Source organism: Mauremys mutica, chromosome 13 (genome assembly GCF_020497125.1).
Source record: "Mauremys mutica isolate MM-2020 ecotype Southern chromosome 13, ASM2049712v1, whole genome shotgun sequence".
NCBI classification, from domain to species: Eukaryota; Metazoa; Chordata; order Testudines; family Geoemydidae; genus Mauremys; species Mauremys mutica.
The window spans coordinates 5,092,359-5,164,447 of NC_059084.1; the positions used below are offsets into that span (position 1 = coordinate 5,092,359).

A 72,089-nucleotide genomic window follows, 5' to 3' on the forward strand; every position below is an offset into this window, starting at 1 on the left:
GATTGGGGAAGGCAGTGACACCTTCACACTGGGCACCCTTGGAGAAATGCCAAGGATCAGCTGCATGAAGATAGCTCCAGATGGTCCCATAGGTTCTGAGACATACACTGGCAGGACAGTCGGAGAACGTTGAACTGGCTACTTCCTGGTTTGTACCTGGTCTATGAATTAGTAGAAGTATTTTTTTGGTAATGGTTGCAGGCTTCAGTCAGGGATCAGGACCCTACTGTGCCTAGGTTCTTTACGCATATAATAAGAAAGAGCTTCCAAAGTAAAGGGCATTTATCTCTTGCAGCATTTAATTTTCTATGGACATATATGAGATAATCTTGTTACTGAGTAATTGGAAGATACATTTTCACTCCAAAAGGTGAAGTGGTTGGGAGAGGCTGTGCAATGGATGGGGAATGAATTAGACTGGCAGAAAGAAGAGAGAGTTTTCTCTTGTATTTATAGTACATTCTAAGCTGTGAATTTTCTGGATAATTTTTATATCTCACCCTGGATTTCTTTCTTCTTTGTTTTTCCCAATTAATTTCTGTTGCTGCCAGCAGGAGATGAACTGAAAAGGGTTTTCTATCCCGCTCGTATAAGAAGACTTTTCATCTCCAATGTGGTCTGCAAAATCAGCTTGCGAAGTCACATAACACCATGATTATCCCTGTTTTACTTGTGGAGAAACTGAGGCAGAGAGGTTAACGACCTGTCTAAAGCCACAGGCCAGAGTCCATACTACAATCAGGATTAGAACACCAGAGATCCTGGCTCTCAGGGTAGTGCTCCGTCCACTAGACCATGTAGCTTTTGCTCATTGAGTGGCTAAGGAACAATTTTTGAAGCTACCCCCCACAGTAGAAATCAGCTGAGTTTTCATAGTCAAAGTGGAATCCTTTGTGCAGCCTAAGGAACAATGCACCATATTTAAATAGAAATATTACTATTGTCTTTTTTTTTAAGCATCAGATTAATGTTTTGCCATGTACCTGTCATCTTAATTATCTGCTCACATCTCAGCCGTTGTCTTAATGTCTTTCTATGCAGTGCCTGACGGGGATACCAACTTGCTGCTGCTGGAGAGAATAACAAGGAGGTGAAGGGAACATGTCGTGCCAACAGCAGAGGAATGGGCCAGCTCCCCTACACACCAGCTAGGCAGATTGATGGAGAAGCAGCTAAGAAAATGAATGAAAACTACTCTGCTGAGGGGAAAAGAAAGAATGAGAGTGTTGAGCAGCCAATGGTTTTGTCTTTATGTAGGTTTGATTCGATTTCCTGCACACACACATTTTAAACCAGTGGCCTATGGGAGTGAAAAGGAATTGGCCATTTTCCCCACTTTTAATTTGTGGAACAATATGAAAAGTGTGCAATGACCTTTGAAAGCCAATGAAATGTGCCAGGTTTTCATTTCACAAATGTCTGCCAGTCTCATGTAGTCAGGAGTGTTTAGACTGCTCAGCAGCATGGCACCTGGGCATCTTGGTGGTAGCAGAAGGCGAGTGTTGGAAAAGTTGGCTGATGTTCGTGAATCTTCTGAGTGAAGGTGGGAGAGTTTCCAGAGGAAATTTGGCCCACTTTTCATGGACAGAACACACCATATACAATTTCTTGTAAGTATTTGATGCAAAACTAGATGAAATTCAGCCAGTCAGACTGTCTGTGTAGACCTACCCAGGGTCTCACTTTGAGGGTTTGGGGTCATTCAAACTTCATGGGCCAGCTTTTCAGCTGCATCCTGTATGGACTGGGTTCCACTGGAGAGTAGGTGCTCCTCCCAATCCTGGGGCCAATCTATGCTGACCTCATCCCTGGCATACTTTAGAGCAACCTCAGGACTGCTTTAACCTACACTAGCTATGGCCCCAAGAGGACCTCTGGACCCCAGCAGTGCTCAGATTATGCCTCCTTTTCCCAAGCCCATGCCCATTATCCTGGTGGTTGGAATGGGGAGTGGCATAGAGATGGACAAGATGACCACTGATGATCCAAGGGGGTGGGGGGGAGGGGAAGCTATAAGAAATGATGGGAATGAGTAATCTTGTACCCTCCTTGGCCTACTAACCAGGTGATGGAGGTCGACCTGTCACACCAGCTTGGGACCAGGTTCTGTCACTCTAGATAAAGAGGATCTGGGTACTACGAAGCTGTCCCCTTCCACCTTCTCATTCTCCTCTCACTTGTGCTGGCTGGACACAAGGGTTACTCTTGATTCACACAGATTAGCTCAGAATCAGGCCCTGGAAGTGAATATGTTTCCCCTCTCACCCAGTGTGCAAAGTTTGCAGGGCCTTTTTGGATCTCTACAGGAAAAGCCTGGTATAAATGTTAGCCTGTATTTTTTTAATAGCCAGCAGCTTGGGCCTGCGATATCCTCAGAGGGGCTACAGCTGACACAGACTCAGAGAAGGGGATTGATGACTAAGCAGAAGATACTAATAAAAAACGATCTCCATGGGCAATTTGTGTTCCTACAACGCCGGCTCATAAACTGGAAATTAACAGGGAGACAGAGCTGGTGCTGGAATAAGACTCATATTGCAGAGAGAGGATTAGGTGCCACCAGTAGCTGTGATGGGAGAGAGAAGGAGATGCATTGCTCACTAGTTGCCATCTCAGCTCCTGTCCTTTGCCTGTCACTCCTGTTGCTCCCACTAGAGCAGGAACCAATATATTTGCACTTGCTCATTCAGACTGGGGGAGATGATAATCAAAACTGGGGGTGTCAGAAGGAAAAGCCACTGCCAGAAACTCCCTCTCTTTACTATGCAGGTTGCTCCAGCTCAAGTGACTCTGCTGAACCCCCCTCTGGCAGTGTCCCATGGGAAGAGCAGTGTGGGACAAGGCTGATGCTGTTATAAGAGCAGGATGAGCTTTCGACTCCGCCACCATGGATGCATCTTTGCCCTGCTCCTCTTCCTGTTGCTGTGACTGAAGGATCAACCTCTGCCCCTTCTGCTGCGGCAGAGATTGCATCACCTGCTGCATACACCACTGCAGTTTCTGTCTTTGTTCTTCCCCCTGCTGGTGGTGTGATCTGAGGATCTGACTTTGTCTCTCTGCTACCGTATGATTGCAAGGATCTGTCCCCCACCCCTCCTGCTGCTGCCGTGTGATTGCAGCACCCCTGCCTGTCCCTCTGTTAATCTGCCGAGTGACATCTCTGTGCACGTATCTAACAATAAAGATTCATCCCCTTGCTGCATGGTCTCTCTCAAATAAACCCCCAATGACTCAGAAACTGACTGGGAACCTTTCCAAGCCTCTTCGTTGTTCTGCAGGGCCACCCGTTCACTGCCATTAAAGGGCTAATGTGCTAGGAAGCCTGCTCCTCACTGCGTCTCAGCTCATTCATTTCATACCCATTGGGTTACAGCCTCTTCTCACTTGCAGCTGCTGTTTTTGTCTATCCCCATCAAGCAACAGGCAGTGTCTCCAGGATTATCTCTGGGCCAGGAAGGTGACATGGGCTAAGAGCCAGATTTTCAAAGGTGTTTGGGGCCAGGTCCGCAAAGGTCTTTGGGCACCTAACTTCCACTGATTGAAATGCCTAAAGACCTTTGTGGATCTGGGCATAAGTGCCTAAAGATGCAGCTGAGCCCTGGTGGAATTTTCAAAAATGCCTAGGTACCTAACTCCCTTTGGTTTCACTAGGAGAGAGGTGCCTGTCTGCAGCGTTAGGTGCCTAAATACCCAAAACAACAACAACAACAAAAGGCTCTAATTGGCTTAAAGTGAAATAATTAGGTTCTATGGTTGAGCGGCTGGAGCAGTGACTTTCATGCCCTGCTTCATTTTCCTGGGCAGCTGTTTTGACCTGTTGTTTGTTTACAGCTGATCCCAGCCCTTGGGCCAAATTCCACTCCTCCTGGCTAAATAAATCCCACGGAAGTCAGTGGAGTGACAATGGAGTCCCTGAGAGTGGGCCGGGCCCCCATCCCTCTCACTATCCACTGCAGCAAGATCTGGGGTGCAAAGGATTTTATTTATTTATTTATTTATTTTTGCACAAGGTGTCTGCATAGCTCCATCTGTAAGGAATTGGAGTCAGATCCTGACTCAGTGCCAGCTGATTTCCTGCCACACCACCTTGAGGATCTGGCCCCAGTTACACACACATTTCAGGACTCAAGCTAGTATTTATGATGGTGAGATGCTGATAACTCTGCTTTAAAGCCATGCAGCATGTGTAAGCTTCTCCTGGACAGCTGGGCTGTTGATTGCAATGATTCCCTCTTGTTGGTATTTGAGCCTCTCCCAGGCAGAAACTAATAGCTCATAGATCCTTAAATTGAGAGTCACAGGACTGGAAGAGCAGGCTAAATCAATGCACTCGGCACCAGCAGCAGAGGGGGTGATCCTGATTACTGCTCTGACCCTGAATGACCTCAACACCTGGGGTATTCATTCAATCACTCTTCTGCACATGGCTGTGGGGTGATGGAACAGAGGGGACATTCTGTGGAAAAAGGGTGTCTGTGGCTCCCTGCCTCTGTTCTCTGGTCACACCCTGATTCCCTACCAGGTCTCTCTGCTGTGTGGAGCAGGGAATACTCAGTGGAAATGCCGTGGTTTTTTCAACAGCCTTCTGTGCTGCACAGTGCAGGGGAACATAGGTTCTTATATGGCTGCCCTAAGGGCAGCTACCCAGGCAAGTCTTTCAGCTTTGGTAGGAGACTATATGCCAAAGTACTGTCAGAAGAACTATGTATCCGTGCAGGCATTGTGGGTGGGTACAAGGCTTGGAAAATATGCAGCCCACCTTGGATCTTCACCTATTTTAGGACCAAACTTAATCAACCCTTCTGCAATGTTCTGAAATGCCCCTGTGAATATGATGCCTCCTACTCTAGGAAGTGTGTCTTTGTAGTTCTGCACCCAGTAGGAGAAGCATCCATATGTTGGCTCAAGCTGAGACTGGAAGTGGCTGTTTCACAGGAATGCCTGTTCCCGAGAGATTTCTTGCTCAATTTTGCACACACGAAGGGTGTGGCTAGTTCATATAATCTTCAGAGAATGATCAGACTTCTCTGAATCAGATTGGAACTCAGAAGCCTTTGAAGTTCACCCCCACTGGGCTTCCCCTGAAATAACAACAGGAAAACAAATCATTTTTAAAAAGGCATTGTACTGGGCTCTGCCATAAATGGAGCCAGCCCTTTAAGAGGGTGAGGGCTCAGTCTTACCTGTGCCAGGTGTAGCTTGCCTCCACAGAATGAGTCCAGAGAGCTATGAGACCATGTGACTCAGAACCAGGCCTGTTGGAAGTTATAAAAGGCAGGATGAGCTCAGGGTGGGTAACTCTCTGTGGAAGGGGATGCTTGTGTGGGTGAGCTTATATAGAGAGAGACTTAGCTTCCAGGTGACAGGCCTGGGAGAATGCAAGCTTGCAGCGAGCAGGCGCTAGCTAGGAGGACTATAAGAACAGGCCCAAACCCTACCCCAAAGGTGTGAGCCATTAGGGAAGCTGTATGGGAGTTCTGAACTTTATGTTAATCAGCCACCTTCCTAAAGGAGGAGAAACACCTGCAATATAGAACTGTCTTACCAGGGAGAAAGGGGAAACTGAGGCAGCAGCAGAGCCCAAGCTGAGTAAGCTGTGGTCTGGGCTCTGTCACACACCCACACCAGATTTCACTTTCTGGGAATCCTGATAAATTCACATTGTTCCTCCCCACTTGAGGACCTAGCAATATCAGGATTTATATGTTGTTTATTTCAGGAAGACAGTAGGCCATTTAAGGGAATAATAGGATGCAATGACCCAGGGAGAGACATGCTCTGAAAAGTATGTGTCTGTTTATACTGCCACTCCTGCAGTGAGAGCGCGCGGTACTTAATTCTCCCTTTTGATTGTTGTTCACTGCGTCGCCCCAGCACTGCCGCAGTCTGCTCCAATAGATCTTTTCACTGAAGGAGTAAATCTATCCCCTTGTGTTACTAACTAGTACTGCAGCTTTCAAGAAATGCAGCTTCTCTCAAACGTGGAGTGAGGACGAGAGACCCGTTCCCTTGCTGGGAACTATCAGTTTTAAGAAAAGAAAAATTGAAAATACTCTCATTTAAAATTATTCAGCTCTTTGAAGAAATGATTTTGGCTTTTGGCGTTGTGTGGCAGACTAGGGAAAGGAATTGAAAAGGAGTGGGACTGGAAAGAAAGCCATTTCCCATTTGAGGTTAGGATTGTTAATCTATGTGACGTTGTGAGTAAAGGGCTTGGTGTATTATAGCTAATATCATTAAAAACATGACCCTGTTTTCAAAGATGTGTGTAACTCAGGTATAAAACCTGGCGAGGCAGGTTACAAGCGAGTTTGCACATACACTCTTGCTGCCTTTCTGTTTATATACTGTGCTCCATATGTAAATCTATGTATGCACCCCCCCCAATGAATGTGTGCATCTGTACAAACATCAGCATACATTACATTTAGCTAGATTTGGAAGCATTTGGTTGTCTGGTTAAAAAGCGGCAGAGGGGTATTGGAGTTGATTTATGCCAGCAAAGAATCTGATGCTAAATTCCACTTAACAATATAGGGAACTAGATATGTTTTATTTATAAAGAATAGATTACATGTCAACATTTAAAAATAGTGACTGCAGGAATATTAAATGTATTTCACATAATTTTCCCAATGGTTTATGCACTTCATGGTGAGCATCTTAACTGTGATTGCAACACAGAAGAAGATAGTTACAGACAGCGTACCCATTATATAAATATTCTGTATCCAGTCAGGGTTTCAAAGTTGAATTATATGCAGTTTTCCTTTTCCTAATGATAGATTTTCTAGGGAGACTTGAATTGTTTCAAAGCAGGTGTTCAAATCTCTTGAATAAATAAAAAGCAAATGGATTACATTTTTCCACACCCGGCTGCATATTTCCATGATGGAAACAATTCAGATTTTCTTTGTAATTTAAAAGTTCGCCCTCCCCCCTCTTTATTTCCATAAACATAAAGAATCAAATCCATGAAAATAATTGTAGATTAAAAAGTTACATTTAAATTGGTCAAAATTGTGAAACAAACTGATCAAAAGCAGACGGTCAAACCTCTGTAGCTACTGATCCATATTTCAAAATGACTGAAAAAGATTTGGGGTCATGGTGGATGATTAGCTGAACATGAACTCCCAGTGCAATACTGTGGCCAAAAGCACTAATGCAATCCCTGGATGCATAAACGGGAATATCAAGCAGAAATAGAGAGATTATTTTACCTTTGTATTTGGCTTTGGTGCAACCACTACTGGAATCCAGTGTGCAGTTCTGGCGTCCACAATTCAGGAAGGATATTAATAGCTTAGAGAGGGGTCAGAGAAGGGCCGGGAGAATGATTCCATGATTAGAAAACCTGTCTTACAGTGATAGACTTAAGGAGCTCACTCTATTTAGCTTAACAAAGAGAAAATTAAGGGGTGACTTAAGTCTGTAAGTATCTATATGGGGGACGAATATTTGATAAAGGGCTCATCAGTCCAGCAGACAAAGGTAGAACAAGATCCAATGGCTGGAAGCTGAAGCTAGACAAAGTCAGACTGGAATGAAGGGTGTAAATTTTTACCAGTGAGGGTAATTAGCCACTGGAATAATTTACCAAGGGTTGTGGTGGATTCTCCATCACAGGCAATTTTTAAATCAAGACTGGATTGTTTTTAAAGATCTGCTTTAGTTCAAACGGGAAGTAATTCAGGGACGTCCTATGGTCTGTGTCATACAAGAGGTCAGAGCAGCTGGTCACAATGGTCCCTTTTAGACTTGGAATCTAGGAATCTCTGTTCACAAAACTTTAGCCACCAAATCATGCAGCTAGAGAGTTGATGTACACCCACGATGTCCGGAGGAACTGAACCTAGCTAGAGTGAAGTAGAAAGTCCTAAATGGTTTTGTTTCATGGTGATGAGCAGTTTTCTGTTATAGCAAACCTCTGCTACTGGCGAATTGTTTACTAAATAAAATGGGGATACCTTGCAGGGCTGTGATGAAGACAAAATCAATTAATAACTATGAGCTGTTCCATTACTAGGGTGTATAGGTACCTGTGCAGTTTGGGATGCAAAAAACTCTTCCTTCAGTTTCCTCCTTTGCCACTGACTTCCTGTGGGAACATGGGTAAGTCCCTTAATGACTCTTGGCCTCAATTCCTGGTCTACAGAATGGAGCTAGAACTTCTGGTCTTTCACCCTTTGTCTTGTCTGTTTAGACTGCAGGGCAAGGACTGCCTCTTACTAAGTGTTGTATACATTATATAGCACTGATCTTGACTGGGGTCTCTGTACATTACAATAATACAAGTGAAAAATGATAACAAACTTCACGAATACCAGACTGTGCAAAAGATCCGTTCCCAGCATGGTGGAATTATTTAGGACCCAGTTCTGAACACACAGGGTTATGCTTGTGCTAAACCCCAAAGGCAGGTTGAATATCGGTTCTCTTGTCTGCAGTCGCCCTCTCAAGCCCGTGTACTGTAGCAAGAAATGAGATAATGAAAGAGAGTTTGCTGCTCGCCAGCAGCTGTTGCGTGTTTCATTTATTTAAGATCCAAACATAACAAAGAAAAGAGGAATCACCAGACACTAGGGGACAGAAGAAACCAGGAGACATGGTGGATGTGGAAAGAAATCATCAAGAGAGTGAAGCGGGGAAGAGAGGAGGCAAACAGGACAGAAGACAGGGGAGGAGATCACTAAAAAGTGTCAGGAAAAGAAACACAGCAAATAAGGCAGGAGAGAAAAGGGGAAATGATCAGAGAAGGAAGAAATAAAATGGAGACAAAAGAAGAGAGAAGTTGGAAAAAAAGATGTGCACAGAGTGTGTGCTGAGGAAGTGGGGTAAAAGCATGCGTGGAGGTGGAGGACTGTGGGACATGGGTGAGTGAGGAGGGGATGAGGGTTATTTTATAATGAAGGAAGGTATCATTTGAATGCTGAGGTTTTTATTACACATTGGAAAACAAAATCTGACCTGCGATAAAAGACCGAAACATGGTAAAGGATGAATAGGACTGAAAAATTAAATATCTGCACGTGCTGTTACTCAAGAGTCTGTCTGTCACTCTTGTTATCGGTAGAGCTGTAGGACATTAAAAAAGGGTTTTTTGTGTGTGCAAAAATATGACCAACTCTCATTGAGATATTATTAAGCTGAAAGGTAACAATGACTGCCATTAGGAGAGTCTTTGATCCTAGTTAAATGGAAGGAGCAATTAAGCCCTATTATGTAATAGCTACAGAGAATGGAGGTAACTGCCCAAGGCACATGGTAGGTCTGAGCTAAGCCATGTGAGTGGAGGGGTTTCCCAGATTGCAAACACAGGCAATAGGACATTGGTTTTGCAGCCCATATGTGTTAGAGACCGAAAGCCTGCGAAAGCCAGGAGAGAGCCTGGAGAAGCAGTAGTGAGCTTGACCTTGAGAGGAAGTAGAAAGACAAGGTTTCTTGGGCACAGAACTCACTGGAGTGGCAGACTGGGGGCGGTTCTGAGCAAGCAAATTGCCTGCTGTTGTTTGTTTCTGCTGTGTTCAGGGCAAAAGGAGTCTGAGCACATTGTTTTTGTAACTAAAATCACACCAAAGAATAAACCTGACTCATATTATTGATTTCAGATCCTATCAGAAACAACCCTGCAAGGCCCAAGTATCGGCTAACCGGTGGGGCCAAAGGGGCATCCATGATAAGGGAGGGGTGGAATGAATCCATCTGGTAACATGACTGTCTACACGGCTTTACCAGATTGCACGGCCTCCTTAAACCTTTTAACTGACTCCAGTGTCTCTTGAAAGCGTTGTCGTTCGAAGTTCTGGATGCACTCATGTTAGCTCCATTGGGGGGGAGAGGCGAAGCATCCCATATGAGCCATTTTTTATAGGTCTCTTCATGTACCCCTTCTTGTCCTGCTGTCCCGAGCTTTGTGTGTAATGCTAGCTTCTGAATAGAAAGGAGTTGTGAGCCTTGTGGGAAGCTTATGCAGAGCTATGGGGATGAAACGTTGCTATTGTTTCACCCTCCATATGTCAAGCATCCCAGGTGTGACCGAATTCTCAGCACTGTCCTCACCATGGCTGCAATCCAGTACCCATGTACAAAATATATCCGCAAACCACCTCTCTGCTCTGTATGAGCCTGTGTGCTCCAGAGGCCACACCTCTATGCACCCAGGAGCTCAATTTCCTGGTTCTCCTATCCATCTTCTTATCATGGGACAACACCGTTCTTCCGAGGATTCATGTGTGTCCACGTTACCCATCCCCTAATAGAAGAACAAGGAAAGAGTGAAGCTGAAAAGCAGATGGTCATCCAGACATTAGCAATTAGCAGGAGATATGATCCCATGAATAGCAGCAGATAGAATTTGAGCTCTTTATTCATGACTATATGAGTGACAGGGTTTTTTTTATTATTATTTGACCAGCTCAATTTGAGATCCAGCCCTACCTAGGGGCAGTACTTCCATTCATGTGTGTGTGTGTGTGGGGGGGGAGTCGGTTCACTTTGGACTGGAACCTTGTGGGGTTCCAAGCCCTTCACTGCCTTCCCTTAGGTTGCTTTGGGTAATATGTGCCTTCCAGACCCTTGCCTGGCCTCAGCCTCCTTAGTGCCTCCTTTGAAATTGCTCTGGTGGCTCTTGAGGGAGTCTCAGAGCTTGGTTTGTTCTGCGAGGTGCTGTACTTTGGTGCCAGGCGACCTTGCTCGCACAGCGGATTACCTCGCATTACCTTCCGCCAAGTTGTGGTGTAAGTATTATGCTAAGCTCATCGCAGCTGTAAATTATTCACGAGGAGCCTGGCGGAAACGGACGTCTCTTCAAAACCAGGAAAGTTTCCATGACTCAAAATTGTCTTTCTTTGGAGAGCTCTGCTTTCTGTGGAGTGAGATTCTGGACCCTAGGTGTCTGTGTAAGGCTGCAAACCCCATTCTGAATGTGCAGTCTTTTGACTTTTCTATGTTCTCCTCTGTTTGACTGCATTGTGGGTTGGAAATTCCAAAGACTGCTGGCAAAAGAATAACAATAGTCTAGGGTAGCTGACTGTTAAGTGCCCAGTCTTTGGAAATCCATTCACTCTGGACAAAAGACTGGTCCCTGCCCAGAAGAACTGGTTTACCGGAGGGGAAATGATCTTTGCAGCAAAGTTGCCTGACCTGAGTCTGTGCTCATGTGGGAAAGCTGGCAAGGGTGTCACCTGCCACAGGGGGCTGAAGGTTTTAAAAGGGCAGAGGCTGGTCAGCGTGGGGGCCATTTTCTCCAGTCATGAGGGAGAGACCACTCACCATGTGACAGCCTGCCTTCCTTCCTTCCTGGACCTCACAAGGAACGGGTGAGATGGGAAGAGAGGGATATTTGGGTTTCAGATATTTGTTCTTTGGTATGATCCTTACTCTCCTGTGCTTCACATGATTTAGGATAAAAGAGCATAAAGGTGTTTGACTGGGCAAAGTGTGTGCACATTGACTGCTTCACAATTGCCCTGTGCCTCTGAGAAGGTTAGATTGTGAACCAGAAGCTTATCACACCTTTGGGGTGGAGTTCTGGGAGAGCAGCGTGTTTAAGTACTGGGGAATCTGAAGGGTCAGCGCTGTGTCCAAAGAGGCTAGGCAGCTGGTGAGCAGGCCCCAACACTCAGAGGGGGTGCCAGACGGAAGGTCTGGGCCCTGAGAGTGTGCCTAGGGACCCCAAGATTGGGGCTGTGTCTGGACTCTGTTCAGGCTCCAGAAACGTAACATACCCCAAGGGGTACATAGCACAGAGACTTGGATTTCCCTTGCAGCAGTCCTACTGGGTGGCCAGGCAGAAGCACCCGCTAGGATCTGTGACAGCTCCCTTCTCTTCTCCCACTACACGTTCTCTTGTCAGCAGACACAATTTCATCTACCATCTCCATGCTTGACAACTCACAGATCTGCCTCTGTACTCCAGATCTGTACCCTTCTGTCCAAACTAAAATCCAAGCCTGTCCCTCTGGCGGTTCCTCATGGATATCTAGCCATCAGCTGAAGCTCAAACATGGCTGACACAGAGCTCTTGGGATGGAACGAAGAAGGCTTTCCTCAAGCATGGTGGACAACATCACCCTCATGTCTGGCACTCAGGCCTGTAACCTGGGCATTATCTTTGACCCTCTCCAGGTTTCCACATCCAGGCTATATCTAAATCTTGCTGACTCTTTCTGTGTAACAACTTTAAGTTGCGCCCTTTCTTATCCATCCACACAGCTAAAACTCTCATCCAGGCCTTCATCCTATCTTGTCTTGATTATCATCTTTCTCCCAGTTCTTGTCAAATGCAATCTTGTCCTACATGTATCCATTCAGAATACTGCTGCAAAGATCATTGTTCTAGCTCACCGCTTTGATTATCTCTTTGCATCTCTCCACTGGTTCCTCCTTCTTTATTGCTTCAGATCACAAACCGCTGTCACTTTGAAGGCCCTTCACAACCTAGCCCTATTCTGCCTATCATCCCTTATTTGCTATTGAGATTTCGTTTCCCACCTCTGATCAGCACCATGGTGCCATTCTCCATTGCCCAATTTTCAAACAAGCACCTTTGTTCTTCCTCTCATATCGCCCTTCACATCTTGGGAGGCGCTTCCCATAAACATCCACCAAACTAGCCCGTCAGCTTGGAAAAGAGACGACTAAGGGGGGATAGGATAGAGGTCTATAAAATCATGCCTGGTGTGGAGAAAGTAAATAAGGAAAGTGTTATTTACTCCTTCTCAGAACACAAGAACTAGGGGTCACTAAATGAAATTAACAGGCAGCAGGTTTAAAACAAACCAAGGGAAGTATTTTTTCACACAACGCACAGTCAACCTATAGAACTGTTTGCCAGAGGATGTTGTGAAGGCCAAGACTATCACAGGGTTCAAAAAAGAACTAGATAAGTTCCTGGAGGACATATCCATCAATGGCTATTAGCCAGGCTGGGCAGGGATGGTGTCCCTGGCCTCTGTTTGCCAGAAGCTGGGAATGGGTGACAGGGGATGGATCACTTGGTGGTTACCTGTTCTGTTCATTCCCTCTGGGGCACCTGGCATTGGTCACTGTCGGTAGACAGGATACTGAGCTAGATGGACCTTTGGTCTGACCCAGTATGGCCGTTCTTATGTTCTTATTATCTGCCTTTAAACTCTCCTTTTCCTCTATGCCTTCAAAACTTGGCTGCTGGTCATGTTGGCCTATTATTTATTATTTGTATCGCCCTATTGTCTCATTGTTCCCTTGCCTTCCCCATCAGTCTGTTTGTAACCATACGCAGTGTCTTGTTTATACTTCCATTGTAAGCTCCTTGGGCCTGGCGCTGTCTTTTGTTCTGTGTTTGTACAGCACCTGGCACAATGGGGCCCTGCTCTATAACTAGGCCTCCTAGATGCTCTGGTAATACAAATACTTGATGAGTCATCACAAATAGAGATTATTAGAATTATTGTTTACTATGAACCTAATTTCACTGAAATATGAATGATTTTGGAATGATAAGAATATGCAGCAATTTTTTACATCTGGGATAAGGACCTCAATCTTGTGCTCATTAAAATGAATGGGGCTTTTGGTGTTGATTTCAGTGGAAGCAGGACTTCAACAGTAATTGGGAGCTTCTGTGGAATTTGTGTGTGGGCAGTGGCAATACAAGTGATTTTTTTGTGTGTCTATATTTTAATGAATGTGAACATTTACCAGTTGCTGGATGCATAATGTGCAATGATTAATGACAAATGATTAAATATCATCCACCCTCAATAGCAGGCAGTGCAAGATGTTGCTAATTTGCAACCTGCACACACACTGCAGGTACCCATCATCCAAGAGAGACAGCTGCATTTTCTGACCTTTCCTTCAAACCGATCAGATGTACTTTGCATTCCCAATAAGCTTTCCTCTCTTGCTAGATTACTCACTTGTATCTCTGTGTGCAAAATGATTTCACACCTTGTAAGATTAATTCTCTGCTCCTGGTTGCCTTGATTAACAGTTCAGCAAACTCTGCAAAATGTGGCAAAACAGCCACGACACACAGACATCTTCACCTCCCAAAAGCAAGGTCAAAAAGACAAAGTTACAGGTTGCTGCCATTGTAAATTGCAGCAGGTTGGAGCTGTTTTCTGCCAAAGTAATAAACATCTGCTGTATTTTGGAATACTGTCTATGATTTAAAAATCAGTTTCTACAACTGCCAGATTTTTTAGTTATTGGCATCAAATTTTGATTGATTAGCTACAAACTTATGCATTTTTTTCCCTCTGGGTAGTGTTTGTGTGGCTAAACTTTGGACCCAGATGGCAGTATGATGTTTTTTGATTATGCACTGAAACGCCTGTGATTTTGAGATAGGTCTGATACAGACACACTGTAAAATTAAGGACTCAATGATACAAACCTGTACTCATTCAGTGATACTATTTAGCTGGGATTAAAGCTTTATACAGGCTACTGCGAGCACATCAGACCTGTCCTCTGCTCTCTGCTCTGACTTCCTTTAGAATTTCACAGCAAGTTCAAGGTCTCAGTCCTTATCTTCAAAGTGCTCTGTAGCTGGACCCAGGATATTTAAAAGCTAATCTAAAGCTCTGAAGACCGTGGTTGACAGTGTGCATCCTTGGCACAAAGATAAGAGTAAAACTTGTCTGTTCAGGACTCAGAACCTTCTCTGGGCATGACCTGAGACTGTGGAATGAACTCCCCCAAGAACTAACGACCACACATACCTTCTGGGAGTATGGTGGCATCTTAAAGACTAACAGATTTATTTGGGCATAAGCTTTTGTGGGTAGAAAACCAGTACTTGACACACATACCTTACCGCTTCCTGCTCCATGTGCCGGGCACGTTTCTTTGCCCTGCCTCCTCTAACATAAACACAGAGCAATGGGAAGATTAATACACCCCTCCCCCAACAAGCCTACCCAAAGAAGACACTCCACCACACATACTTCTCCGTCTGGGGACAGGAGGAGAGAACAAACGACATGTGACAGATGTGTAGTGACACTGCTCACGGCACGACTGGAAGGCGCTCAGATAGAATGGTGGTGAGTGCTCTATAAGAACGTACATCATGATGACGGAGTCCCACATTGATGTCGACGTACAAGGATTCAGCAAACACTAGAGGTGAACATGTATATGAGAGGTCAGACCAATGTGAGAACCACCAAAATGGTTACATGTGGGACAGTCAACACTGTCCATGACCATTGCAGGCTGTTGTATCCTTGCTTGCGATGTTCAGGTTTTTCCCATGAGCTGTTAATGCACTGTTAAACCATTGCTTCACATGGTTAAGCCAAGCTGTTAAACCTTGCGTCACATGGTTAACGGCAACGTGACCAATCTACCACCACCTTGGTCAGTGTTGGCTGTTACTTCCCAACTGCTAGGGTCAACCTGACAAGCTTTCAAGTTTGACTTCAGTGTTCCTTGCTATTGTTTGTACTGACCCCCATGAGAATGGAGGTCGTGCTTTAGCTGACCTAAAATATGGCCTGGGGTGGTCTTAGGTGAGCCACATGTCCAGACCAACACAGCTGAGCATTCACGAACATACTTTGAATGCCTGACATCAGACAATGAGCATGGATTTCAATATTGGGAATCTTGTTCCCCCATTTGAACGTCCAACCAGACTGAAGATGGTGTATATGAAACTGATCAAACTTCCTAATATGGCAGCAATATGGTGTCCATGTCTGACAACTGTATAGAAGCATTGTAAGCATGTCTGCCAAAGAGTGCTAATGACAGACTTACACTCCTTTTCAAGAAGCTCTGTAGAAGAGAATACGTAATCCTACCCTAATTGTGATTTTTCTAGCATGCTTTATGATGCAAACATCTGAGACTTTACAAAGCAAGTCAAAACCCATCCAAAAAAGTTAGTTCAAGCACGTTATTTTTATCAGGGTCTGAAATATTTGTTAAAGTAACTGCCAGACTCTCAGATAATATGGATTTGGGACTAAAATTATACAACAAACTGTTCTGCATATTATCAGAGTATCTATGTCATGCCAGGCCTGATCCAATGCTGATGTTGGATCAGATTGAAGTGAGTAGTGGTTGTCTTACATTAATTTCAATGAGTGTTGCAATGGGCACTCAATACTGTGTTTGTAAGGAATTCTATACATGTGCACTGGACTTTAACACAAATATCAGCATTTATTCATGGACAAGCATAACCCATAAAATGTTTTCATCTTGCTGACAACTTGGGTCTGCTGTCTGTTGTTAATTAGGGATAATTAGAAATAGTGAGCGTCAAACACTGTAGGTTGACATTGGACATTTCTATAGCTGTCTATTGCCGTTTTAGTTAAAGGTAAGGTAAATATTCTATTAAGTTATTTTCATGAAACATTGCTCCTGGGATCCTCCCTCTCCGCCCAGAAAAAATATAGGAACCATTGGTCTAGGTCCCATGCATACAATATATATACAATATGTGCAGTAACTGACAATCCCTGTCCCAAAGAGTTTACAGTGTAAATAGGTAAGGCAGGGAGGGAAATTGAGTCGCAGAGACAGTAAGTGACATACCCAAGATCATGCAGCAGGTCAGTGGCAGAGGTGGGAACAGAATCCAGTTTTCCTGACTCAGTCCGGTGGCCTATTCACAGGACCTCATCATCTCTCTAATCTATATCCTCCGTTAGTGTCTTTCACAGAGGGCAAAGTTTTTTGTTGCCCATTGACATTCCCTACAGAAGTAACATTGATCCCACATAGAAATGTGCTGAACGTTGACACTGACCTTCTGGCCTGTTCAAACTGGATCTTTGGTTTGAGGCTTGGTGCGATTGTGAACTTCAACCCCCAGCTCAGTGAACGTAGGCTGAGGATGTTCACACAGCAGGAAAGGTGACAAATACCCCCTGTCTTAGAGCTGACTTCCTTGCCTCTCAGGCTCCCCAGCTAGCCCTGGTGAGAGCTAAAGCCCAGATCCTGTGACCCATTTCATGTGGCTAGATCTCTGCACTTGTGGGGAGCCCACTGATTTAAATAGGGTTCCATGTTTTATTCACATGGAACAACTTGCAGAATCAGGGCCAAAGGTATAGAAGGAATCATAGAACAGCAGGGTTGGAAGGAACCTCAGGAGGTATCTAGTCCAACCCCCTGCTCAAAGCAGGACCAATCCCTAGACAGATTTTTCCCCCAGATCCCTAACTGAACTATCCCTCATTCCTTAAAACAAGGTGTCCTTTTGGGTTTATTATGGAAGACAGGATGGGTATGCAGGATGAAGGGGCCAGGTGAATGGGCGGTGGGGGGAGTGTTCCTTGATAGATTCAAGTTACTTTACCTCAAGCCTTCAAACAAATCTACAAAGAATCATTTGCTCCCAGCTCCAGGCAACCAACTGCAGGGTGGAGATCACACAACCCCCTTTACTCAGCCCCCTGCATAGCCTCCAGTCTCAGTTCAAAAAATCAAAGCAACTGCGACAAAACAAACAGCTTTTCCACACTGTATTTGCTGCATAAATTAACATAAAATGAATATCTGACGACTTGAAAACATTAATCAGATTGGGAGCCAGCAGAAAAGAGCCGGGCAGAATTCACAAGTGTTCTTCTCTGAACGTCCTGCCTCCAGTCGCTCTTCTTGCTTCTTGCACTGATATATTGCTGCCCTTCCTGTAGGTTTGGAAAATCAATCCGTTAACAATTAAAGCAACGGCTAGCCCATTATTTATCTCACACATTTTTTAATGCACTGACAAAAAAAATATATGCTGAAAACATGCCCAGATGTGCTCCACTCTGGTTTGAGCCACCCCTTTTGATGTCTGCTTTTAAGTCCAGAGACAAGTGAGTCTAGGAGTTGCTATTCAACCCTACATCATTATTATTTATCTTGTAGTACCCTTTGGGGCCTCAGGAGATCAGAGCCCCATGGAGCAGGGACTGCAAACGCATCGTGAGAGACAGCACCTACGCCAAACACCCTGCAGAAGACAAACGAAGGAGGGGAGAGGACAGTAACTGACCAAGATCAGTAGCAGACCCCAGCTCCTCATGCTTCCTAGGTGAGGGCCCATACCACCCTGCCCACCCCCAAGGTCCCAATCCTGCCCATAGGTCTGAGTGGCAAGCCCCTGCAGCTTGCCCGGTTCCAGCTGCGGTATCTCCCACTGAAGGCAGGCGGTAAGATGGTGCTCTCAGTTGTTGTGCAGCATTGACATGCCAAATTTACAAGCATCCGCTGACCACTTGCGCCTATGCTTTGGTTGTTTTCAAAAGGACAGTGTCATGCTAGGGCCGGATTTTTTAGAGGGTTCTTTTGTGCATTTTGGGGATTGCCTGAGGCAACCCCAGCTGGCCCTCATGTGCAAACAGGTGCTATTGTCAATCTGGTCCCAAATGTCCTGGGCTGTGTTACAAAAACCTGAACCGGAATAAAAATAATAACCACCCCCCACAAAAAAAAACCAGAACCCCCCCCAGTACACTGTACTTCCCCCTTGTTATGCTGCTTCCGGTTCTTGAGCACGAGCACAGGGCATAATGTTTGAATTACAAGGAAATACTGCAGGGGAATGTTAATTTTTTAAAAAGAAAAAATAACCCAGGTTCCATTTGAATTTAAAAGAAAGATGCACGGGGACATTTCCATTGGTCTGATATGTTGTATAAGCTTTTCTCTTGGCAAAATCTTCACTTTGGGCCCGCTTTGGTCTCCCGCTCTCCCTCGGTGTCTGGTTGTATTTCTTTGAGGTGGCTGTCCCCACACGAGTACATTGTGCGGCTTTGTCTGGCGCTGAGCTCCAGCTCTGGTCTGTGGTTCGCTGGTGGAGAGATGCATTGACACTCTGCAAAGGGAGGGGTAAGGAGGCTGGAGTGCAGTGCAGTGGCAGCATGACTGGCCAACAGGAGACAGCTTCCCCCAAGTTTGCTTCGCTCTGCAACTGGTAGAGAGGTGATGTAAGCAGAGCCTAGCCGGACCCACTAGAAGGCTTTCAGACCGGGGTGGACAGTTATACATGGGAATGAAGGGGGAGGAAAAAAACCCCTCAGGTGTTTTACACATTGGGAGAAATCACAGTCCAACTGAACTAGACTGGAACTGCAAGCCAGTCCCTCTGCACCGGGAAACCTAGAACTGCAGACAGCCCTGGAGCAGCTTTGGTTAGCAGATCCGTTCTGCTCAGCTCACACCTCTCCTTACCTCCCCGAGCTTAGAAACGTGTGCATGGGTGTGAGATGTTCCCCCTGTAGAAATATCTTCCTTCTCTGTGAGCCCCACGTTCAAATGCCTGCTAAAGCAGCAGCAGCATCTCACAGGCAGGGAGACAGAAGGCTGGCAGAGCTCTCCTGCATTTGCTTTGTTTCTCTTTTCTCATCTGGATTTAACTGATGGACCAGAGCACTGCTGAAGCCAAAGGGGGGAAGATCTAGTTTCCTAACGGAAGGGAAAGGAAGTGTGTGCATTGAGGTAAGGAGCGAGCATGCTTATTTAACTTTACCTAGTCCAAGATTTCAGCTGAATTATTTCTGTTACGATACGACTGCATGCAAGGGCAGCTTGGGGCTCCCATAGCAATGAACGGAGATGACAGACAGCAGCTGAAAATGGGCACTGCAAACAACAATGATGTATTTTCTGTATGTCATCTCACCTGCCAGAATACAGAGGTGTTCATCTAACCAGTTCTGCAGCAAAAAACCAGGCAGGGCAATACAGATGCTGCGTGTGTGTGTGTGTGTGTGTGTGTGTGTGTATGCATGCAAAGGGACTGATGCTACAGTAGATAAGGACATACAGTACCCCCAAATGAGTGCAATGTGTTTGTGTGTTATATCTCTATATTTGTGTGTGTGACACAGAAACACGAATAAGATTACTGTGCCTATGTTGCAGAGGTAGGGCTCTGCTTCCTTGACAAAATCTCTTTCCCTAAGGGTTTGCCCCCAATGTATGATGACTGCTGGTCTAGACAATTATTGATTGTTATTAATCCCATTTTCATTATTGCTGTTTGGTGCCCCAGGTCTTTGCCACAGGCTGGCTAGGTTCAGGATGGATCCTCTCTTCCCTGCTCATATTTTGGAAGACCCTGATCTGAGGAAACTGCTGAACGACTCCTCAATGCTGAACCTGAGTTTTCCCAGTAACTGGTTTAACAACGGCACAGGGGACAGCTTCCTGCCACTGGGCATCAAGATCACCATTGTGGTCGTCTACTCCATCGTGTGCATAGTGGGGCTGGTGGGCAACTGCTCGGTCATGTATGTTATTGTCAGGTAGGCAATGCACACATCTCACCAACCCCCCTCCCCTCGCTATTCTTCCTGACAGTGGGGAGTGAGCAGAGGGTGGGGGGTGGTGGGTAACCTTAGACTGCAAGTGGAAGTGAACTGATAGAGCCCTGGGTGATAGAGACCATGTCTGAAACTCTTGCACTTCTCCAAGTTATTTCCTTTGCATTTTAGCTAAGGAGTCCTCCCCTCCCCATGGTTCCCCAGGGATGATGAAGGTTTTCAGCCACAGTTCATATTAAACAACCCTCTGGTGCCTCCTAAAGGAAGCAGAGTTAACCCAGAGAACAGAACAGAAGGGTAAAATATATTTCAAAAGGTGGACTCTGCAAATTGTGTAAGGTGCTTCACTGGCTGTCAGCAGGAAGAGCAAGGATTTGGAAATAATGAGCTGGCAGTCTGTGAAGGTCCCTGGGGGACTACGGGCACCCCCATTTCACCCCGCAGCTCCTGTGCCATGTTAGGGTTTGGATTTAGACTGGAGAGGGAGTCTAATCCCTTCCTTTGGTTCTATGCAAAAGGGAAATGAAGTGCTTGGTGGCCTCATATCTCTGCAGGATACAAATCCTAAAAGTCCCAAGCGTCACTATTTTTAAAAACAGCATAAAAATAGAATGCAACACAATGTTCCAGAGGGGAGGGCAGCATCTCTAACTGCAGATGAACGTCCAGCTCTCGATACATTGGGTGGATTTTCTATAGCAGAAAGACTTTGGTGCAGGGGGAGGGTAGAGCAAGGAGCAGATGTTGTCCCCACCGGGGTCCATCTCCCGGGGCATAGTGACATATTTCTGGTCTTTAATATTTAATGTATCAATGGTTTTGATGATTCTGTATGTAGAAAAACTCAAAGAAGTAAAAACTCTCATTTTCTTCCATGATTTAAACCACCTTTCCCCATGAATCCAGAGCAAATCGTGTCCTGTAAAGTAAAATAAAAATGTGCAGCGGGAGGGGGCATCACCCTCTGTTGATAGAACCGATGTGTCACTTTTGACTCAGGTCACTGCTTGTTTAGGGCTGGACTGTGACCCCCCTTTCTACTGGGAATGGAGTCACTCAGGTGAGTAGCTGCTCAGTAACGTGACGGGGTTCACAGTCTGGCCTTGAATTTGGAGCTCGAAAATGCGGGCGTTGTTTTATACTGGTCTGAGCACATCAAGATGGGAAATGTTTATTGAAGTAAAATAAAGGGTCGCAGGATTATATTTTCATTATTCTGGGCCTGATGCTGCATCTCTCATTCTTGCCGAGAAGTCCTTACTCTTGTGAGTAATCCCAATGGGACTCCTGTGAGTACGTGCTGCTCAGCAGGAGGAAGGGTCGCAGAACCTGGCCCTGAATATCACAGCCACTCAGGTGAGTCTGGATCTTTGAGAAAAAGGCCAAGACTTGCTGTTTTGAGCAGGCAGCCTTTCAGCGCTCTTACGGCAGAGAAGCTGGTGGATGGAAGGAGGAGACCATGACAAAACCCCCTGGAAAGGGAGGGGCTGGCCCTGGAGAGTGTGGAGACATGAGGGCCATGCTGCAGCTGCTGCCCCATGTTGCAAGGGGATCAGCGTTCAGCTAATCTTTGCCTTTCTGATCCATTGATGTTGTTTTTAGTATTATTATTCAGGACCAGAGCTGGGCATGATGCTTACAGATATGCAGAAGGCCTTGCCTGATTGGCTCCCTCCCCACTCGCCTCGTGCAAGCCCCAGGCTCAAGACAAGTCTGCATTTGCAGAGCATAGGGATTGGCCCTGCTGTGCCCCTCGTGGGCCTAATCCACTCCAGTGGGTCCAGGGCGGAGATAGGGCTAGAGCCGTGATCCCTTCCCCTTTCCACCCTGAGCGAGTGCGGAGAGGGGCATAGACCATAGCATGCCAAGAGCAGGCCCTGCACTGGGAAGGGCTGTGCCTCCTGGGGCTTCCCCAGGGGTCATTCGGCTGTGCACCTCATCCAGTGCAGACTGGGGCCTTCGTTGCATGACCTGTCTGCAGACGAAGACCTACATCCACCCCATGACTGAGCGGAGGGTGCCGGGAGAGGAACCGTCGGGTGACAGAAATGGGAACGGGGACAAGAGCTTCTGAAGTTAGAAGGAAGAGAATGCTGTAACTCCGGGACCGTCATTTCAAATGGGGCACCCGGGTGTTCTTCCCCCCTTCCCTGCGCTCATCTGTCGCCCCTGCAGAGCGCCTGCATGTCGTACAGCTGTGGGTTGCAAATGCCCCAAGTGGTCTGGCTCAGAAGAGGAGCATAGGGGTGGGGCAAGCCAGGGCCACTGGCTGTGTCCTAATGCGCTCGGGGCTGCAGCCAATATTCCAATATTCTAAGAGCAGCGACTGACGGCAGCCGGCAGGTTGTGGGGAGTGGTTTCTGCCCCATGGAGTTCCCCACACAAAGTCAGCCTGTCGATGAAATTTGGTCTCGGTAACATTCAGGAGAAGCGCCTACAGAACTGCATGGTGTGCAAATGGCTACTGTCATTTCACGCAGCTCCGCGCTCTGGGCTAACAGCAGGAACAAATGGAAGTAGGCAATTTGATGCTTGTTTACTGCGCTGTGGCTGTGATATTGTACAGCTGGCCACGTTTCGTCTGCACTGCTGAGTAACGGGCTGGAGAGGGCTCCCAGCCGGGTTCGGTGCCAGGCCTTGGCTAACTCTACAAGGCACTTACTGCCTCGGCCAAGCTACGTGCTGGGTTGAAATGGCTGCACAGGCGATTTATTTGTGATTTGGTTTTTTAGGCCCCTGGAAGATGTATTCCTCCCCTGCTGAAATGGAACCCTTCCCCCGACCCTTGCGTAAGAACTGCCTAGGGAGTTCTAACACTTCTCCCAGTAAAAAATATGTGTAGGAATGTTTTATGACACCAGGTATTCCTGAACCCCAGCCCTGGAGCTGAACAACCCTGAACTCGAGGGAGCTGGAGAAGGGGTTTCAAAATCCACATCCCAAAAGCCCCGGTTTTGATAACTGGCCAACCCCAAACCCTAGATCTTAACAGCCCGCAGTTTAAAGGTGCAGAATCCAGATGCGGCGTTTTGGTCCAGCTCTCATGAAATCCTGTGGGGTCCTCCAGGGAAACCTGAGGTCCAATATGGGGTGAGGAGGGTCTGTGTACAGGGGACAGGAGGAGTGAACTGGCTAAACTGGCTGGCGAAGGGGCACATGTCATGTGCTCCCAAGAAAAAGTATGTGGGAAGCTTTTATACATAGATCCCTCCAGCTTAGGCACCTTACAGTCTCAGTTTGTGCTAAAGCTGGATGCAAAGTTTCCATAAAAGCATTTTTTTCAGTGAAAAGTGGGGTTTTAGACTAAATAAAAAATTTCACAGAAAGTGTTTGCTTTCTTGATCACGCATCTATTTTTTTTTTGTGAAAAACTAAAAATGTTTCAGTTTTTGTTCCAAAAAATTCAGTTTTTGGCATCTGAAAATTGAAAATATTTTGGCTTCTAGGTTTTTGGAAAAAATAAAGCTGAAATTTTCAGTGGAATCCCTCCAACCCCATTTTTCTGACCAGCCCCGGCTTGTACCACGGACACAACCTCTTCCGGGACATCTTCACTCCTTTGCTTCCATTTCTTAATGGACTTTTTACTTCTTATTGGCTTTAAGACTCTTGCAATTTTAAAAGGGTCATTAAAAACAGACATACAACCCCCTCTGCCTCCGCCAGTATTGTGAGTTGTGACTTGTCTGTAGAGTTCCTAGCACAGTGGATTTCTGATCCGTGGTTGGGATTTGTAGGTGTTACAGTGATGGAAATGATAAATAGGACTGAGTATCAAAAATGTCTCATGTCCTATCAGACATGGATGTCGTCACACTCCTCTTCCATTAAGCAGCTTGTGTTTAACTGAAGCAAAGTGCTATTTCATATTTGTGTCTTAGGGAAATGTGAGCAAATGATGTTAATTCTCTCTGCTTGCTAATAGAGCAATTCATGCCTAATATAAACTGAAATGTATGAAAATCTGGGGGAACAATCCATTCTAGTTTCGACCAGTCACATAAAGGAAAAGGAGAAGGCAGAGGAGATTGTGCGAGTCCTACTCAGCACCATCCCTGTGCCCTGGCAGGTACTAAATATATATTGGCTGGATTGAAAGGAGTGTTACGAGGACAACCAGGAACATTATTCATCCATCTATCACTGGCAGTGTAGGCAGAAAAACATCAACCTGAAACATAAACATACTAGGCCAAATTTTCATAATGGTGGCCACCATTTTGCTCCTGAAGTTTCCTATATGGATCCAAGATTGCAGACGCAAATTTTTCAGAGGCAAAGAGCACCTATAAAAAGACAGGGGAGCTTCAGCCCTTTTGAACTTTTATATGATGCATTTAAAAAAAACCACTGATGTTTTTGCTGTTTAGGGGGTGTGGAAAAGCAGACGCAGGATATTTTGACCAATAGTGACCGTTTCCATCTTCACTGAATACAAGACCAAGAACACTAGACAAGGGAACAGTAGCCAAATTCCAGAGGTCCATGGAATTGTTTCATGGAATTTTCATGGCTTGCCTGTGTTTGTGTTTTTATAGATATTTGGATCTGGCTAGTGGGTCATGATGTTTGTTCTGAGGAGGTAGAATGTAAGTAAACGTAACTCTGAAAATAGTGTATATACACACTGTATTTATTCCATCCTTAACCCCTCCACAATGGTGATACAAACCTCAGGTTCCTCCCTAAGCTTGATTATTCCTAGGGTTTCCTTACAGCTTCCTTTCTGTCCCAGCTCCTGCTTCCCTCTGTCTCTAGAGATGCTCCAACCTCACTTATATCCTAGTTGGATATAATGTCTCAGCACTGTGAATCAGCAGTAAGTACACAACATCTTTGTACAGGGTTCAAGCACTAGGCATGAGGGTGACTGGAAGAAGCCCTGAATCCCTATGAAGACTCTCAAATCTGCCACTTCCCTGCAGTCTCGTTCACACCCACCAAACAGATAGACAATTGCACCAAATAAACCATTTCTGCCATCTGTGATGTTTACAGGGTGTTTGTTCTTGGAGCTGTTTATTTCTCATACTTCCCTGCCTTTGTACTAAACTGATAAGTGGTTTGCTGCTCTGTCACTTCTGACAAGAGCTTTCAAATGGAACATATCGTTAACTCCCTAGCACTCGCTCTTTCTAGATACAGCAGCCACACAAGATTGCTTCATGATCTGACGACACTTAACTTCCAGCAAGACCAATAATAACTTTGTGCACAAACATTGTCCCTTACTGAGATCTGCAAGGAACATCTCATCCAAAGTTGCAGAGATTTTGCTTACGTTAGGAAAGTGACAAGAAGAATTTAAATGTGATCATGATTTGTGGCTATGTAACCTGTCTATTTCACAAGGTCTAAGCCATGAATCATAACAAAGACTCACAGGACACAGAAATGAGCAATACCTAACACATCAATGAGTCCATCTCCCTGCTCGTCCAGGATTGTTCTGTACAATCTAATGTTTTCCTTGGTTTAGTTTTAAATATTCCAAGAGATGGAGCTTCTAGCTCTTCCCTTATGAGATTTTCCCACAGCATTATGGATATCTCACTTCTAGGAAGTTTTCTGCTGTATCTTTTAAGCAACATTCTTCCCTCTTCCTTTGAAAGTTTCTTCTACCTTCCCACCTAGACAGATGCAAACTTGGCCATGCTTTCTTGAGATTTGCCTGTATTATCATCTGGTTTTCCAGGGAATGACCCTGACAAGGTTTCTTGAGTAGTGTGTGTGTTGGGGAAAACCACAAATCAGTCTGCACATTTGCCTGCAGTGCTGCTGTCTCCAATTTATCCTTTTCATTTGACATCTACTCGTATTCCAGGATCCTGTTTTTAAACTAATAATAATGGATAGTGTCCAGTTGAAAAATGCTTCCTTGTCCGGTGGGTAAATAAAACTGCTTCCATCATGTCTGGTCACGAATCTTATCCCAGTTTCTCAGACCTTATCATGTCTCTTTGGTTTTTCAACAAGCACCTTCACCAGTTAGATAGAAGGAATGTTTTGCACAACGTTCGCTTGCTCAGCTGGTCAGACAAAGAAGGCCACCAAAGTCAACACCAGGGATGAACTCGGCTTAACATTTACAAACTCTGGAAGCTGGCCATTTGTCTGTGAAGAGTTATGGTGACAAATTAGCTTACAGCAAAAGGAAGGAAGCCTCTGATTTGGCAGCCCTGGCAAGCAGAGGTTTGGCTCTGTACCATTTCCTAAGATAGCTAATGGCTGTGATGACACAAGGAAAGTGATTCACCTTGGGACAGAAGAGAATGTCAATGCTTATTAGCTTCAGGACTCGACTCTCGTCTTTAATAGGTTGAAATTCAGGTGCTTGCTAGTGGACCTGGGATTCAGCTATTGATAAGCTTTGCATGAGCCCCCAGTCACAGTCTTTCTATTTATGGAGACCAGAAAGGCAGATAAGAGCCTAGTCAGTTATAACAATATATTTTGCCCGATCACTTTTGCAAAATCAAGCTCTTTGTTCCAGTGCTCACGTTCAAGCCGGCACGACCAAATTTTATGAGATTATTCTGCTTGCACTTCTTGCAATTTCAGGTGTCTTAAGCTTCTCTGCTCTATCTTGTAACACACACAAGTGTTTCCCGGTATGAACTTTGTAGATGTCGTGCACAAGGAAGGAAAGTCGAGCTGCACGGGGGCAGCAGAATCATTCAGCAATGTCTAAACAAGGCCATTGAGAACCAGTGATGGCCTAGTTGGCAAGAGCCCATGCATGAAAAGGCATGACCTGACTCTTGGGCTCTGCTTACTGATGTCCCTCACATAAGGGCACGGGAAAGAACACTAAGGCAGATAAGAAGTCAAAAGTGTAGCCTAAGTGATGAGAAAACCTGTTTCCACTTGGCCACCCTTTTCTGGTCACACTCCACCCAATAGCTATCCCTGTGGAGAAACACCCCAGGAAAGTAACAGGAACAGCCACTCACACTTTCTGTACATCTGCTCTTAGTGCTTCTAGGCACCCCTATCATCCATGGCTCAGTGAGGGGTCTGCCCACAGTGAGCTCTTTTGCCACTGGGGGGGCCCGGGTGTTACCTCAAATCTGCTGAATAACACTGATATGCAGACGCTGTCAAACCACTGACTGCTTGAAATGTGATCACCTTATCTTGAGGTGTGTGGGGATCACATGGGATAAGAAGAGGGGGGTTTGTGCACTCACAGTGACCCAGACTGTGTCACACACCAGTGCCCATTTTCAGTGCAATGCTTAGCCCTTAATGTAGCACTTTTCACCCCTGTATATGAAAGCGCTTTACAAGAAGAGGAATAAATATTAGCTCCATATAGGGGAAACTGAGGCACCGGCAGGTGAAGTGGCTTGCCCAAGATCATACAGGAAGTCTGTGGCAGAGCTGGGAATAGAATCCAGGCATCCTGCCTCTCAATTTGATAATTGTGCTACTGGATCCAAGGCATAGGTGCCGAATCCGTGGGTGCTCTGGGGGCAGAGGAGGGTCGGGCACCCACCGGTGCCATTAGAAGTTGGCGCGTATGATCCAAGGGGCCATTCTTAAAGATGCACAGTAGACTTTTGTAAATCATGTGGTACCAGAGAAATAATATATACCGGGGGGTTATCCACAGCCCTCCTGCCACTCCACATCTCCCATAAAAGGAACCCAGATCCACTGTACCACAAGCCAGAGAATACTCCTTGCCCATTTTTCAGTTATTAGTGGAACACAGAGGCTTTAATGCTCACATTTCAGCAATGTTAAGGCTACAGGGAGATTTGCTGTTTATCGCTTTAGGGGAGGCGAGGATGCATTTCCTGATATACGGAAGGAAGATTCTAAAACTTCTTGGTGTTTTCAAAATCACCTGGAGCCATTTTAAAAAAAACCCCAAAGCTTCCTCTAGGCTTTACTATCCGTCGTATGGCCCGGCCTACAGCTCTATTATCTTTAGAGTGACCGAAAAGCTGAAGTGATTAATTTGTTGGTCCTGTAATCATGTGACTGTCACATTCACTTCTACCACTGAGCAGTACTAATTGGAGACGACTGAAAAGGGCTCTCCGTAGGAGTTCTATTTCCTTGACAGCAAAGGGCTATCGGTTTAAGTTGGCTGCCTCTTGCTGCTTCATATTACTGACCATTGTTTGAGTTTCCTGCAAATTCAGATAATTGTTCCCCCTCCAACCTCTCCATCCACTTGGTACCTTTAAGGTGTTACTTATGCATGTGTTTCCCCTACAGTTTTCAATGAGTTTGAAGCAGGTGGTTGGGCAGCAGCAGAGGGAAAGGGTTATTTGAGAAGGGAAAAGCTGGCACCTTAAACGCTCCTGAATTCTTCTAGTTCCCAGTAGTTTGATTAAAGGGAAAAAATACCAAACCCTGTTCCCAATGATGCCTCCAAAGCAAGAAGATTCAGAAACAACATCCAGCGATCGCCTGTTACTCCCAGACACCCAGTTGTGTGTGCAACCCACTGGTGAGTGCATGTTATGAATCCCCCTCTGTGCCGGGCCAGAGGCTATGAGTTGTAACTGTTTTAGCTCTGGAGGTCCCCAGGTCAGGCCCCCATATTTTGGCCAAGAGGGCGACCATCACATGTGCATATTTAGTCATGGGGCTTTAGGTACAAGTACCTGTGCCATTTTTTACTCCCACAACTCCAGCAATATTCAGATGAGTTAGGACGTTGATCTCCTTCCTGGGCTCTTTTCTTTCCATGCAGCTCCTGTTTCGTACACACCCTCCGAGTTAAGACATTGGACTGAACTCCTTGGATTCTTCCACCAGTTTGCTCATACTTGTTCTTCCCCGGCCGTCAAGTCTGCTAACCGGTCTCTAGTGCTCTGTTTTCTATGGTGAATTGGACTCCTTTGCAGCCAGTCAACTCAAAGCGTGTTCATGGTCTTTCAATTCTACTTATTAATGTTGCCTCAAGGGCAGATTTTTAAAAGTATTTAGGCCTCTAAAAATACATGTAGGTATTGACTTTTATCTACAGCTTCAGATATCTAAACACCTTTAAAAATCTGGCCCTCGGTCCTTAGAGCATGGATCAGAATCAGAGGCCCATTGTGAGAAATTATAACATTTCAATTACGTGACGTCTTACGGGAAGGCTCCCTAATGGGAACGGTTTAACAAGCTGTACTTCTTAGCGATGAAACAGAGCTGGAGTATAAAGTAACACATATCCAGTGGACATGAATGAACCCTTTCAGACCTTGTGTCTCTCTGTGTCCTTTGCTTTTCTTTTCCCTTTGCAAGAGGCAATTGGTGCAGATTGGATAGAAATGAAATTAATATTGAGTGGTCTGTACTGCCTGGAGTAATCAAAAGTTATTATACCATAAAGAGTGCAGAAGAGCAAGAAATACAGACGGATGGAAAATGAAGTCTTTTGGTTATTACTGTGGTACAATGGCAAAGGACACTTGATTTTTCCAAGATCAAGGCTGAAATATGCATGCTTGCAACTCACAGCTTGCATGTGCACATACCTATATGACTAACGTTCCCCTCTGATGACTGGCCCATGGAGAGTATAATAGCCCACCACTGCTACTAGCTGATGGATTTACTTCTTTAGCTCAAGTGGTAGAGGCCTGTGCTTCTGGAGCTGAAGGGTTATGTGGTATCGCATATTTGGTGGGGTGTCACACATGCAAATCCTGGCCATACACTGGCTTGGGATGTGCGTGAGCACAAGTCAGTTGCTCACAAGTGCATGCGGGCTGTTAAAAATCTGTGCCTAATGTACACCAGCAGCTGCTTTCAATGTCAATATTACTACAGGTTGAGTAGGAGTCTGAAAAGCACTGAAGGACTAGCAATCTCCCATCAAAACCCAAATATGGTTAAAAATCCAGACTAAAAACACTGACATGACAAACTTTGATGAGGTTTTTAAGTCCTGTTTAATTGGGACTAAGTCCATCGCACTTTTCAGGTCAAGTGGCAAGAAGTTCCAGAGGCAGAGGTGTCAAGTTCAAGATGGAAGTGGAATTCTGACAAATTTATCAGGAGGAGAATTAAAGTGCTGTGCTCATCCACAGAACAGGCATGGCACAGGTCAGAGCAATGAAATTTTCCTGTGCACTGGCCTATTAACATATTTCAGTCCTGTCCCCAAGAGATGGAGAGAGGGAAGAGTCAACTGCCAGGTCTTCATGGCACATTCAGTCCTTTATCTCTCTTCCGAAGCTAATAGTAAAGAAGACACTTGTGCAGGAGTGGTGCTTGTTTGCATTCTTCTGTGGAGAGTCTGCTGGCTCATTAACCCTCATTAGCAGATTGCAAGCAGCTAGGTAATTAATTGGGCCTTTTTTGACTATAAAGTTGGCAGTTTCTGTTGGGACATCTGTCTGCTTAGTCCAGGATGGTTAATCCCCTGTGTGGGATCCATATACCCATTGGGAACAGAATGCTGTTGAACTGCCATGCAGGCCTGAATAGGATGGAAATCTGGGGGACAGGATAGTGATGCAATAATAGTAGCCAGGATAAGACAAAGGAGATTGGAGTGATTGTAATACCTACAGAGGAACCTCTCTCCTTACTGTTGCTGGCCAGGTATTTGCATGAGTCATTCCCCAAAGAGTGCAATTTCTTGCTGAACATGTATATCCAGAGAGTCAGTGCTGGTAAATCAACTACTCCCATGCTCTTCACACTAAGACAACTGCAAGAAAAGTGTCAAGAACAAGGAAAACCTCTCTACATGGCTTTCATGGATCTTAGTACAGCTTTTGAGCTGGTCAGCAGAAAGAACCTTTTCCAATTGTTAGATAGAATTGGTTGCCATCCAATCACCCTCAGTCTGATTTAATTCTTCCATGGTGGCATGAAGGCTATAGTCTGGTATGATGGTGACAGCTTAAAAATCTATAGTGGTGTCAAACAGGGATGTGTTTTGGTACATTCTTCTCTCTGCTGCTCCATCATGCTTTTTCATTTTGCACTGAGGTTGTACATCTCCAGACTAGAGCAGATGGAAAACTCTTTAACACTGCATATCTCAGAGCACAAAGCAAAGTCAAATACCTGCTGCTAAGAGAACTTCTTTTCGTTGCTGGCGCAGTGCTCATGACATACAGTGAAGAGGGCCACCAGCAACTTTGCAATAGCTCCGTGCTAGCTTGTGATGAGTTTGGACCAACCAACACTCTAAAGAAGACAATGGTGATGGCACAAGATGTGTTGATGGTGCTAGAAGTTGTGCAAAAGTGATGCTATGTGGGATCAATTGTATTGGATGATTTATCTCTAGATGATAAACTTAATTCTTGCATCAGAAAGGCAGCCACCACATTCGCTCAACTGACCAAACACATGGGAGAGAACAGGAAACTAACATTGAACATGAAGATATTGGTCTACCATATGTGTGTTCTGAGCGTGCCGCGGTATAGTGGTGAAGCCTGGAGTGCCTATGGCAGGTACAAAGGAAGGCTGAACACCTTCCACACCCACTGTCTTTGCCATATTCTAAATATCAAGTAAGAAACCAAAGTTCCTGACACTGAAATACTTGAGAAAGAAAAATTGCCGTGTCTGATCACTGTTCTCAAAGACATCTCCATTGGCTTGACCATTTGCAATGGATAGATGGATGGGTACATTCTAAAGGATCCCCTGTATTGTGGATGCTCTAAGGCCACTGGGGCAGCCTAGGCTCAAGTTCAAGGACATTTGCCAGAAGGACTTGTTGAAAATTGTCAACATTGACGTGCCAAGCTGGACAGATGTAACTAGCAACAGGCTACTCTGGAGGGCTGCGCTGCACCAGAGGGGTTGAGAGAGAGGGAAGCAAAGCGAGTGAAGAGGGAAGAGCAGTAGGCTTCAAGCACTGTTAGTGCACTGGTTTCATCCACTAGCCCTGTGCCTTGTGCCTACATTATCTGTTGCTCGGGAATTGAACGTTTTACCCATGTATGTTTTACTGCAGCATGACATTTAGTACCTGAACGGCTTTGGCACTTAAACCATTGTCTTCTGAGACAGGCAGCTGCCATCCAGTAACAGCAGGGGTGAAACCAGTGTTAGCGACCTGGGGCAATGATAATGCTGACGGCATGTGATAGGGTTTCCAAGATCTGATCTAAAATATACTGGCCAGTCCCTCGGCTGGTTTAAAGGGGAGTACGGACTTCAACGAGGCTATGCTGACTTACGCCAAGGGAGCTGATAGATGTGAAAGAGCAGTGGCCTCTTTTGCCTGTTTCATATCCCTTGTCATTCCAGACACTGCAGCCCTTACAGAACACGACTGCCTGCCAAGGGAGGGGAAGAGAAAGCGTGTCATTGCAGCTCGAGGTCTGGTAGGGGAAGGAGTGCGTACAAGCTGCATGCAGAGGGATGGCACCGGCTGTGTCTCAGTTAGATGGGCTTATGAATAACCTAATCAAGAGAATCAGGATCCAGAGCCAAATGGTAATGCTAATGGCTCCCCAGGGCGAGAGGTTTCAGTCTGTCCCTTCCCCCCTCTTCTCACCCCAGACATTTGTATTCAGTTTGTGACTGTGATGTCAGTGAACAATCTGTTCAGGAGTCTCATTTTTGCAGCCTGGCTGTTAGTTCAGTGATGGGGCTTTATGGATCTGATCGCTAAGCCCACAGGCCCTGAGTCTGGTAATTGTGGGGAAATGTAGCTATGCCGTCAGATCGGAAGCTTTGCAACCTGCTGGGGGGATGGGCTAAAAAGCACCATAGGAAACATTATGCCTCTCTGTGAAAGGTGGTAAGACTCAAAGTACAGGTGCAGGAAGGGACATTTCCATCTTCTCTCACTGCCTGCCGGTTACGAGCTGCACATTCCTGGCTCTACCCAGTGCACATGCTTCGGTCTAACATTGTTTAGGGCTTGCTTGGTGGAGGGGGTTGAAGCAGAGCTGTAGCACCTGGGTTTTACTTTGGAGAGCGTTGATTTCAATAGTGGCGAGAACAATACATGAGCCTGATCTTAATTTCCTCCCCAGTGGGAAATGAAAGCTTAGGGATGAGTGTTTTATATTGGGTGAACAGTACAAGAGGGGAAAAAATAAAGGCAAAAATAGGCTGGAAAGGGACAGGGGACGTGGCGAAAAATGACGAGAAAGAGAGCAAGCAAGGAGCCGAGACAAGAGAAAATCGAAGGGCGAAAGGGAGAGTTGATGCACTGCATCCTCGGCTGCCCTCAAATCAGGTTGAGCTCATGAGGGCTCTTACTCAGAGCACAGCTTTCCTCTCATTAGTAATTGAATGACCTTGCTAAAAACAAAATTGCAGGAAGACAAGGTTGGCAAACTCAGATCCAGCTCCTGATTGAATCTTCTTTTGGGTCCTTATCCCAACCTCCTCATGTAGCACCGGAGCACCTTCCAGCAGTGCATTAACTGATGCATCCAGCATCTGCCAGGTATGATTCTTTCTTTGTCCCTCTCTCTCCCCAGGGATAAATTGCAGTGTTGTGTAGCAGATGCATGCGGTGCTGTGTGTTGTTGAAGAAAAGGTTGAAGAAGTGCGCTTGGAATAAAGGGTGGTGGGTGTTGTGTTGGGTAATAGCCTCAGAGGACTTCATACTTGTGAAACTAGACTGGCTCTTTATTAAGAGAATGATTTACTGAGCTGCTGCAACAGCAGCTAGCATTCCAGCCATGTGCACACAGACCGACTTCCTAGTGCCTCCTCCAAATCCTTCCTTCCTGCAACCTGAGTTCCTCCATCCAGGTCCCATGGAGGTTGCCATAGTGGGGTTTGTGGTGGTTCTTCAAGCCTGGAGACAACAAAGTCTGGCTTAGGAGGGGTGTGGTTTTGAGCTAACTTTGCACTCCACCAATCTGGGAGCCAATGGGGCAAAGTTGGTCCCTCTGTACCTCTTAGGGAATTGAGCCAAGGGGCCATTCCAATTCCAGAAGCTGGAGATTACAAAACTGTAAGGATACCCTGGCCATGCCCTCTATGCAGGCAACTAGGAGAGTGGTGTTGGAGTTGCTATGGTAGCTATATACTACCAGAGAATGCCCTTCCATAAGAAGAATTCTCAAGTGGCTGAATATGCTGGGTTTAATTAACATTTCCCCTGCCCCACCCCACACCAAAATCCAAAACACCCCAAAACACCTCACAGCAATTTGTGGACTTTGAGAGCTTGTAGACTAGGAAGTTCAACCATCCCCTGATTATCACATCCATTTTAAAGATGGGATCCAGGGAGGGGTAAATGACTGGCTCAGAACTACGCAGCAACTCAGTAGCAGAGCTGGGAATTTCCAGTACCTCTCTCTGGCCAATGGATACACTGCTCCCTACAATACATTTCCTGTTCAATCTCATGCAAAAGCAGCAGCTCTGGCTGATTGCTCATTCCCCTGCTGTGTTCATATGCTTATTTGCATAGGGACTGTGGTAATAAGGGAAACTGTCTCCATCTCTTAAATCTTACATTTAATTTCTGCCTTTGTTGGGACTGATTTAAGGATCTGTTGGTCTGAGTTCCTGGCAAAAAATAATCCACAAAAGATTAATTGATTTTGTTTGCGCTGAATATTCTGGAAGTGTTTGCGAACATTGGTCGGCTGGGGTGATGTTTGCTTCCTTGGAGGCTGTCAGGAAGCAGAGAGAGTGAGCTAGCCGGGTTACCACTGAGTGGGAATTAATTCATTCTATTTTTTGATCATCTTGTAAGAGCACAGCCAATGTAATCTTCTCTTTCAGAAACCACTTGGCTTCCCCAACTCATCTTTAAGTGCTGGGCCAGATGATCATTCATTCTCCTCATCCCAGCTCCTCTGTGCATTGTTACAGAGGGGTGAAAGTATGGGAAAACTGTTAAAGGGACCCCAACATTCAATTGGTGGCAGAGAACCCAAATCATCCCCTTCTGACTGCACCTCCGTGTGTGGGGGTCTGTGCAGGATTACTGAGATATGGCTGGGCTGGACAAGGACACAACTGGGGAAAAGCAGTTCTCCGTAGACTCCTCTCTGGAAAACGCCCATAGGAATGAATGCTGATTGTTCCCCTCTCTGCTCTGTGCTGTCACAATCCCTCAGAAGGACTGGGGCAAGAGCCAGCAGCAGATGGAACAGCTTTGGCAACACAAGTGCAGCAGGAAACATTCTGGGCAAGGTGGAAAGGGAACCAGAGAGTAGAAAGGAGGGGCTGGCTGTCTATATAGAAGCACCAGTCCTCCAGGGATACTTTGATATTCACAGGATTTCTCAGTGGGTCTTGGGACAGGGGTGGAGTTGGGGGGCTATGTTCTTTGCTCAGTCCATGGGGACACAAACCCCACCTCTGCTAGATTTTTTGACCCAGTCTAGCTAGTAGTATGGGAAGGTGTATTATTGTTCTGTGAACTCAGAAAAACAATGGCTCCCCTCCACCCCCCGTCAGTGATGTAGTGGTTTTTCTTTGTTGTAACATACAAGTGTTATGAATCGGAACAATATTCCTTCAAGTGGTAACATTTGCAAAATAGGTCAAGGATTTGGGGGAGGGGAGGGGTTAAGCTATTGACAAATTGCCTCAAATACAAACTCCCCTGAAAAGATCACATGGATGAGCTTTCATGGTTTATCACTCAGCAAGACTGGTTCCTAATACATCCCTCAGATGTCAAAACCGCTGAGCTGAACACAACAGCTTTCCTTGCCCTGAGAATGCTTAAGGTGTCAAGGGAGAGTGAATCATGGTGTGTTCATGTAAGAAATCTACTTCAGCCTTTTCCAGGCCTTGGGTCAGCCAATGGATGTGTGACCAAGGCCTGGTCTACACTGGGGGGGCGGGGTCGATGTAAGATATGCAACTTCAGCTACGGGAATAGCGTAGCTGACGTCGATGTATCTTATTTCGACTTCCCTCCCGTCTTCACGGCGCGGGATCGACGGCCGCGGCTCCCCCGTCGACGCCGCTACCACCCCTCGCCCTGGTGAAGTTCCGGAGTTGACGGGAGCGCATTTGGGGATCGATATATCATGTCTAGATGAGATGTGATATATCGATCCCCGAAAAATCGCTTGCTACCCGCCGATCCGGCGGGTAGTCTGGATGTACCCTAAGGGGCATTGTTACAGTTTAGTGGAAGAGACAGAAGTTCTACTGTAGGACAGTGACTCTGCTCTATGGAGTGGCACAGGGATGATTAAAATCATGGCCAAATTGTACAAGAGAACATGGATTTTTTGCAAAGTGCTTTGTGATGCACAACAAATCTGTCTTAAGTGATTTCAAAGTAGAAATAACCCTCTAGAGGCTTTTGACTGTTAAATACCAAGGTTAAGGTTAATGTTAAGCTAAGTATTTGTTTGCAACATCAGTTTCTGGAAGCTTTGTCTAACAGGTCAGCTGGAGGGCCATTTTTGGGGGCATCAGGGGTTTGATGGATGCTTAACAATTTTTACTTTGAGTAGAGAGGGGCCTGAACTAAACCCCTGGATCTGAACAAGGTTAACCTTTGGATCTACCTGTCTGAAAGTTATTGGACTTTCCAGGGCCCAATAAAAACAATCCAGGCAACTAGACTCACCGTTTTTGCTGAGACTGCCATCAAGAACTGAAATAAATTCCTGTATCCCAGGTTGAGATTGCTAATTTCCTTCATGTCGACAACATAACTGCTCAACGGATGATAGTCATTTTCTGTTAATGCTGAACTAGGCCTGCTCTGAACCATTGATCTTTATAGCCATTTTCCAATTTAACCCGGTTCCCAAATGTGATTAGTTTCAAAATTCATGCCAACTTAAAAAAAAAATTACACCCGCACATAGATCTGATTGCCCCCATACTGGACGCCATTTTAGATTCTTCTTTAAATAAACTTGCACTGAAACCGATCAAGCTCCAAATTGCACAGGGTCATCCAGCCTCGTAGGTATGTGGGGGTAACAGCTTTATTTGTTTCACTGTCAAGAGGGGAAAGAAACCGATCCCTTTCCCCAACAGATTTGAGTCATACTGATCTATCTGAAGTGAGCTGGAGTCTTGAGAATCCACCTTCTCGCTTGGTGTTTCTGTTTCTGGACCAAGAGGGGTTTTGTGATTACCAAACATGGTCCAGTGCTTCTTCTCCCCTGCAGATTCCTTTGATAATCACAGTCAAGCATTAAAGCTGATAGCTTTTTGCTTTTTAAAGCCAAAGATCTTTTTTCCATATTCAATTACATTTCTGTTGGGGGAACAGTCACATAAACGTAATTTTCAAGCATCTGCTGTCTCTGAAGCTCTGACATCTAATATGTACTCAGCTAAGGGCCCTCTCAAAAAAAAATAGGCTTGGTTTTTTGGAGTGTGCAAACACTGGCTGACTGCATTGTTGAGACCAATATAATACAGCCACATTCCTTAAGGATCAGAGGGGTAGCCGTGTGAGTCTGGATCTGTAAAAAGCGACAAAGAGTCCTGTGGCACCTTATAGACTAACAGAAGTATTGGAGCATAAGCTTTTGCGGGTGAATACCCACTTCATCAGACACAAGTGGGTATTCACCCATGAAAGCTTATGCTCCAATACTTCTGTTAGTCTATAAGGTGCCACAGGATTCTGTGTCACATTCCTTAAGGAGGCAGTCCCTGCAGTCACACAGCCTTGGTGGTTCACTGAATTTCTGTAGACAAGAAACCACAGAGACAGCTATGGGCTGGCGAGAGCCCCAGGACAGGAGGAGGATGCAGGAACATCTAAGGAAAGGAAATTTCCCTGGGCAATAGAGCTATCACCACTTCAAATGAGCTCAGTAGGTTAATGCACCAACTTTTCCCCTCTGGCCATCTGGTTGTAAAGAATATTCAGATCACAAGGGAAAATGAATGTAGTGGTGTCAGTTCCATCTCTTGTAGCCAGATACCTGGCAATATCTCCCCAGGACTGGAATACCAGTGGGTTGTTGCAGGTCAAGATTAAGAAGCATTAGCAGAGCTTTTGGGGGTAAAATTCTTCTGCAGGCTGCATTGTCAGCTCCTTGATTTCCATCAGCATTCAGCTGTAACTAATAAAGCTGAGTGAAATCTGGAATTTCCGTCCCGCAGGAAATTCTGACCTTTCAAGTTCTGTTTTCATAGAATCATAGAACTGGAAGGACCCATGAGAGGTCATCTAGTCCAGTCCCCCGCATAGACAATATCCCATAGAAAATATTCATTTTGTAGAAACTGCATTTTTCATGGGAAAATCATTCTGATGGGAAAATCTAGTAACTAACCAGCTAGTTCCCTACTTAATAATGATAATTATTGGTATCTGTAGTTCTGTACCAGGACCACTTCTTCCCCATTTCCCAGCTAGCTGGGGTCAGGTCACTGGAACAGTCTTTGCCAGTCTTGCGAGTCCAGTGCTCACTTCATAGCTACTCTGTCCTTCTCTAAACACTCTACCCATTGTTTTCTTGGCCAACCTCTTGTTCTCCGCCTGCGAACGCTAGTCTCAAAAGGAGCCCTAACAGGACTCCCTTAATCTATACTTCGTACATGCCCATGCCATCTCAGCTTCTTCTCTTGCCGCTTCTCTCTCATAGCCCTGACCCCGGTCTCGCTCCCGACGACATCATTCCACAAGCATTCAGCAATGTCACTCCTCTCCTCTTCTCACCTCCCTCAAACATCTCCTTGCATGGGCTTCAAGTCTTCACAAGTGCCTTTCTTTGGTCCCCCATGTCTCTGATCAGTAGAGAAGAGCTGATCTTACTATGGTTTTGTATTGTGGTACCTTAGACTGTTTGGGCACCTGTTTATCACAAATCACTCCACTTACCTTGCACCAGACTTCTCCCATGCTCAGCACACTTGCTTGCAGTTTTGCTGCTTTGTCCATTTGCTGCTAACCAGTCCCCATGGTATTTAAAAGCAGAAACCTAATTTAGATCCTGGCCCTCAATGTTGACATTTATCTGCCTTGGTTCTGCATGAGTCACCCACAGGACTTCAGTCTTTTCTTTACTAATTTTGAGGCCATAGTTTTAGTGTGCTGCCTATAGGAACTGGAAAGCTGGATTCCCCTTTTGGGGCACTCAGAGTCCCCAAATAAACACTACATTCGACAAGAGTCTCAACTTCACATGAACAAAAGTTCTTTTGCTCCTTCTGGGCTCAGCTCACAGTTCTTCTCACTCTCATCAGAATGCGGACTCCCAAGGCTTTCCCCCACAGGGTGTGCAAGTACAACCAAAACCACCACGGTCTTCCACCCCTGCAGGGCTTCTCCTCAGGTCCCTGTCCCTCTTGAAGAACACCGGCCACAGGACTGCATCCCTGGAGCCTGGCTCCTGGAGATAGCTCCACTCCAGTGGCTTGGTTGCTCTCTGCAGTAGCCCCAAACTGCTGGGCTTCTCCCTCTTTAGAGTCCTGTACCCAGAACAGGTGTGGCAGGGCTGGGTGAATTAAGCAGGGTTCACCAGCCCCAGGCCTCTTGGCCTTTAAATGGGCATACCACTCTGTTACACCCTCTATCCCCCACCCCAGCAAACACACACAGTCCCTTTTAAAAGTATCGTTAATCAAAGTCGGTATATATCTTCCCAAATGGGATTCAGGACTGGCGGGAGTCCACTTCAGAGTCAGGGCTCCAAGTGCAATTGATGCTGAGGTAGCTGGAAGCGTTTCCCTTCTGTAGGATATTGAGCAGGTGAAAAGCTTTCCAGTTTGTCAAAGAGCTTCCAAACAGCCACTTAGCAGTGCGCACTCTATGTATCAAACTCATGTGTCACGAAGAGCTTTCTTCCTTTGTGCAAACACGGGGAGGCAAGCTATGCATTTGTAACTGAAAACAAGACTAGAGAGCCTGTTGGAAATTCAGATTCACATTGGTCTGGTTGTAGCAAAAGAGACAAGTGTAAATCACTTTAGCTTCTTCTGATTACTTGAAGCCTCTTGAGCGCAGGGGAACACAGATTCACTCTCATCTCTGGCACCCTTCTCGTGATATCACTTTGCCATCTTTCCTGTATGAAGCTAGAGATTGGTCTGAGGTGCTAATCGGTATCAACAAAATGGGGAAAGGAGCACGCGCTGGTTAACACACATTGTTCCATCTGTTACCAATAGGCAATGATGCAGCAAACACCTATTAGTGTGGCAGATGGCCGGACAGGACAGGACTCCTTTCAGATTGGTAGGATTAAAACTTTACATTAGGATTGTCATTGTGCAAAGGAGAAGTTGGTTTTGTGGTCAGGGTGCTGCACTCAGGAGATGTTTGTTCCATGGCATGATACTGGCCTCTCTTCCTTTTAAAGTAAAGCAGTTTATGAACCTTTAACATATAAATATAACCCCAGCTGAGAATTGGTAAGGGGGGGGCAGGCGATACATGCATATAGATCCAACTTGCAATCTTTAGTTTAGGATCAGTTACTCCAAAATTTGAGGTTTTGTTCATCCCAAAATTTGAATTTAACACCTGTAATCTTTAGATCAACTAAATTCTTGTGCTAATCATTTCACTATTGACCAAGGGCCTGATCTCAAGGCTATTGAGATCAATGGGAAGATTGCCAGTAAATTCTACATGCTTTGAATCAAGCCCCTAGTATACAAGAATCCCCGCAGAAGTTATCCAGAACCATGCCTATTAAAATGAGTGGAACCAAAGGAAGATGTATTTCAAAACTGCCTCCCCCCCACCCACATTTCAAGTGCCACTCCTCATACCTAGGAGACAGCATTGGCCATTCAGCCTTGCTGAATGTTGTCAGATCATTCTCGGAAACACAACCTAGGGACAGCGCTACTGAGAATGCCGTTCAACCGAATCTAAGTCTGCAGAAAGGATGGCTGCAGGGGAATGCTGCCCTGCCTTTGTGATAAATGATTAGAGCCTGCCTTTTATTTACCAGTGAGCTAACGAAGTGGTGCTAGAAATAATAATAGGCTTTGTTTAGCTATTTCAACTCAGCTAGTGGCCAAGCTGCTGACTTCTGAGCCATTTGCTGCCTTGCAGATAGCTTATTGGGGAAAATTCAGAGCAGCGTTAGCCTAACTGGGTGATATGTGATAAACTCCTGGCTTAAGCCTTACTGAGGCTATGTCTACACTTGCAGAGTTTTTGCATTGTCAGTTTCAACGGTGATAGTGAACCGGTCAAAGAAAAGCACTGGTTTGTGTTCTCACTTACTTCCGCAGATATCAGAGAGTACTCACGTTTGCAGCACTTCCATTCCTGTAGGAAGGGGAGGGAGGTGATGGCAGGGCATCCTGGGTCCCTGCACAGCCTCCTCTCCCCAAACACTGATCATAGAATATCCAGGTTGGGAAGGGATCTCAGAAGGACATCTAGTCCAATGCCCTGACAGATTTTTGTCCCAGATCCCTAAATGGCCCCCTTAAGGAGGGAACTCACAGCCTTGGGTTTAGCAGGCCAATGCTCAAACCACTGAGCTATCCCTCCCCAATGAGCTCCTGTAGCTCAGCATTGCTCCAAGCAGAGGATCTTTTGCTTCATGGAGCAGGCATTGTCACCTGGCCAGATGATAAGTGAGAACTTGCCAAGAAAACAGGAAGGAAAGTTTCAAAGTTCCCGGGGCTTTACAGGGGGAGGGGTGAGTGTCTGTTTACCTGGCTTCAGAGCAGCAGAGCTGCCGGCCAGAGTGATCACCTAGGCACGGTGGGATATCCTGCGGAGGCTAAAAGCTGTGTAAACAGGAAGAACAGGTCTTCGCTTGCACATCACCGCAAAGGCATCACCAGTAAGAGCCATTGGCCTCTGGTGGAGGTGGTTTTCTTTTTGCGGAAGTTTAACCACAAAAAGTCATTGGCAAGTGTAGACGCTCCCACGGTTTTTGCAGCAAAAAGGGAATTTTTCCGCTTTAAATGGCAAGTGTAGAGATGCCCTTAGTTATCTTTCAGAAGAAGTCATCTGAGCCTTCTCAGCTGGTAATAACCCAGTTTACCATTGGCTGGGATGTGCTTGCCGAATCAGTATATTGTGGCATGCTGGCAGTGAATACATTTGGTAGGCCTGAGGGAGACTTGAGGCAGGCTCATGTTTGTGTGTGTGTTGTTCGTGGAGTGCATCTCACAGTACGTAACTGGCTCATGTATTAGGGAGAACAAGTCTGTCTCCAAAGCTGCTTCACCCTTCCGTCCTACTTCTTAGAAAGTTGAAAGAGGGCATGGTGAGGGGTAAAGTCAGATGGTTGTCATCCTTACACCATAACAATGCATACATTACCCATTGGGATATCGGGGATACCCACCATAAATATATGAGGGTCCTAGTTTTCCATGATAACCTCCCCAAAAAATTCCCCAATAAAAAAACATAAAAATCCAGGTTTTTCCTCAATTAAAATGAAATCTGACATCTGGAGCCCCGCCAGCCGGGGCCAGCAGCTGGAGGGGCCGCACTGCCCAGGACCCCGGAGCCATCAGCCCAAGACCTGCCGCCCAGGTCAATTTCCCATATTCCTGTGTGTGCGCTGGTGGCAGGGGGTTCCACTGTATATGTTTTTATTTTTTCACAAAATATAAAAACTAAAGATTCTCTGTAAAAATGCAAATTCCAGGGGCAAATTGTTTTCTGGGATTCCTGATGATGAACCCCAAAGCAAAAGAATGCTTGCGGCAGCTGTGAGATATATGGCACCCCATGAGATGGCTCTCTCAATATTTCCAGCTCATTTCTGCAAACTCAGGAGGTTTTGAATAGTTTGGATGAGATCTGAATAAGGGGTTCTTACCCAAATCAAACCCCACAAATGATCTGAAATTCCCCTGTGACTGAATCTTACCATCAACCCCTTCCTAACACTGAGAAAGATTAATCCCACCTGTCTGTTAGGGGGAGAATGACTTATTTAACTGATGGTATTAGTGTGGGTTTCCCCCTCAGTCACTGGTTGGCATAAGCTAGGAAAGCTGATGAGGTTCCATCTAAAACTGCTTCTATTATGGGAGAATATTAATTCCAGGCTCATCTCACTGGAGTTAAAAAAACAATTTAATATTTTGTCTTAATCATTATTGTTGCTTTTAGAATATTCAGTCAAAAATGAAAAAGTCAGAGCCTTTGGGGGCGTTTCAATTTTTCTTAGCTGTCAGACAGTAAAATTAGTCCCACAGGAATGAGCTGAAAGAATTTTGAAGCAGAAATAAATACCAAAACTCTGTTGTCGTTTTGCTTTTTCTGATGCTTGAGAATCTATAAACAACATTCCTCTCCCTGGAAATCTGTTTGTTACTACCAATTACTGGAACATGTTCCCGCCTTTAAAACACTTTAGTTATCTCATTGCACCCCACAATTGCATTTTTTTAAAATAAAAAGAATTCATATAACCTCTTTGCAGCCTTCTGAAACCACTTTAATAATTTAGATGCATACACAGGTTCTTATTAAATAAACCACTAAATAATTGGGAATTGATCAGGGAGCAGTTGAGCTTGAAGAGAAAATGAAGTCATATTTGAGGTTGGCAATGGGCTGTACCTCCCCCAGTATTTTCCAGTTAATTTTTACAACCAGAAAAAAAAGTCACACAAATTATTTCTTCATGTCCCTTGCTATTGTTTAAAACATTTAATTCTGTCTATAGTGGTCTGCAACAACGGTGAAAGACATACAGTTGTGGCTTTTTTATGTAACCTTCACTGGGGTGGATGTCACGTGTCCATGAATTTGTTGATCTCATCACCATCCACAGAAGAACTCAAAATTCTACTTTTTAATGCAAAATCAATCAGACCAAGAAGCTTGTTGGCTCCTGATTGTGGAGTAAGATGCACCTCCAAATTAAATATCCCATGAAGAAATCTATCAGTGAGAAATCATAAGACAGTCTGAGGGAGGCATGGTCATGTGCTAAGTGCATGCATGAAGATATAGACAAGAGATTTATATAAAATAGGACATTTAGCTGTGATGGCAAAGGCCATCAATATTCAGAGTCTTCAAGGCTATGATCAATTAGAGAGCTTGAAACACAGACCACAGGGTCTGCAGATCCCCTTATTGTCCAATGTTTTCTGGTATTTTCTGAGCCGTCTGGATGATGAAGGTTGTGCAGTATTGTACATATACTTTATATACATTGAAGTATGCTGGGGGATGAATGGCTGAATACAATGAAGAATGAATGAAAATACCAGGCAAAGTATTTGGCTTCTAGCTTCAAATTCTGTTCTACATGCATTCGTTTATCACCCTCATCAACACAGCGTCTGATAGCTTTCCAGTTGTGCATAAGTGACATGACTAACATCTGTCATGCATGATTCATTTTCTCCCCAGGGAGAGAATCATGAGAGCAGCGTAGTGTTATAGTGGGCTATTTGGTTTTTTCTTCATATGTCCATGCTGTGCCATGTCTACATGAGAGAAGGCCGGTCACAGAAGTATGCCTTGCCTTGTGAGTGGCATTGTGAGGTTTGTGACAGTCCTTGGTTCCTGTTGGAGTTTGTTCCATAGTCTCAGACAAGCCTCCAAGAAAGCTCTGTTTCCTGCACAGATGAGCTTCATCTTTGTGGAAGAAAGTTCCATCGTGCTCTAGAACTCAAGGTGTCAACCACCATCCTCATCTTGGAGCTTTAGCCCCAAATCAGCCCAAGTCAATAGTAACTAAAAATGGTTACCAACTGACCGAGCACTGATTGCCTTTCTGAAATGGATGCGTGGTCTCCAAGCCGTGGCCAGCAGTCCGCATTGTAGGTGACATTAATTCGTACCTCTCTGGGCAGTCAAGGCTGTAATGGCTGTCTTCCCAGCCCTGCAGCTGACATTCTACAGGAAAGTGCTTTCACTGCCACCGTAGCTCATTATGGAGGCACCAGTTGCAGCCCCATAGTTAAGATTAAGTTTTGTGCTATGCAGAGGGAGTCAATCTGTAGTTATATATGAAAAACATAGCTTATCCTCCCCCAAAATTACAGCACTTACTCTTTAATAGATCTCCATAGAATCATAGAATCATAGAATCTCAGGGTTGGAAGGGACCTCAGGAGGTCATCTAGTCCAACCCCCTGCTCAAAGCAGGACCAATCCCCAACTAAATCATCCCAGCCAGGGCTTTGTCAAGCCTGACCTTAAAAACCTCTAAGGAAGGAGATTCCACTACCTCCCTAGGTAACCCATTCCAGTGCTTCACCACCACTGTAAGACATTCGAGATTTTAAAATATACAGCTGATATTCCAGCACCTATCACCAGCACTAAACATGAATAGAGCTGGGTGCAATGTTTCACTTTTCAAAACCATTTCAAGAAATTTTTATGTTTTTTTTTCAATCAGCTTTAGAAAACAATGATTAAAAATGCTATCTACATTTACCTTTCAAGGGAGCAAAATGAGACAGCTAACTAGCCGGTGTTGGTTCATGGTTCCCAAGCCCTTTCATATTTCTGAATCACATATAGATGATTTCCAGGCTTAAGGAAACATTACTGGTCCAACGGGAACTTGTAGTTCACAACTGAACCGATTAGATCTTGGTTCACTCACTGGCTACTGCTGCTTCGCTTGCAATCAGTGAAAAGTCTAAACACTCTTGAGCCTTACCACTGTTACCACTATTTACTTTCAGCTGCGTTGCACTGCCTCTAGTTTGAAGAACTGCTAAACTTTTCATACACACAATTGGTGTGAGAGTCAGATCTAAACATGCTCCAAAAAAAAGAGAACAAATCAATTTCTATTAGGGCTGCTACCTGTTCCAGTTTTCCCTGGATTGTCTCCTTTTTTAGGTAGCTGTACTGGGAAATCCTGTAAGTCTTTCTGGAACCTTAAAAGCACAAGCACCAGAACTGGAAAGGCCAGGGGGACATTCCCCCCACTTTTTAACAAAACAAACATAAGCGCAGAATTCATGTCCCCCGCAGATTTTTTTCCCCAGCAGATTAATACATTCTGCTGTGGAGGTGCTGCAATTACACCTTTTGCCCACCAGGGGCTGCCGTGGCACCAGAAAAGAGGGCAGCTGGCTCACTACCAGAGCAGCCAGTTGAGGAGAGAGAGGGGTCACTTTGGCCTTGCCTTTTTCCCCCCAATTCTAGAAAGGCTCTGGTGCCCTTGCTTTAAAGTCCTGGCTTTTGTCAGTTAAGAGACCTCTGGCTCCCCCAGTCCCTAGTGGTTAGAGCAGATAGTCAGCTGTAGGCTTGGTGATTTCTGATTTCCACAACATTTTAAAAAATATATAATGCTGTAAATACTGAGCACAAAAAAAAATGCTCATAAGAATTAGCAGCGCTGATTTCCAAAATTCTGCACATATTCAAGTTCTTCCTTTTCTAGAAGAGGTTGCCAAGGATTTTATTTTATTTTTAATCTCTCTGTCAAGATTTAAATGCCAACAGATGAAAGAGGTTTATTTCCAGAATGTCATATGCTTTTAAAAGTCCTCTATAGTCATAAATATGATTAGATGCTGATTAGTAGAAAATGCAAACATAAAGCCAACATCTGACAATTTGACGTTTGTGTTTGGTAACAAACTGTCCACAGACCACACATAGGCCAAGTTGGGTATTTGTAGGTTATTAGTCCACAAGTAAGCAGTATTTTGAGCTATTATCATTCATACTTGTTTTGCATTGAATGGAGTGTTTGGAGATCTCTGACGAAACCTGCAATGAGCCTAAAACTGCTAAAGAAATTAAAATCCCCTGTACAGAAGATGCCACTTAATGGGCAACCTTCTGTCTTAAGAGACTGCCCTCAAAGTAGCCACAAACATGTTAAGCACAATTTACTGCACCTTCATTAAAAAGCCTTCTCTGTTAAACAACTGATTTTTCCAAGTCCTTAGCTACTTTTGATTCACTGTTATTTCAGTCCTGAGTACATTTTTACAGAGAAATGATATATTTGGGGATTTGGGCATTGCCTTCAATGGAACAGGATCATTCCCCCTGAAAGCACATTTCTCTTCACTCCTTTTAATACTACTACTACTACTACTAATAAAAAATGGATTTTTAAAAATATTATTTGCTTTTGACTGTTTATGCCATTTACATTTTGCACTACAATTAGCCTGGGGAGACAATGAAAATAGATGGGTCAGTTTTACCTTCAGGTTCTCTTGCACTAGAACATTGACATCAGTGGCTTGCAAATATGGTAGGGGCTTAAGTCCTCTCCTTCAGATCTGGTGTTGCATTGGAATTTAAAAATCTAGAAGTGTGTTAATCAACACAGTGCTTGGGAGAAGCCAGCGGACCTTTGGGAGGAAGAGAGGAGTCTCCTGCTGGGTTATTTGGGCTGGGCATTTGGAAGGAGATTTTAGGTATAAATCTTGATCCTGGAATGGATCTGGGTGAGCAGTCCCATTGACGCCAGCGGGAATCCACACAGGCACAGAGCTCTGCCTGTGTGGATTTGATTGCAGGATCTGGGTCACAATTTGTAAATGGTCTTGTGTTCCTCTGGAAGAAAGGTGCCACGTAAGTGTAACTCATTGCTGATGCTAGTCCTATCACAAGCAGTGGGGCTGGAAATCAAGTGGAAATTTGTATATCAATCTCTCCTTTGTTTTAGATTCACCAAGATGAAAACGGCCACCAACATTTACATCTTCAATCTCGCCCTGGCCGATACCCTGTGTCTGATAACCTTACCCTTCCAGGGTACAGACACGTTCCTCGGGTTCTGGCCCTTTGGAAACATCCTCTGCAAGATCGCCATCTCCATTGACTACTACAACATGTTCACCAGCACTTTCACCCTGACTATGATGAGCGTGGATCGTTACATCGCCATCTGTCACCCCATCAAGGCATTGGATATCCGTACCCCTCACAAGGCCAAAGTGGTCAACATCTGCATCTGGGCCCTGGCTTCAGTCTTTGGTATCCCAGCTATGGTGATGGGGTCAGCAGAGAATGAAAATAATGGTCAGTAAAAATGAACTAATGGAATATTCTCCAAACTAGACTCTGCATCCATGTGAGAGGTTCACAGGGTTCCAATATCACTAGCTCATTAAGTCTGCTACTGTAACACCCCTTCCCTCATGGGCTATAAGCATGTTTTAAACCACAATCTTCATCTCCACAATATAAAATGTTACTTGAGATAAAGTAGTAGTTCCATTAGCTGGTAGTTGTAGTAGGCTTTTATCCTTTGGTGACAAGAGCAATGTTGCATGTGGTTTGGGAAAATAATCCTTTCCTACCCCAGTGGCACTCAGTTTGCAATCTGAAGCATGAGACTTGATTTCCCTAATGTCTGTTAATCAGTTCATATGCATCTGTTATCCATCCTCCTGCATGCAAGAGTCCCTCTTACAATCTTACAGTGAGTCCTTTAAAAAAGAGTGTTAATTGTGATCCTATAGTATGTACAGATACACCACGGTGAAATTAATTCTCTGGCAGCTCAGCTGTTGGATCCTGACCAACCAAAAAATGTAATGACAATCTCAAAGCAATTGCTGCTGGACGAGAGTCAGAAATGTAGTGCCTTTATCCCTATCTTCCTAGCCCATTTCCTTAGAATCTTTCCTGTTTTGGAAATTCTGAAAATCCTCTTGGTTTCCCTCATCTGAACCCCTCTTTCCCTGCAAGGCTTTCTATCACGGCCACTACTTTTCTAGTTGAAGGGGGTCAGTATTCACAGCTACTGTAATACTGACAGACCCTGGTCATCAGTGGGCGGGATCGAACCTGGGACCTCTGGAGCTTAGTGCATGAGCCTCTACAGTATGAGCTAAAAGCCAAGTGGTTGTTAGCTAAGGCTGTAGAGCAGACTCATTTTATCTCTCTCTCTAAGTGGTCTCGGGGCCACTAGATGGGGCAGACCACCACATCCAGAAGGTGTGTGGGTAACACGATCACCCTTTAAAATCTCTGCAGCCAGCAGTTGCCATGTCCACACTGTTGAAGCCATAACAATTACCGAGCCAGGGAAGTTAATACTTATCTTGGCACCCAGAGCATTTTTTCTAAACAAACAAATAATGAATTAAAAAAATAAAATAAAAGCATTGTCCAGCCCTTACCGATTCTCATTTCGCGCGGCTGAGAATGATGAAAAGAACATTGTCTTCCACCTGTGCTTTCCACGTGCCCACAAGCCTCAAGGGACCAATGAGCTTTCCTGACTGCTTACCCAGCTTGAAATGAGATGGGGTAATCTTGGGCTTCCAGGGTTTTAACTTTCACTTTAATGCCATCCTTAGCATGCAACTCAAACGAGCAGCACAAGAAGGAAGAGACCACAGGTTCTGTGGTGCCATAAAGCACTGTGGATCATATTTCATGTCCTTCTGGTGGATTAAGCCTGACACATTTCATGACCTTGAATGGTCCCTTTAGAATATGTGTTCATTCCTTATGCTATACTATCGGTTCAGTCTTTTATTTAGCTGTGACGCTCTCACTACCTTTCCCAGATCTGAAGAAGAGCTCTGTGTAGCTCAAAAGCTTGTCCCTCGCACCAGCCCACGTTGGGCCAATAACACATATTACCTCCCCCAAGTTGTCTCTCTACATTTCATCAACAGACTTTCTAAAATTCTTCCTAAGCACTTGTCCTAATTTGTGGCTACATGGGAAGCTGAACACTAAGGCAAGATGCCTAGAGCTGTTAGCTGTCCTTATGCTTTCAGAAATTTGGTGAAAAGGTCTCTTCCTTAACATGACATCTCTCTTTTTTTAAAGCTCCTGGGGGACAGCAGCAGTTGCATCACCTGCATGTGCATTTATGCTCAGTGTGACGTGGAAAGTTTTAGCCTGAAGGGTGTCATCCTTTAGACATGGCTTTGTTAATGAATTCCACCCGGTGTGCCTTTACATTCTCTGGGAATACGGATATGTCCTGTGTAAAGATACTTACAGGGAGACAAAAGGGTGCCGGGAGAGAGAAGGAATGAAAACTTGCTCTTTGACCTTGGGCAAGTTGCTTATCAATCTCTCTGTCTCTAGTCACCTAGGGAAAGCACCGTGCTTTAATGGGTAGGTCACTCGACTGGGATTCCAGAGACCTGGGTTTTATTCCAGCTCTGAAACTGATCTGCTGTGTCTCCTTGGGCAAATCACTTCACTGTGTCTCTGTTTTCCCTCCCACTTTTTGTCTGCTTAAATTGTAAACTGAGGGGCAGGGCTGATTCCTGCTCTGTGTTTGTACAGAGCCTAGCGCAACGAGGCCCTGAGCTCTGTTGAGCATTAATAAAATAAATGAAATTAGCAACAAGAGTGACTGCAAGAGAATTACTGGATTTACAGATGGTACCAATGTTGTTCTCAATACAAGTTGTTGTCTTTTTCTTTTCTTTGCAGAGATTGATTGTCTAATTAAGCTCCCTAAACCTGTGGATTACTGGGATCCAGTATTTGGGATTTGTGTCTTTCTCTTCTCCTTCATGATCCCTGTGTTGATCATCACCATTTGCTACAGCCTTATGATCCGGCGTCTTAAGAATGTCCGTGTCCTCTCAGGCTCCAAGGAGAAGGATCGGAATCTGCGGCGCATCACTCGAATGGTCCTGGTGGTGGTTGCTGTCTTCATTATTTGTTGGACTCCCATTCAGATTTTCGTGCTGGTCCAGTGCCTGGGTGCAAAGGCCGAAAGCGAGCTCGAGTTAGCCATCTCATGCTTCTGTACTGCACTGGGATATGCCAACAGCAGCTTAAACCCTGTCCTCTACGCCTTCTTGGATGAGAACTTCAAGACGTGCTTCAGAAAGTTCTGCTTCCCCGCCGCCTTCAGAACAGAGCTCCAGATGTCCAACAGGATGTGCAGCATCGCAAAAGATGTGGTTTATGCCTGCAAGAACTCAGAGGGGACTAACAATCCAGCATGACTAGGCATGGAAATTCCCATGGTGGCTGTCAGCCAGCAGAGCCCAACGACCCCCACTTCAGAGCTAACTCAGATAACAGCTCTTTAACGGGAGCTTTCGGGCCCAGAATGGGAGACTGGAAACCAAGGCAGCAATCTGGGGGCAGGGCAAATAAAAGCACTGCAAGAGCATGCAGAAAAGTGAGCCATTTTGACACCTTTCTTATTACACTGCTCTCCCCATTAAGCACTAGATTTTAACTCAGCCACCATTAAGTCCTATGAGCCACTAAGGTCATGCACTTTGCATACGGTTGTAAAGAATTCAGGAATTGAAGAGTCAAACTCAGACTTTGCTCCTGAGGTTTATTTTGCCATTGCTGCTGGAAAGCAGACAAAATGCTAATCACTTTTCTTGCGTGAGTTATTTCAGTGGCTCATCATGGATTGCCGTGTGCTTGTGTGGGAATTTTAGGCCAGCCGCGGCTCTCTGAAATGCAGCTTCATTGACTCCAAAGCAGGGAACAGCAGTGAAACAAAACAAAGATCATTTCCAGAATTACTTATGACTGAGGTGTGTGTGTGTGTGTGTGTGTGTGTGTTTGGGGGGATTCAGACACTCCAGCCAGGAAAGAAAGAAGACTAGACAGTGTCACTGCATGGCTGGATATCTCAACTCAAAGGCACTTAAAGAGAAGTAGACAACTTCCAGTGAAGGAACATACTAAAATCAAACCGTGTGCTGCAGAGGTGGGGGGCAGGGCGGGAGAGGTGTGAAGGGATTGTAAAAAATGACAAACAGCTGCTTGGGAGGAGTAGAAGGCAAGACAAACGAAACAAATGTCAATTCAGAGGAAAGAGCTGGAATTGCTTTTTCTATATTTTCATTATAACAATGGATTGTACTTTGTGTGTGTGCGTGTTTGTGTGTGTTTGTGTATGTATATATGCACACACGTCTATATAGATATATAATTAATATTTCAACTTGCCAGACATTTCTCAGAGGCATTTCCCAAAGGAGTCAAGATGACAGGTTAAATCAATGGAGTGGCTTAATCTGGAAGGACAGTTCAAGTTAGTTATGATGTCCTGAAGAAAGTACTGATATTTGACAGCAAGGAATCCGAAAGCACTTCAAGTTCCTCTGCTATCCTCCCTTCTGCTCCCTGTAAGATGGACAAACAGATCGGCTGAGTGGCGCTGCAGACAGAATGCTGGAAGAGGGAGCCTTTCCCCCCTAAAGTGCTCTGGGCATACGGCTCCTATCAGCTAGTGGGCACCCCCACCCAGTTGTGCGTCGCTTTTATGACACAGCAGACTTGTCACCTCAAGTGAAACCATCTGCCCTGTTGTGTCATTAAAAAATGGAAGTGTTTATGAAGAATAAACCACTCAACCCTCCCTCCACAGGCTGCCTCTGAAAATGGAACCTTTTCTTTCTTTGTAGCACAAGAGACCAGGAGACTATTGTGGGCGGCAGAACGTGGAAAAAAAGTTTCCTGACTGGCTGAAAGCAACAGGACTTTTTAAACCAGTTTGAGCTGGGGGTGGTAGGCTCCAGAATGAAGGAGGAGCAACTCTTGCACTTCATACCAATTGTACAGATTTTCTTGTGCTCTGTTCTGCGAAATGATGTATTTTTAATGTGTTGATATGCTGACATTTTAATGCTGCACTGTTCTTTATATATATATATATATATATATGCTGGATGAGAACACAATGTTATATTTCTATGTAAAGTTTTTTCTCTTTTGGAAAGGCTTAGAGAACAATTAAAATTCCTAAGTCACACACCTAGGAACCAGACCACTTGTAAACTATGCTAAATTGTACATGCTCTGGGAACCAGAAGGAATCTCAAGCATTTGTCATGGAATTTAAAGGGATTCTTCAGTAGAAAACTTTGTAATTAATATTTTCTATTAAGAATTGGGGGCGGGGGGGGGGGGGAGACAGGCCCAGTAAGTACTTTGCAATGGATAGTTACCCCCCAAACAATTGCACCAGCAATGAGGACTGATATGATTACCGATAATAAAATATCAAGCCTGCAGAGAAGTAACACCTGAAAACAACACATCTTAAAGCCATTGCTGGCAATTGCATCCATATCCTCGGAAGATAAAAATAAGTTTTCTTTTATTTTTTTAATTTTTTTAAATTTTTAATGCATGTAATGACAACACTACTATTCAATGAAGAATCTTGATTTTTCTTAACCATTAGCCGTCACCTCTTTTGATAGGGTCATTTACATGTTGTACACAAAGTGTGAAGAGGTTGAAATAGATGCACAATCACTTTCTGAAGTGTTGTTAGGGGACCGAAGCAAATGAGGTTTTTGACAGGAGAGGTTCAGTTAATGACTGATTAAAGAACCTCAGTGAGACCCTTTTTAGTTCTTGGTTGGATTGTTAAATACTTTTATGTCCTAAGAAAAACTCTGGGGTTTCTTCGATCATTTAAGACGACACACGCACACATATATATATTAAAGTTGGGTGGCATTTTTTAAACAGAAATGATTTTGTTATCTTAACCTATGCTCAACAATCCTACAGAAACAATGTACTCAGTAAGTGTCTGCCTACTCAGCTTTTGGATAATTCGTGGCCTTTGCTGTGAGTGTGTTATACATTCTGATTTATGCTCAATGGAATTTGTTATAAGAAGAGCAACTACAACAACAATAGAAGCTTTATTGTACTGTGGCTCTGGAAGTAAAGAATCACGGCTGGCTGAAATGCAAGCCCTTTAATTATCTTCTGAAATTGTGGTGGTGGTATGATTGAGCTTATGACTATTGCAGTGTAAATGGCAATTTCCTACATGGTTACTTGTGCTTTAATAAAGGAAAATAAACTCCTGCACTTTGAATGATGTGGAATGTGATGGCTTAATTCTATGAACTGCCTGGTTGTTGCCACAGTGGAACTACTGGAATATTTGCTCTTTAATACATAGGCTGATTTATAGAGGAGTAGCCATTTATGGGTCAGTCCCAATCAGTAAGATTGGTGGGGTTGATCCCAGCACCCACTGAAGTCAATGGGAGTTTTTTGATGTTGACTTCGCTTGAAGCAAGGCAACCTAGAAATAGCTAAAATAGAAATGATAGAAAATAGGCAGCTAGATGCTAACAGCCCAAGTTCAACTGTATCTGTTCATTAAATTAATCAGTATGGGACTGATCCAAAACCGGTTGAAGCCAATGAAAAGGATCTCATGGACTGGGATCTGGCCCATAGAGAACAATTGGGGAAAGAGTCCACAACTGCTGATTGGTCATTAGAGACAAAACCAGATGTTCATTCCATAAGCAAGATAATCCCAGCTACTAAAATTTAGTCATACCCAATCACTTCTGGCTCTTGTGCTGTTAAAATTAGCCATTTGTAATAGGTTTAGCTGTAGGAAAGAATGTTAATACTTTGGAACTAGGAAAGATGGATCATTTGGTAAGACGCAATAAAGAAAAGTGTCTGCTATCATCACTCTGTTCAATATCCTTCTCAAGCCAAGGAAATGTCAGGATTGGTTTTTTTCCTACAAGAAGAATGAAAGCCACTGTGTAATAAAAAAAAAAAAGCTTGTATTTCCCTCTATAATGTGTTTAATTGTAAGCACCCAGGTATCTGATCTCCTGGCATTTCCATAAAAGACAACTGCCTTATTTGGTACTATGGATTCTAAGAGTTCTTCCTGCCAGAGATGGCACAAATTAGACCACTTACTAGCAATCCGAGTGGGAAGGACAAGGAATAATTAGACTTATACTGAACTTTCATTCCTCATGGCTGTCTCGTTAGGTCAGCGTCAAGGCATGGTTAGATGATATGCTGGTGGGGAGTTTCCACTTCTTAGGGGGGTCTCTGCTCTGTGGATAATGGAATATTTTTCCTCACAAAGTTGTCAGTCTGTCACCTCTCATTAGCACTAGACTCACAATTTAAAAACTAGAAATACGGTGGAAATTTTTAACAGTGAGAATAATTAATCACTGGAACAACTTGCCCGGGGAAGTTGACAGGTTCTCCATCACTTGAAGTCTTTAAAGCAGGATGGGCTATCTTTTTAAAAGATATGCTCTAAATCCACCAGAAATGTATGGGCTTGATGAAGAAATTCCTGGGTAAGCTTCTCTGGCCTGTATTATTCAGGAGGTCAAACTAGATAGTCCCAATAGGTCCTTCTGGTCTTAAAAATCTATGAATCTATGAAAAAGGTAACAACCACCTCTCCCCATACTGAATTCTCAGTATTCCAGTGAACCAAAATCCCAAGGTAAAGACACAGGAATAGTACCTGGAAGAAAACCTGATTGTGAAAACCTACAGCTGCAGCTTATCTATGGAAGAATACTTATTATTTATATTTCTACCGAAAATGTGCCCTTAGTAAAAACATCCTCTTATGCAGACAAAGCACAAAGTCTATAAAGATCTTCATGTTAATGCAGAAATACTCATTAATGTCTCAGATTTCCTGGTGAAGATTTGTTAAATCCCCAAAGAACTGCACCTCCGCCTCTGCACTCCAGTCTCTGATACATTATTGCTAGACATGATAATATGTGCATAGAGACTCTGTGATTCTTCTCACCGACTGCTACTTTATAGCTGCACATTTAAAGTGAATGCTGTTGATCACTATCGTTTGTATATTTTAATGAAACAGACTTCTCCAGAAGAAGATTAGGGCTACAATCCCTTTTATTTCATGTTAAACAGAAAGGGATTTTTTTAAAAGGAACAAAAGAGAGCTCCGCTATCACAAAAGCCGTTAACTTTCCCACTAATTTTCTGTATTTCCCCATAGATTTCTGAAGAACTTTCTCTCATTTTCTCTATTCTATGCAGAACATAGGACCTTCCCTCTTTGCTGCAATCTTAGCTATCTACCCATATTTTTTGATAGCTTTCAGTTCTGTTTCTGTTCTGCGTTTCCATGTTATCCTTGGTCTTCCATGTCACCTTTTGCCTTAGGAGTTCCAGTCCAACGTCTGTCTTGTTATGTTAATCAACTCTTTCCTCCATGTATGCCCTAACCCATCTCAATTTTTGTTCTGTAATCTCCTGTCCTATCAGTTTCTGTTTTGCCCTCCTCCAGAGTTCTTTGCGATTTTTTTCCTGGCCATCTGATATTGAGGGTTTGTTTATGAAAATTTGGCGTTTAGATAGTAAGGTCTTAATAAGTCTCCAAGTTTCAGCATTATATAGTAAAAATGACTTTATAATGGTGTTAAATATTTAAAGTTTAGTTTGGAGGACCAGATTTCTGTTTCTCCATGTCAGCTTTAGAATTACATCGACATGTCTGGCTGTCACTATTCTGGCTTTAATGTCTTTAATTTGTTTTGAGTGTTGTGCTTAAAATGCTGCCAAGATATGTGAAATACCAGACTTCTTCTATGTCAGTCCCAAAAAAGCATTACTGACACTTCTTGTTGTGTGTTGATTCTCAAGATGCTGGGACTAGATGACAGGATATCGATCACTTGATGATGCCCTGTTCCGTTCATTCCCTTTGAAGTATCTGGCATTGGCCACTGTCATAAGACAGGATACTAGGCTAGATGGTCCATTGGTCTGACCCAGTATGACCATTCTTAGGTTCTTATTTGCTTATTTACTCCTGTTGCGTTGTCATCTGTTTTGGCTTCGTGGTATTATATTGTGGCCATCTCTGTTGTTCACATCTGTTCTTTGTTCTTTTTTTTATTCCCAATTGAGCTACCACTAGTGTGCACGGTCTGTTCCCACATCTGCCCTGTTCCTGCTGTATACATCTTCTAAATGTACACCTTCTTATACTTCTGAAGATATTTGTTTAAAAAAGCTCCTTGTTCTTCAAAAAGAAGCTTTCACTTTTGCTGCATCTTGAATTGAAACTCAAACTGTGTATTCCCGACTTCATGCGGTGTTGCTATGCATATGCTGATGATTGCATAGATTCATCATTATGACTTTGCAGGATTCAGAACAACTTTCACATTCTGCACGTTGCATTAATTTCTCATTCCTTACATGCAATTTAAGATTATAGTCCTCAGTCTCAAAACCCTGTCTGGAGGCTACATGAGGCACTCCCCCTCTTTATGTGCCACTCCATGAATACTGTGCTCAGCAAGGACAATGTAGCTGTCTGTAGCATTGAAGAGATAGGAAATGGAGGTTTGTTCCAGATGGTGAAAGCAGCAGAGGGGAAGGTTCTCACACCAACAGCTGGAAGAATGTTTGAGAGGGAAACGATAGTTCACCGGTTAGGGCATTAACCTAGCAGTTAGGAGACCTGGGTTTATTTCCTTGCCCTGCCATACACTTCTTGTGAGACCTTGTGCAAGTCACTTAGCTTTTCTGTTCCTCCGTGCCCTATCTCTAAAATGGGGACAATAGCACTTTCCTACCTCACAGGGCTGTTGTGAGGATAAATACACTGAAGATTTGGAAGTGCCTTGAAGCCTACTGTTGAAAAGTGCTATGTAAGAGCTGGGTATTATTATAAATGCTAGAAAAGGAGGCGACAGGTGGAGGTCCATGAGATAGGCTGAAGTGAGTCTCTGGAGAGTTTCATCAAGAAAGCAAGCTCCTGAAATGACTGAGTAGCCAGTGGTGTGGTAAGGAGATTGGAGTGATTCGATCCTGCTTCTGTGCACATGAGAACTGGGGTAGTGGCAATCTGCTCACAGTGATGTCTGGAAGCTGGGGAAACCTTGGAGAAGGGAGCAAGAATGGGCGAGGTGACAGGAGAAGAAGTCATGGATCTGGACTTCAGCGGAGGATTAGAGGACTTGTCCTAATCAGTCAATAATAGGAGGATGCACAGGTATAGGAGGCTAGTCAGTGTCATGATAAGGGGTGGTGGTGAACTGTCAGAGAGGAAACCCTTATCCCAAACCACGTGTTTATGACAACCAGCAAAACAAAGAAAGAAATTCCTGTAAACATGCACCATAGATGTACTCTGCTAAAATGTATTCTAAGGGGTCCCTTCATGTAAAGGTCGCTATTCACACTGCTGTTTGAAGGGCCAGGCAGTCAGACTTGCATGTGCATACTCGTGTATATAACAATGTGTACACATTTGTGCCCCTAACTGGCACTCAACGTTCCTGTGATGGCATGAGAGATGGTGCGCGGGGAGCAGGCAAATGAGCAGTTAGATGTCTAGTTAGGTCCTTGTACACACAAGGGTAGTAATTGCAAATACAAATGGGATGTGCCAAAAAGCTTTCAGCGGTGTGCACAATTCTGCGGCTAAAGAAATCAATGATGGCTAATATTGGGTATATAGTTGCCATGTCATTTTTTGTAATATCCTGATTCCTGGGTAGGTTGCATAATATACCTGAAATAGTTAATACAGAAATAGCATCAAGAAGTGTTACAAATCTTGGCAACAGCGTTAATTAATTAATTAATTGTATAAATCCACTGTGACACATCTTTAACCTAGAACAGAGTCGCTCCTGGATACGGGCGTGTTAAAACCTGGCAGTGAGTCTCTACCTGCAGGGGAATGCAGATGGCCTTTTCACAGGCTCTTCTGCAGAGCAATTATTCTCCCTCTGATGGCAAAACATTGAGCTTCCTGCTTCAGCACCATGGAAACTCTAAACACACCCTGGAGTAGCAAGCGCATAATAATATCAGAAACAAACCGAGATCGTATTCACCTCGCTCATATTCTGCTTCTTGCTTATTGGTTCTTTGTATTCACAGTGTCAGGAGAGTTACCTTGCTGTAGCTCTTGCAGGCCTCTGCACCAGACACCCGCCCACGCGTTCCGGCAGACTTCATTACTCTCTGAGCGGGCTCGCAATTCCACTCCGACCACAATTTGCTAGGCTTGAGTAACAGCCCTGCTGGGAATTGCTCCCTGATGCAAATAGCTTTCTGCAGATGTTACAATCACAAATTCAGGATGGAAGGGATTGTTTTTCCCCTGACAGGAACAATACGCCTTGGTGTAACGAGTGCCCCACAGCCCTGCCGGGTAAGGGGGCTGCTGAAGTCTGCTTGTTTTTTAATGCAACAAGATGGGATGGGAGGATGGGGGGGGTGATATCTTTTAACGGACCAACTTCAGCAGGTGAGCGAGACAAGCTGAAGCCGGGGGGAGGGATAGCTCAGTGTTTTGAGCATTGGCCTGCTAAACCAGGGTTGTGAGTTCAATCCTTGAGGAGGCCACTTAGGGATCTGGGGCAAAAATTGGTCCTGTTAGTGAAGGCAGGGGGCTGGACTCAATGACCTTTCAAGGTCCCTTCCAGTTCTAGGAGATTGGTATATCTCCAATTATTACCTTTAAGGCACCTGAAGAACTCTGTGGCGCTTGAAAGATATTACCTCCCATGCCTTGTCTCTCTAATATCCCGGGACCAACATGGCTACATGCTTTTTAATGTGTCCTGGGGAAAGGAGCTATCACTCTGCAAGCCACAGTCAGAGAGCCCTCTCTCGCATATAGGGGGAAATCCTGTCCTTTGTGACAAGCAAGAACACAGGGACTTGGTGTGGGAGTCAGCAGGGGCCTTCCCAGGCCTTAGAGAAGGGGAGGAGATACCCACAGCCATGACTGCCACAGGACTGCGGGGGCCTCTGCTCCATTTGCACAGTGAGGGGAGCCAACAGCTGCATCTCTGAGTAGCCAATGATCTCCCCAGTACTGCCCTCTCCCTTGCCTCACCTCTCAAGTCCCCTCCTAGAGCTGGATTCCACAAAGTACTTGGGCTATTCACACAGCTGCAGCTGGGCCTTCCCTGGGAGTGGAGGAAGCAGCAGTATGTGCCTTATAAAGAATGTAGCTAAAGACAGTTAGAGACAGAAGGGAGATTGTTTACACCCACTGGGAGCCTGCTGATAAGCAATAAACCCTCCCTGTCAGTACTGGACAATGCTCCAGCCCTTGTTGGGGGAAGGATGGTCCAGTGGTTAGGGTACTGGCTGAGGAGCTGGGTCCAATTCCCTGCTCCACATGGGCTTCCTGTGTGACCTTTGGCAAGTCCTAGCCTCCCTGTGCCTTCGTTCCCTCTCTGTGCAATGGGGATAAGAGCACACAGTCCGAAAGCTCAGCAGGGAGCTTACGAGTCAGCAGCCTGGAGAACCTTTGCTGCAAGGCCCACACGCAGATGAGAGCTGGAACCCATTGTTTTTTTTCATTCCTGCAAAAAATTATAGCAAACTGAAAAAGGTTTTGTTTCGTTACAATTGTTCTTTTAAATGTTCTGTGTTTTCATTAAAAAAAAATGGAATCCCCCCAAACTTCCAGCTGAAAACGTATTGGTTCTGCAAGCCAGGTGGCCGGGCAAGCCACAAGCTGGTGAGCATGGCCGCAGGGCATCCCAACAATCCATAAGCCAGGAAGCCTGGGATGGGATGGAATTGACCTGTGCTCATGGAATGTTGTGAATCTATCAAACCAGCATTTTCCGGTGGAAAACTGTTCCGTCAAAAACATTTTGCCCCGCTCTCCCTGGGTTATAATGCCAGGCTTTTGACCATTTTCCTTTCCACAGGCTCTAGATTCCATCCTCTGCAAAGAGTTTTATGGAGAGACTGCACCGAACTGCACCAGATGCATTGATTGGCTCAACTCTGCAGAACAATGCTGCCGATATGTAATCATGCTCAGTGGCTTTTCGGCTTACTTTCGTCCCTGTGAAAACTCAGTCCTGGGTGGTGACTCGGCTGGCAGATTTTGCTGTTGAATGTTTGTTTAACATGAAGCATTAAAAGTGCCCCACTGCATTTTAATGTCATGCCTTTGTATGATATTTTGGATTTGTTCTAATCTCGCTGTTTCAATGTATTGGCTTTGCTTCACCACTGAGAGGATTCTGAGAGATAATCACCCTCCTCCAAGGAATAAGCATAAGAAAGCAGAAAATGAGCCTGACCCAGAGAGAGATTGTTTTTGTGCCTCATTTCTTCCTGGAGAAGATGGAAAGCTGGGAATGGAAATTGTAATGATGAGATACCCTCCATATTTTGCGTCAACTGCCAGACTATGGCTTAGCTTGAATGTGCTTTGCTGGAAAACTGCCACTAGATTTTCATTAGAATGGATTAGGGAAGCAACTGAGCCCTTTTGGATTGTATTGGTTGGCAAGATTGGTTTGTGGTGATTGTAGTATCATTATTCAGATCAGAATCAAGCCCTTCATTCCCTACGATCATTGCAATCTAACCAGGGCCACCTCACACCCTCCTCATAGCACCACATTAAGGACACAGCGGCCGAATCGATGTAAATGCCACCTATGCTTTACCTCAGTTCAAAGGGTTGCATGCAAATAAGGAAGCTGGTGTGCACTAGTGGGGTGGGGCTGGCTCTCAATTGATACTTCGGGCTCACAGGAGTGAATGAAATGGATGCACTACAGAGCCCTGCACAAGGATGCTAAGGCCTTGTCTTGATGAGGAAAAAAGGCGTGTTCTTAACTCGTGTTAGCTAACATGAGGTAAACTCCTTCAGAAGACAAGGCTGGTTCTAGTTTTCACATCATTTAGCTGGTCAAGGCAAACCCTAGGTTCCCCCATCATTTTAAACTTGACCTGCTAATATGTGTGAAAACTACAAACTGCCTCATCTCGACCAGGGCCGCCCGGAGGATTCAGGGGGCCTGGGGCAAAGCGGGGGAGCTGCGCCACTTGTACTCACCCAGCGGCGGTCCGGGTCTCCGGAGGCATTTCGGTGGCAGGGGGCCCTTCAGTCGCTCCACGTCTTTGGCAGCACTGAAGGGCCCCCTGCCGCTGAAATGCTGCCGAAGACCCGGAGCGACTGAAGGCCCCGCCCCTGCCGAAATGTAGGCCCAGATCTCAGGCTTCCCAACGGAGCCTCCTACCCTGCAAGCTGGACTAGAAAAAACACAGAAATTTAAAGTAATAGCATAAAATTTTAACAGTTTTCAATACACCACAGCCTCCTCCCAGAATTTTTTACTTACCATGAGATCAAAGCTCACATCATTTCAGCCCCACACATCTCTCTCTCTAGGTCTGACCCATTGTACCATCTGGCCACACCTGTTTTGTATTAATTTCTTTTCACAATTCTAGTTCAGATTGAATGGAATCAGATGGGAACACAATCCGCAGCTTGGTCAGAGAGAAGCCAGAAGGAGAGTATTGTCTGAATTACACTGATAAGAAGTGAAATGTAATTAACTACCCAAATCATTTACATAAATACAAAGCAGCAGAGGGCTGTTTTGGAGACCATTTTCATTACACTGAAATCTGACTTTATTAATGATCAATCTCTGATCTCTTCAGAGTAATTACACAAAAAAACCATATAAAAAGAAGGGCCCTACAGCTGAATCCCCATTTCTGTGTTTCAGTTATTAGATTTGCTCAACGTATGCCTTTGAGAGTTCTGTCTACAGACCCTTTGGGAAATGCAGACTGTTGTCTTAGGTCACTGGTAGCTTCTTACAATAGCACTGAGAGCTGATGCATAGCTATGAGTGAGACTGATTGTATCTGCACTGCCTGAGTATTCAGACAACATTGATTAACTTCCAGAATCCTGTCCCAAAGCGTCTCTGGCCCGTTGTCAAACATGGGCTGAACCTGCTGTAGGTGATGTCTTTGTTGATTGGTTCAAAGTCCCTGTCAGGAACCCAGGGGGACATCAGCTGTTATGGACATTTTTGGAGCTGCAGTAAAAAGTTACTTATTAGTAATCGTTTGTAGTATTTGTATGTTACAGTGATGGCTAAAATCCCTAGTCCGGTTCTGAGCCTCACAGAGTTCAAGCACATATTGGGAGACAATCCCTGCCGTGAAGAACTTACATTCTAAATAAATGAGACAGAGAAACAGTGGGAAGGGACACAGAGGCATAGGGGGGAAGTTGCCCAGCCATATATGGCAGAGTTAGGAAGAGAACCAATGTCTTCTCAGAGCCCAATCAACTGGGCCATGCTGTCTTCTCTAGTAGGAGCCCTGGTTCAAACCTCATAGACTACCAGGGTTGGAAGGGACCTCAGGAGGTCATCTAGTCTAACCTCCTGCTCAAAGCAGGACCAATCCCCAACTAAATCATCCCAGCCAGGGCTTTGTCAAGCCGGGCCTCAAAAACCTCTAAGGAAGGAGATTCTACCACCTCCCTAGGTAACCCATTCCAGTGCTTCACCATCCTCCTAGTGAAAAAGTTTTGCCTAAACCTCCCCCACTGCAACTTGAGACCATTACTCCTTGTTCTGTCATCTGCTACCACTGAGAACAGCCTAGATCCATCCTCTTCAGAATCCCCTTTCAGGTAGTTGAAAGCAACTATCAAGTGCCCCCTCATTCTTCTCTTCTGCAGACTAACCAATCCCAGTTCCCTCAGCCTCTCCTCATAAGTCATGTGTTCCAGCCCCCTAATCATTTTTATTGCCCTCCACTGGACTATTTCCAATTTTTCCACATCCTTCTTGTAGTGTGGGGCCCAAAACTGGACACAGTACTCCAGATGAGGCCTAACCTGTTGAATAGAGAGGAATGATCACATCCCTCGATCTGCTGGCAATGCTCCTACTTATACGGCCCAAAATGCCATTAGCCTTTTAGGCAACAAGGGCACACTGTTGACTCATATCCAGCTTCTCGTCCACTGTAACCCCTAGGTCCTTTTCTGCGGAACTGCTGCTTAGCCATTCGGTCCCTTGTCTGTAGCAGTGCATGAGATTCTTCTGTCCTAAGTTCAGGACTCTGCACTTGTCCTTGTTGAACCTCATCAGATTTCTTTTGGCCCAATGCTCTAATTTGTCTAGGTCCCTCTGTATCCATCCCTACCCTCCAGCATATCTACCACTCCTCCCAGTTAGTGTAATTGGCAAACTTGCTGAGAGTGCAGATCATTAATAAAGATATTGAACAAAACCGGCCCCAGGACTGATCCTTGGGGCACTCCGCTTGATACCAGCTGCCAACTAGACAAGGAGCCATTGATCACTACCTGTTGAGCCCGACGATCTAGCCAGCTTTCTATCCACCTTATAGTCCATTCATCCAGCCCATACTTCTATGCACACAATGGCTGCCTTTGCACCGCCTAGGTTTCTGCACGTGTTAATAAATTTGTAAAAGGCAAGTGATATTTTCTGCTGAAATACATAGCCAGCTTCCTTGGGCTGGAACTGCATTCTGTTGTGTTGGTTTTATACCAATATAATGCCATCACCTTACGTGGAATTACCCAAGTGTTAACCAATGTTAAAGCAGATAATAAGGTTTTGCCTCTGCATGAAAGGATAGTTTGGTTCAGGGATTAAGGCTTTTTAATTGCAGCACTGTTATGTTTCTGGCATTGCATTTATTTAAATATTCACTCCCTCGCTCTTTTTAAAAATAAAATGAAGGCCATGCTCAAATAAGTAGAATAACTGACAGTAACAAATCACAAGTGTATATTAGATATAAATGCTTTGGCTGGCTTTGCAAGCTTAAAATGTATATAACAAAAGAAAAATGAATGAAAACTTTTCCTGAACGGAGAAAAAAATCTACTTGAGCTTCACTGATTTCAGAGACCTAAATTTGTAGACTGTAAATGCTAATGACTATTGAATTGCTAACAGACTGTGATTCTGACTCTGGTTTAGATGTGAGTAAAGTGTTGTAGACTATCATGCTTGCCAAGTCTTGTGATATTTGGTGTTTTTCTTAAAGCTTGAATGTCATAGTTACCAGGGGAACTGCATCTCTGACTCTTCCTGCTCTCCTTGAGTGCATCTCCTCTCAGGTCTTGGGCTGTCACCTTTCCTGGCGTGGAATCACATGATACTCTCAGCCTGGGCCTTGGGCTGTAGTCCCCACGTACCAACTGCGATTACCTCAGGCCATCCGATTTAGGTGCAAGGTCATTTCCCTCTAGGAGCAGTGACCAGAGGTATCCAGAGCCCACACAGCCTTTTAGAGGGAAGTAGTATTGATCTAGAATCGTTTCAGAGAAAAAGCTCTTAAAACAATAAACAGCCTGTTCACATACCTGTCTTTCCTTAAGGCTTTCCATTCTCCGGAAGTTGGGAAAGGCCCTAACTCCTTCAGACAGTCCCATCTTACCTGTTCATTCTCACAAAGAACAGCTCCTTGACAATTCCCACCTCCCTCTCTCTAGAGAGGCTCTGGAACCATTTAGTGTCCTTTTAATCTCTACGTTGCGAGCCTTGGCAAAACAACTATGGAAGTTGCCTCTTCCCCACTTATAGCTCAGCCATTGTCTCATACTTTCCCCCAAATGTTTTTTGAGAGGTTGCTTCCGTAGAGTCACTGTGTTGCCTTCCTGATTGTTTTTCCAATAGCCTCCCTATTAAGTAGATCAACAGATTCATAGCTCAGTAACCCAATATAACTATACAATGACTATCTCACTATGCATCCTAGTCATTGAGTCCCAGGTCACACAAAATACTCAGTATTACTAGGGTCCCAACCTACCAATTTCACAACCATGAAAAATGTGTCACAGACTGTGAAATAAGCCCTTCCCTGTGAAATCTGATCTCCCCCTTGCTGCTGGGAGCGCTCCAGGCATGGGGCTCCTAGTCCCAGCTGACCTGGAGAGGAAGAGGACTTGTCCTTCCCCTGCAAGGCCACTCTCGCTCTCAGGTGAGATCAGACTCACCTTGGAGTGCCTCCCCCTGCTGCAGGAAGCTCCAGCCCTGGAGGTTCCTGCAGCTGGAGGAGACTTGTGGAGGTGGGTCCGATATCCCCTTGCTCCTGGAAGTGTGTTCCTGGAAATGCCCCTAGCTGTGAGTCCCTGCTGGGCTTGGGAGAGACAGGACTTGTCCTTCCCTTGCATGGCAGCTCTGAGGCAGGGGGCAGGAGGGGGAGCAGAGGGAGATCAGACACACTTCTGGGAACCTTTTGGGTTGGGACACAGGTAATTTCAGAGATAAACAACTGAAATCATGAACTGACCAATTTAAAAACCCTCTTGAATTTGGTAGGGCCCTAAGTATTACATAGCAGCTCCTATGAGCTCCTGCAGTCATGTGATTATTTGAGACGCTCAGCATTCATATGTTTCAAAAGTAAGTATCAAGCCATAACAGTTGTGGAGAAAAGCTTGGAAACACGGAACCTTAAAGCAGTAGTTCTCAACCAGGGATACATGTGCCCTTGTGGGTACACAGAGGTCTCCCCGGGGGTACATCAACTCATCTAGATATTTGCCTAGTTTTACAACAGACTACATAAAAAGAACTAGTGAAGTCAGTACGAACTAAAATTTCATACAAACTATACACTGAAATGTAAGTACAATATTTATAGTCGATTTATTTTATAATTATATGGTAAAAATGAGAAAGTCAGCAATTGTGCAGTACTAGTGTGTTGTGACTTGTATTTTTATGTCGGGTTTTGTAAGCAAGTAGTTTTGAAGTGAGGTGAAACTTGGGGGTACACAAGACAAATCAGACTCCTGACATGGGTACAGGAATCTGGAAAAGTTGAGAGCCACTGCCTTAAGGGCTCAAAAAAAATAATAAAAAAAAAGGAGAATGCCCCTTAGTGGAATGAAAAGTGAAATGCAGGAAATTTCTACATGCCTTAGCTCAAGCAGAAGTTGCAGGCAGGATGCAGGAATCACTGGGTGAATTTTCTGGCTTCTGTCACGCAGGAGGTCAGATTATATGATCATAAAGGTCTCTTCTGATCTTAAAATATATGAATCTATGAACATAGTGATACCTAGAGAATAAACAAACAAACTAACAACAAAGTCTGTTTTTGTATTTTTTTCTGATATTTAGAAAAATGTACAATAGTGATCATTACTGCACAAATCAGAATTTTAATAAGCACACTGTTGTCAATTCTGTTAAGTCTTGCAAAATTTATAGTTTTTCTTAAGGCAGTAGCTCCTTAAATTAAGAATTTCAGCTTCCATTTTTAAAAAAATGTCAGATTCCAGGACTTGTGGCTGCAGAGAAACACCTGGAAATGTGAATCAGGTGTATTCTAAAGGTGCGGAAACAATGAAATCAAATAAAAAGAACCCCAAAGTTGTTACTCTTTTAAAGATTTCATGATTTTTAAAGCAATCTGCTGATTTTAGGGGTCCTGACTTGTAATTTTTGAACATGGGGCTGGCGATGCTGTGACCATGTTATTCAGATTAGAAGATCATTTGAATATATATATCATTAACTGCTTGTTTTCAGAAATGTGCGCTGGCATTCTTGATATGATTTTTCAGCAATTAATTTTAAAGCAGTAGTAGGTCCAGGTTTTGCTTAATCAATGGCATTTCATGCTTAGTTCAGAGGCATTCCTTTAGATTATTATATTCTGTGTCTGTGTTGACCACTGCACAGTGGTAAGGACAATGGGACAGCAAAGAGCCATTTAATTTGAAATGGGAATCTCAGTCTGTGACAATGTTCTGTTATGGTGGTTTCCAAAAGACTGATTTAGAGTGGAGTATGTTTACTGGGCCACTAGCGACCTGCTGCATTATGACAGGCTTAGGGGAAAAAAAGATGTAGGGAGAGGTTTTCAAAAAAGGAGTCACACACGTGCTCACACCAGAATTCTGTGCAAAAAGCATGTGCAAGCAAACCATGTAATTGCTTTGTAATTAATTAGACATTTGTGCGCACAGGTGATCAGTTTGCATGTGCACTCACCGTAACTGTATGCTGTTTAGGCCTGCAGTTGTGACACAACAACTACGTTACTCTGCCAAGATGGACCTATCTGGTCCTGGGTTTTAAAAGGATAAAGATGGAGGAAAGATGTTTTCAGAGAAGGGACCTTGACAGAAGTGGAGCTGCAGTGAGCCAATGGGTAGAAAAAGTGTTTGTAAGATCCGGCTCACGATATATAATATTCACGAGTGGATGAAGACATTGACGAAAGATTCTGGATGCTAATCTGTGCAAAGGTTTTTAAAGCAGTAGCATAAGTCAAACTAGGTTAAATTAGTAAAGATGTGCAAAGGCATCAATCTTGTGCAACAAACCAGCATGGTAGCAAAATGATCAGATGTGAAATCAGTGACAAAAAGGAGTATTCTGCATCCTTGTATCGCCCGTGACACTTGGCAGGGATAGAATATGCCTCGCATGCTCAGAGAGAGCTTCATTGTCTGGAACCCAAAAGCAGAAACTGAGTATGAGACTTGCAGAATCCCTGACTAATAGTGACACACTCTGGAATTCCGGAGAGTCAGTGCAATAGCAGAAGTAAACCTGAGTTTTATGGAAGAGCTGAAAATAGAAGTGCTTATTCTATGTCTGTGCTGATTAAAGTGGGAAATATATTGCCTTTATTCATTCTACTTACATATAGCGTGGGCCCAATTCTCCATGAAGTTTCTCCGTTTTTATGTCATTCTGACTGGAGAAATCAACCCTGGCATAAAACTAGAATAGCTCAGTGCTGGAGCAGGCTCTTTCTAGTTATGTTTAAAGGACAACGGAATTAAGGAGAATCCTGATATGTCAAGAAAGCCCAGAATGGGATTTAGCCGTGACTGCCCCAGGCGAAGTACTGTTGCTAATGAATTGCTCTAAGGGGATGAACAGCATGTAGGAGACCTTTCTGCATCTGACATGAAGTCAGGCATCCCAAGCAAACATCTTCTAGCTGTGTCAGGCCCAAGAATCCCAGATTGGAGCTTCTTGCTTAGTCTAAATGGTTTCTGATCACTCTCCTCTTAAATAGACATTGTTATGCCGGGAGAGCTCCCAGCTGCATTATTTTTTCTCTTATATCTCTTTGAAAAGTCATTGTAAATGGTGTGTCACATTGAAAATACTTGTCGATATTGTTTGTTTTTCAACAATAATAGCTAAAACCCAATATGTTAAGCTAACTCTTTGGGCTAGGCCCGCTGATTGTAATTGACTTTGGCTCATACTTCTTGACACTGATGTCCTTCTAGGACCAGTCATACCACAATGCTTGTACATTTGGCTAAAGGAGGTGAAAGGCCAATATCCCATTTGAAGTGATGGCACTTGAATTCTCTTTGTGTCACATTGGTTGAGTCAAGCTACCTTTCTCCACCTTGATCTCTGAAGCTTCATTTTGTTTAGATTTATTTTCCTTACTGAAGATCCTTTTTCAGGTGGGAACATACAGAATATATTTATCTAGTTCCCACCAGAGGGCATACTTGCTAAAGAAGAGGAAACCCTCCAAAATGCCATCTCCCTTCAACTGAGACATTTAGATCTGGGCCTAAATGACCGTAGTCACCCAAGGGCCTGCCACAGACTCTGGAATGTGCCTTCTCTGGAGTGATAGAGTGAGTCTGTTGACATTTAGGGCACGGTCAAGGCCCATCTCTTTTCTCAGGTCTTTGTCCAAGGGCGTGGCTACACTTGCAGATGTAGAGCGCTTTGAGTTAAACCAGCCTTTGGAGAGCGCAGTAGGGAAAGCGCTGCAGTCTGTCCACACTGACAGCTGCAAGCCCACTGGTGTGGCCACATTAGCAGCTCTTGCAACGGCCACAGAGAGCAGTGCATTGTGGTAGCTATCCTAGCATGCAAGTGGCTGCAATGTGCTTTTCAAATGGTAGGGGGGTGGGGTGGAGTGTGACAGGGAGCGTGTTGTATGTATGTGGGGGGAGAGAGGGTGGGGTGTTGGGGTGCTGAGAGCATGTCAGCATGCTGTCTTGTAAGTTCAGACCCCCCTCCCCCCGCCTTTCTCTCCCACACAGCATTCCACAGCAATGGTTGCTTTGTCTTGGAGCAGAAACGGATCTTTCAAAGGGCATATCCGCATTCCTGCAGCGATTACAAAACAATGACAAGACAGGCCACTTGACTTAAGGGGATTATGGGATGTTTCCAGAGGCTGATCAGAGCGCAGTAATGCAACACCTTATTCACACTGACGCCTGGGCGTTTCAGCCAATGCGCACCAAGTGTTAATCCTCTCGCCAAGGTGGAGTTCCAGGAGCGCTGTAGCCGTGAAGTCAGAGCACTCTGCGTGCCTTGCCAGTGTGGATGGGTAGTGAGCTAGGGAGCCCGGGGCTGCTTTAATGCGCTCAAACTCGCAAGTGTAGCCAAGCCCCAAGGAGCAGGGAAGTGCTTGAGGAAATTTTTGAGCATGAGACTTTTGACTTTGACTTGCTGACAGTTATAGCTTTGCCTGAGAATAATACGGTTGCCCAAAGGCATTGCATTGGGTGCATTTCAGGAATCTAACGCTAAATACGGTGAGAACCGTGGGCCAGATTCTGCCCTGACTTACACCCTCTGCAAATCCCTTGAACATCTGCAGTTGCACTACTTGTGGAATACAGATAACAGGCTCTCAGTCCTTTTGTTTCAGGGCAGCACCAGTCAAGGTCTGGATGGATTTTCCTCCCATCTGCACCATTGCACAATATGCTAAGCATATGTTAGGGACTCCCTCCTTCCCCTCCTCCCCCCCTACACACACCCTCTTCTGAAGCAGCAGGTGCTGAGAATTGTTGAGTATGGGCTGCCAGGATTAAGGGACAATTGGTTTATTGCTTAGAGAAAGTCCTAAGTTACCGTGTATCTGACCTATCTGAACCCTGGGCTCATGGCCCTTTGCACTTGAGATACAATTTTGTTTTACTTGCATTTGGATAGTGTTTTTCTGCCAGGCACTTTCCTTTGGATTGTGGCTATTTATGATCCCAGGCTGGGGCTTCAGCCTCTGAGGAAATGCAGTTCCTGGCACAAGAATGTGTAAGTGATGAGTTTCAGCAAATAGCTTGTTAGACAGGATGAAGGAAAGAAAGGAGACCAAGGGGAAGGAGAGAAAGCGATGACAAGAGGAAAAGTGAAGAAAGGAACTATTATTCCTCACCAGTGGGGAGAGGGGCGAGGAACCCCGGGGTTCTTTGGGTGCAAGACTGCAGCTCTCAGACTGCATAATGGAGAGCACTCTTGTGCAAACGTCCCCTCTGCCTGTGCAGCTGGATCCTGTCCTGCAATGCCTGCCCCACAGTTCGCCGAGTCCTTGGTGTGTCTTGAGCAAAGTGTAGAGTGACCAGATGTCCCGATTTTATAGGGACAGTCCTGATATTTGGCGCTTTTTCTTACATAGGCACCTATTACCCCCCCTCCCGTCCTGATTTTTCACACTTGCTATCTGGTCATCCTAGCAAAGTTTGACAATCACAGTTCAGTGATGTGGTCTGGGGACACAAACTGATAAGAAATAATGGAAGTCGGTTTCATGCATGCAGCGCATGGCTGTCACAAGCCAAAGTCAGCAGATCTGCTCGGGGGGTGGGGGATTCCCCCTCTCTGAGCTTCATGTCCATGCAAACCTGGGCACTGCAACCAATCCTCAAAGTAAATGCAATGATGCCATAGTAACCTTCTCTCCACCCGGTGCTGCCACTTAGAATTAGGTCAGGGCCTCATTTGGGGGTCGATCGGTGGCTGATAAGAAGCAGTGTTTTCTAGTGGATAATGCACTGGACGGGGATTCTAGAGATCAGGGTCTATTCCTAACTCTGACACAGGCCTGCTGGGTCATGTTGGTCAAGTCACTTTCATTTCTCTCTGCCTCAGTTTCCTCATCTCTAAAATTAGAGATCATGATACTGACCTCCTTTTGTAAAGTGTCATGAGATCTACCAATGAAAAGTCCTAGGTAAGAGCTAGGAATTACTATTATTAATTTGCCCATATAGTCACCATGAACTTTTGCACAAATATGGGAACTGGGTATGAAAATGTATCTGATTACCCATTTTTGTGCAAATGTACCTGATTTGCATGTGCTATATTGGTACTTGTGTGGACAAATTAGTCACACACACAATTTCTCAGGTGCACTGAACTGGTATAAAAATACTCATTGGTTAGAGGAAAGAGAATTGTCCAGCAACTTATTTGAAGCCCAAGAAAGACCCTTTAACAGTGGAGTTATCATTCACTTTCTCTCTGAGTTGTAAATCTTCTTTGGAACTTTGCATTAAGGCTGGAATGATGGGGAGCAATAACCGTGATCTGGTCCAGGTGAGATTTTTTCAAAGCCATGAAAGTCAATGGGACTTGTGCTCCTTATTCCCACCTGTCAGAAATACAGGGAGAGGACAGAGAGAAGAGGAGTCCTTATAGACTAACAAATTTATTTGGGCATAAGCTTTTGTGGGCTAGAACCCACTTCATCAGATGCATAAAGTGAAAAATACAGGAGCAATTCTAAATACATGA

The 72,089-nt window shown here is 44.7% G+C and overlaps 1 protein-coding gene and 1 long non-coding RNA gene across 2 annotated transcripts in view; both read left to right on the plus strand.

Moving 5' to 3' along the window:
• Positions 1-3,211, plus strand: part of LOC123347182 — a 15,051-nt gene extending 11,840 nt beyond the window's left edge. The window contains exons 2-3 of the long non-coding RNA XR_006573068.1: positions 1,042-1,253; positions 2,770-3,211. This is a non-coding gene — a long non-coding RNA (uncharacterized LOC123347182). The remainder of the gene's footprint in view (positions 1-1,041; positions 1,254-2,769) is intronic.
• Positions 3,212-17,869: 14,658 nt separating this feature from the next.
• On the plus strand, positions 17,870-51,006 carry OPRL1 (opioid related nociceptin receptor 1). Its single transcript, XM_044985874.1, has 5 exons — positions 17,870-18,034; positions 19,371-19,440; positions 19,997-20,249; positions 47,696-48,051; positions 50,437-51,006. The coding sequence occupies exons 3-5, from the start codon at positions 20,026-20,028 to the stop codon at positions 50,958-50,960; spliced, it is 1,104 nt and encodes a 367-aa protein (XP_044841809.1). The 5' UTR covers positions 17,870-18,034; positions 19,371-19,440; positions 19,997-20,025; the 3' UTR covers positions 50,961-51,006.
• Positions 51,007-72,089: the final 21,083 nt, after the last annotated feature.

Excerpts from the sequence above, each read along its gene's own strand:
- OPRL1 (XM_044985874.1), top strand. The coding sequence starts at position 20,026 with ATGGATCCTCTCTTCCCTGCTCATATTTTGGAAGACCCTGATCTGAGG. Across the intron at positions 20,250-47,695 it reads GTCATGTATGTTATTGTCAG|ATTCACCAAGATGAAAACGG; the intron begins GTAGGCAATGCA and ends CCTTTGTTTTAG. Across the intron at positions 48,052-50,436 it reads AGCAGAGAATGAAAATAATG|AGATTGATTGTCTAATTAAG; the intron begins GTCAGTAAAAAT and ends TTTTCTTTGCAG.